This window comes from Haliotis rufescens, unplaced genomic scaffold (assembly GCF_023055435.1).
Source record: "Haliotis rufescens isolate VD_foot unplaced genomic scaffold, xgHalRufe1.0.p SCAF_25, whole genome shotgun sequence".
Classification (NCBI taxonomy): Eukaryota; Metazoa; Mollusca; class Gastropoda; order Lepetellida; family Haliotidae; genus Haliotis; species Haliotis rufescens.
The window spans coordinates 7,341,029-7,413,117 of record NW_025963946.1 but is presented as its reverse complement, the minus strand read 5'-3'; the positions used below and the strand labels follow the sequence as shown (position 1 = coordinate 7,413,117).

The window sequence follows — 72,089 nt, the reverse complement described above, 5'->3', positions numbered from 1 at the left end:
TCGGACTCCTTATCCTGTCTTCAGGCAATAAAAAATACTTCGTGTCAACATCCAATTTTACTTAACATTATTGAGTTACATAATAATCTTGCTACTGGCCAATACAACATCGTCTTTTGTTGGTTACCCAGCCATGTCGGAATTGCTGGTAATACAATGGCTGATGCTGCTGCAAAAGCAGCACTCAACAAATCTGTGACACCACTTCTGATACCATACAGTGATTATAAACCTGTCATTAGATGTTATATCAGAGTTCTAATGCAGAAGAAGTGGGACACCCAAGTGGGTATAAATAAATTACATGCAATAAAAGCAAATATCGGTTATACCTACTTGGGTTGTCAGTCCAGATTTGAAGAGGTCATTTTAAGACGATGTCGTATTGGCCATTCAAGGTACACTCATGAATATATTTTAAAAGGTGAGGATCCTCCATTTTGCATCCCTTGTGATGAGAGAATCACGGTCAAGCATGTCCTGCTTGACTGTGTTGATTTTTCCATCACAAGGGACAAGTATTTCAAAGTTTCATCGCTAAAGGATCTTTTTAATCACGTAAGTAGTCATTTAATTATAGATTTTTTAAAAGAAATAGAATTATTACATAAATTTTGATGATATGTTCTGTAAATAATACATATTTTAGTATTGGTAGCGGAAAAATTGTTAACTGAGATTGTTTGTGGCTTTACCCTTGATGGGGGTTGAAGTAGTGTAAAATGATTGTCCCCCTGAGAGGGTATGTCAGACCACGTCATTCAAAGTAATGTTTTTTCACCATAATTTTAATCGTAGAATATATGTTCATTTATTCTGGCTACATTTGTCATTAATCGCCAACAGCGGAAGGGATGATGTAAATCCGGCTGGGGTCCATGCAGGTAGCAAAAGTACTGTAAGTCCCCATGGACCCTAGCATGGTGATCTACCTTCAGCTGCTGGCGATCTATAGCCCTTTTTTATATTGTACCGTAATTTATAGTGCTATCTTTTTTATAGTTGTATGCTAGTTTTAAATAATAAACTGTGATATTCTAGTAATTTTACTGTCCATCGATGACAGGTTTTAATTTAGTTAGAAATGTATGTATTCAAATTGTCACATTTTTCGTCACGATATGGCTGAAATATTGCCGATGTGACGTAAAGCATTAACTCACTCACTCACTTGTTTGAAAAATACACTAAAATATTGGTGTCACAGGAACTTTTGTTGTTGAGTATATGTTAATTCGGTTTCCCCCTGAAATTATAGGGATGAAAGTTAAGAACTATCTCAAACTTTATGAAAGATATAAATTACTGACACATAAAGAGTATATGTTTTGAAAAACAAAATACATTGTACTTGTAGCTATGGGTCAAAAGGAAAGTTTCTTTTTTCATTAATACTTTTTTTATAATCATAATAATTATATTTAACATAAATGGTATTTACTTAGAACTGAACAAAAGAATTTGGGAACAAAATTAACACAGAAGGCATATCTTACCATCCTCTTCCCACGTGATAAGGCCATGGCACATTGATATCTGAAATTACAAATATAGTAAATAAGATGATGTATGTCTTTCAAGATTCAGCATACCCATAAACATGCTAAACATTTTATATAATGATAAGTGAAATAAAAGACATCTTGGGCATATAATTGTGTCAGGACTTATTAAGAGTAATGATCCTCGCTGTTGGGAGCATAATGACAGACAATCAACTAAATCACCAAGTCTGACCACCCAAGTCATTTAGTAATGTCTCAGAAAAAGAATAGGTTGCTAACCCAGAATCCCCATGTGGGATCAAGTGATTAAACAGTGACTGCTCTTGGACTCCCATGTCCAAGTATTGGACCAAAGACATTATAACTGAGACATCAATGTCAGTTTGTTTGTTGGTTTACACCAGTTCATTAGTCTTGGCATATATAAGCTAATCTTACAAGTTCACATAGCTGATGCAATGTTTGTGTGTTTGTTTTTTGTGTAACGCCGCACTCAGCGATATTCCAGCTATATGACAGCGACTGTAAATAAGAGTCTGGACTGAATGAATCCCAGTTTCAAACAAAATAACACTTTTTCCCAATTTAGTGTGCCAAACACTAAGTTTAGATTCATGGATAAATCCCTGCATAAAACCATACAAATGCAAATGCAGTTATTTCTTTCTGCTTATTTATATTTATTGTCCTATTTTTCAAAATACTGTTAACAAGGTCTGCGATTGGCTTACGTTTCTATTTCCGTTTTGTAAACCAATCAGCGACGCCATTACGGACACGACATGGAAGAGAAACGTCATCGGATACCACTCAGTTTCCCGCGTTCCCGCCGAAATCTAACTTGCACCGGAACCCCGCGAATATTGGATACACATTATCACATGGGTTTTGGGAGCGAGAGAAACACGAAACAAAACAACAATAAGTTATGCGTGAAGTGAACTTTTTTGCGTCCTATTTTTTTCAGTGCGTATTTTTGTATATGGGACGCCGTAAACGCAAACACTGGCAGGGGATCAAAGAGCTAGGCCTAACGGTAATCTGTCTAGGCCTAACGGTAATCTGTCTAGGCATAATCCCAACAAAATTTGCCGAATTCTGAGCACGCGAAATCAGTGCAAAGAGAACACCCGCTGGAGTCAATGTAGCGCTATAACCAAGGGGGGGGGGGGGGGGGGGGGGTCTGAGCACTAACTGAGACTGCGAGGACTGGCAAAAAGTCATCATCACGATCGGCTAACATCACACACAACATATTTCGCTGGGTAGGAGAGTGTGTTGTGTGACCTCTACTTCCGTCGGAGACATTCGGTTTCCCTCGGAAGTGTTCGGGCAGCCGAGGCCGAGGTGCACGTTGGGACAAATTTATGGGAATGAAATCTAAGCTAGAACATCTATTATTATTAAGATACTTCATTTAATAGTATAGAACTCTATAATAGTAATAGAACTATATTTGGTCTACTCCTAAACAGATTGAACATCAACTTCAACAGTTTTTTGCATATATATAAGCCTACTCAAGACTGGCATAACTTCACAGATTCTAAATAGATTAATATAAGGACAAAAAATATTAATTATTTCAGTAAAATGCGGCACAGAGGACGACTGGCATATTTTTTTCTGCCAATATTTGGGTGAGCCCAATATTGTGCACCCAGATAAAAAAAAAATATACCGTGACTAATACACTATAGTCATGATTGATTTACATATCAAAATTACTGAATATTGTATTGCATTTGGTGTGTCACCAATACCAGATTCTGAGGTACAGTACAATAATACCATTAGTCCGTTCATTCGGTTACTAACTTCGTTGCTAATAACGCTTACCGGTGTCCGATGGCTTGTAGTCGCTGTCAAGGAAGTGATAACGACAAACCACTGAGTATGGACTTGGTTTCCATAATTTCTTGGATGCCGGATCCTCCCCTCTAATCGCCACACGCCATTTTATGCAAATATCCGGATCTTGAGGAAAACCGTGGCCGTCAGAACGACTGTCACATTGCGGTACGCAACAGCGAGAAGGCATTTTGTATGTAAACAATAGCATACGGAGCTAGCAACAAGGACGGAAATTCCGCAGCGCCCCCTGGACCGCTGTTTTCAAACAAACATTTTTTTCAACAGGTGAGAAACAAATGCGACAAATTCGACCATCGGTGCAGATCATTTCACCTACAAAACATATGTAACTATCTTACTGGGTCTACCTAAAGCGTATTTTTAAATAGTTGCATATATAAACAATGAAGAACGAAGCGTAAAACATTGTTCTATCATGATGTCATTTCTGGTGATTCGAATATGCTCTCGCAACTAATGACGTCATATTGGACGACGTTATTTCTTGAGAGAAGTTGGTTGGTTGATTGATTGGTTTGTTGTTTACGCCGCACTCACCAATATTCCAGCTATATGACGGCGGTCTGTAAATAATCGAGTCTGGACCATATAATTGAGTGATTGATATCATGAGCATCGATCCACGCAATTGGGATACGATGACATGCATCAACCAAGTCAGCGAGCCTGAGCACCCGATCCCGTTAGTCGCCTCTTACGACAAGCATAGTTGCTTTTTACAGCAAACATGGGTTGCTGAGGACCTACTCTACCCCGGATCTTCACGGGGGAGGTGTCTAGTGAGTTAGTTGTTGCAGATAAACGCAGTGGCCGAACGATCGCATCCAAAATATGACAATCGGTATTAGGAGAAAGGTACTATAGACAGATAATCGACGTGAGAATTGTGAGAATATGCGGAAAATACCAAACTAACCTAGATCCTACGCCTAAATTGTCAATTTGGCACATCTGTAAATAAAAAATCTGTCCATTTATATTTATTATTATTATTTTTATGTTGAATTTCATCACCCAGTGATTGAAAACAATAAGATAAAAAGAAAGATATGCCAAAATTTATTTATTTATTCATTCGGCTTCTTATCGTACGTACTTAATTCAGCCTGAAACAATGAAAGTACAACATAAGCAAATATAACATAGAAATAAATATATACAATCCGGTATAGTTACTCTTTAAATTTCTGAAATATAGATATTACTTCCATTTAATGAAAAGCACTTACTTTACATTACACAATACATCAGACGTATCCGTACAATACATCGGTACACAGATACAAAATATATTAATATGATAATAAAGTGATAATGAACATTACATACGAGATAGGTGAAACCTGAACTGGTAATACCGGTAACAATGATTGCACGGTGAACGTTGTCACTGACAAATCTGCTTAATAAAGAAATACAAAATTAATGCAGAATACTGTATACAAGTGATATCCTATGGTAAAATAGTGTATAAAAATATATAGTACAACAGCCACTCATATCAGACATACGTACAACACCTGCACTTAATTACCAACATACATAAAGCATACAGACATACATTCACTTTCCATTACTGTACAGAGGGGTTTATAATACTTAGCTTATCTATATATTTAGGTTTCGTGTTTAATACTGTCTTATACAGATAATAATAACTCACTGAACTGTGAGTTCATCAAGAACTATAAATATATACAAGATTAATTATTATTCTAATAAATCAAATTAAGAATGCATTCTACAATATATATTATTTCTAATCGAAATAATTAGAAACCATTCATTATATTACATCATAAAATAAATAATCAACTAACCTTAAGTATGAATAAATTCCTTCACATATCCAAATCCTCACATGATAAGAAATGCATGCGGCAATAAATCTCGCCTAGTATATGGTCTTTCTTTGTGAAGTGACAGCAGGAACTGATTTTCTAAAATTCAACAACAAAACATTGTTGTAGCTATGGCCAGCTTGGCCTATCAACAAGACAATAGACTGGGCCGGGGCGCGCTGGGGCAAAGAGTGCTGTAAGTCAAAAGCATGCAGTGTGACAATTAGTGGAAGTTAGACTGAGAGTAAGCTTACTTAATGTTACAGAGCTATGGAATGAATGTTTAAGGTATAAAATACTAAGGTATAAAACTTAACTAATATTATAACTAATAATATATTCTTAGAATGTAAATATCGTAATAAACTAATTAGTTAAAATGGTTACAAGGCCATATAACCTGACTACTAACTAATAAATCTTAACTAAAAGTTATGTACATATATAAGGACTTGAGCCTGTCAGACGTACCTCAAGCTTGCCGTAAAAAGTCAATTATGCTCTATGTCGTGAACAGGCTCGCAGACTTGGTTGGTGCCTGTCGATCGTTGCTCATGATATCAATCACTGGGCTGTCTGTTCCAGACTTAATTATTTACAGACCGCCATATAGCTGGAATATTGCTGAGTGCGGCGTTAAACAGCTAACAAACAACGTATAGCCAGGGATCACGTAATCCCAAACGGGCGAGTAAAATTGTGAGTGGTTTGTAAGTTATGTTGAAATATGAGAAGTGTGTAGTATGATTTGGATTATTTAGGTGTTTCTAAGACACGAAATGTTAGTCTGGTTGGTACTCGGACATGGGTTACTTATTCAGTCAGAAACATGATCACATGATCCTAAACAGGCAAATTAATTTAAACTGAAACAGGAGACCTCTGGTATCCTATAGGTACAGACACCTTTCCCGATACAATGTGGTGGTTGTATCAATACTCGGACATGAGTTTGGCGGATATCAAGTCAGAAATGAGATCGCACGATCCTAAAAGGGCGAATAAACCCGTAATTGTGATATACCCGTAATTTGTTATACTGAAACAGGAGACCTATAGTATTCTTCGGATAAAGATCTTTCCCAAGGAACAATGTGTTGGTCACAAAGCCTGGTCCTGGGTCCCGTTCCACATAGCGATCGTAACGCCCATTCTTTAACAAAGACTTACGATCATCGCAGCGCTAAGATTGCTTTGTGGAACGGGGCCCTGGCCCATATAGTCGGACATAGGTTTAAGGGGTATTTCAGTCAGAAATGTGATTACACGATCCTAAACGGGTGAATAAACCCGTAAGTGTGACAGATTTGCTAGTTATATTGAAACAGGAGACCTATAGTATTCTTCGGATGAAGATCTTTCCCAAGGTACAGCTAGTGCATGAGTTGGTCACAATGCCGGGTCCTGGCCCATATACTCGGACATAGGTTTAAAGGATACTTCAGTCAGGAATGAGATTACACGATCCTTAACGGGTGAATAAACCCGTAACTGTGACAGATTTGCTAGTTATATTGAAACAGAAGACCTCTAGTATTCTTCGGATGAAGATCTTTCCCAAGGTACAGCTAGTGCATGAGTTGGTCACAAAGCCGGGTCCTGGCCCATATAGTCAGACATGGGTTTAAAGGATATTTCAGTCAGAAATGTGATCACACGATCCTTAACGGGCGAATAAACCCGTAATTGTGAGATTTGTAAGTTATATTGAAACATGAGACTTCTAGTATTCTTACAATACAGAAACTTATCCAGCTATAAAGTGGTGGTCGACAAGCTGGAGTCGTAATTAATACTCGGACATACGTTTGGCAGATATTAAGTCAGTAATGTGAGCACATGGACCTAAACGTGGTAAAAACCAGACATTTTATCAAGATTTGTAAGTTATATTGAACAGGAGACCTCTAGTATTCTTCGGATGAAGATCTTTCCCAAGGAACCATGTGTTGGTCACAAAGCCGGGTCCTGGCCCATATAGTCGGACATGGTTTTAACGGATATTTCAGTCAGGAATGTAATTACACAATCCTTAACGGGCGAATAAACCCCTAACTGTGCCAGACTTGCTAGTTATTTTGAACCAGGAGACCTCTAGTATTCTTCGGATGAAGATCTTTCCCAAGGTACAATGTGTTGGTCACAAAGCCGGGTCCTGGCCCATATAGTCGGACATGGGTTTAACGGATATTTCAGTCAGGGATGTGATTACACGATCCTAAGCAGGCGAATAACCTTAACTGTGACAGATTTGCTAGTTATATTGAAACAGGAGACCTCTAATATTCTTCGGAGAAAGATATTTCCCAAGGAACTATGTGTTGGTCACAAAGCCGGGTCCTGGCCCATATAGTCGGACATAGGTTTAAAGGATATTTCAGTCAGAATTGTGATTACACGATCCTAAACCCGTAACTCTGACAGATTTGCTAGTTATATTGAAACAGGAGACCTCTAGTATACTTCGGATGAAGATCTTTCGCAAGGTACAGCTAGTGCATGAGTTGGTCACAAAGCCGGGTCCTGGCCCATATAGTCGGACATGGGTTTAAAGGATATTTCAGTCAGAAATGTGATGACACGATCCTTAACGGGCGAATAACCTTAACTGTGACAGATTTGCTAGTTATATTGAAACAGAAGACCTCTAATATTCTTCGGATAAAGATCTTTCCCAAGGAACAATGTGTTGGTCACAAAGCCGGGTCCTGGCCCATACAGTCGGACATGGGTTTAAAGGATATTTCAGTCAGAAATGTGATCACACGATCCTTAACGGGCGAATAAACCCGTGATTGTGAGAGATTTGTAAGTTATATTGAAACATGAGACTTCTAGTATTCTTACAATACAGAAACTTATCCAGATATAAAGTGGTGGTCGATAGGCTGTAGTCGTAATTAATACTCGGACATAAGTTTGGCATATATTAAGTCAGTAATGTGAGCACATGGACCTAAACGTGGTAAAAACCAGACATTTTATCAAGATTTGTAAGTTATATTGAACAGGAGACCTCTAGTATTCTTCGGATGAAGATCTTTCCCAAGGAACAATGTGTTGGTCACAAAGCCAGGTCCTGGCCCATATAGTCGGACATAGGTTTAAAGGATGTTTCAGTCAGGAATGTGATTACACGATCCTAAACGGGCGAATAAACCCCTAACTGTGCCAGACTTGCTAGTTATATTGAAACAGGAGACCTCTTGTATTCTTCGGATGAAGATCTTTCCCAAGGTACAGCTAGTGCATGAGCTGGTCACAAAGCCGGGTCCTGGCCTATATAGTCGGACATGGGTTTAAAGGATATTTCAGTCAGGAATGTGATTACACGATCCTCAACGGGTGAATAAAACCGTAACTGTGACAGATTTGCTAGTTATATGAAACAGAAGACCTCTAGTATTTTTCGGATGAAGATCTTTCCCAAGGTACAGCTAGTGCATGAGTTGGTCACAAAGCCGGGTCCTGGCCTATATAGTCGGACATGGGTTTAAAGGATATTTCAGTCAGGAATGTGATTACACGATCCTCAACGGGTGAATAAAACCGTAACTGTGACAGATTTGCTAGTTATATGAAACAGAAGACCTCTAGTATTTTTCGGATGAAGATCTTTCCCAAGGTACAGCTAGTGCATGAGTTGGTCACAAAGCCGGGTCCTGGCCTATATAGTCGGACATGGGTTTAAAGGATATTTCAGTCAGAAATGTGATTACACGATCCTTAACGGGCGAATAACCTTAACTGTGACAGATTTGCTAGTTATATTGAAACAGAAGACCTCTTGTATTCTTCGGATGAAGATCTTTCCCAAGGAACCATGTGTTGGTCACAAAGCCGGGTTCTGGCCCATATAGTCGGACATTGGTTTAAAGGATCACACGATCCTTAACGGGCAAATAAACCCGTAATTGTGAGAGATTTGTAAGTTATACTGAAACAGGAGACCTCTAGTATTCTTACAATACAGAAACTTATCCAGCTTAAAAGTGGTGGTCGTAATTAATACTCGGACAAAAGTTTGGCGGATTTTAAGCAGGCAATGTGATCGCACGATCCTTAACAGGTGAATAAACCCGTAACGGGCGAAGAAAACTGAAATTTTGAGTGATTTGTAAGTTAAATTGAAACAGGTTTGAAAGAAATGTTTGAGGTCGCCTGTTTCAATATAACTTTGAAATCACTCAAAATGTCGATTTTATTTGCCCCAAAACGATCAAATGATTCTAACCAGGCGAATACAACAGTAATCCTGTATTCTTGAGACGTGGCATATTTTTGAGATACTATGTGATGATCAATTACCCGTTCTACTCGGACATGAATTTGGTGGATCTATAGTCAGAAATGTGGTCATGGGGCAACGTTCTGCCTTTCTCTTATGCACCCCACGAATAATACAATCCTTTTGAGGTGAGCTGAAATGGGTTTAACGTCGCATTCAAGATTATTGCACTTGCGCGTGTGTGTGTTTGTGTGTATGTGGCTGCTTGAACTAATCCAGACTATTGCCGATTTTATCGTGCTCGATAACTGATACCATGCATAAGTTTTACATGAATACCCCACTCAAGACACAGTATATCGACTCCGAGCCGACAAGTCCGTTAATGCCGAGCGCCAGACAGGGTAACAACAAGTACCATCTTTTAACGTCTGTTGGTATGGCGCGGCCGGGGATCGAACCCCCGACCTTCCGCTCTCCCACTAGACCACGGAGGCGGTCTGACTTCAAAGGATGTCATTGACCTTTGACGATGTTGATTGATGAAGATTGTTGTTTAACGTCGCACTCAGCAATACTCCAGCTATTTGACGGCGATCTGTAAATAATCGAGTCTGGATCAGACAATCCAGTGATTGACAACATGATTTTGTTTGTTTGTCTGTTGTTTTACGCCGCACTCAGCAATATTCCAGCTATATGACGGCGGTCTGTAAATAATCGAGTCAGTGACTTGTAAGTTATATTGAAATATGAGACTTCTAGTATTCTTACAATACAGAAACTTATCAAGTTATAAAGTGGCGGGCGAGAAGCTGGAGTCGTATTAATATTCGGACTTGAGTGTGGCGGATTTAAAGTCAGAAATGTGATCACATGAACCTGAACGGGGAAAAAAACAGACATGTTGAGTGATTTGTAAGTAATATTGAAAAAGGCGACCTCAAATTTTCCAAGGGACGCTGTGATGGTCACATAGCCGGGTCTGGGTCCATAGTCGGACATGGTTTGTTTGTTTGTTCTTTAACGCTGCACTCGTTTATCAGAAAAGGCACAAGGAAACGCAAGTGAATTTTGAATTTCATGGAAAGCATTCGGGAGTTTCTACCATGGTTGTTTGTTAAGCAGCGTTTTGGCAACCTAATATGTCCAAATTTGTCCCACCTTTTGGCCGTTAACATTAAATTTGTCGACAGACCAATGTCAAAAACGAGTAAAACAAAAACCTAAAGCAAATGCATTGATATTTCAGTGGGAAACTTGCATGAAGTATTTTAATGATTGGTTGGTTGGTGCATGACTGTGTCCAGACGATGTGTCACCTTGACGAGTACACGTTTTGTTAGTTGTTTAACGCCTCACTCAGCAATACTCCAGGTACATGACGGCGGTCTGTAAATAATCGAGTTTGGATCAGACAATCCAGTGATTGATGTCATGAGCATTGATCCACGCATTTTGGGATCGATGACATGCTTCAACCATGTCAGCGAGCCTGACAACCCGATCCTGTTAGTCGCTTATTATGACAAGCATAGTCGCCTTTTTGGTTGCTGATGACCTATTCTCACCCGATCTTCATGGGTCCCCATGGCTAAAAAGATAGTATAAACACCATGACATTGATGGGATGTTTAAGCAGTGACTGGTTTAAAACAATTAAGGGCAGTGGCTAGTGTCAAAACTCAGAAAGAAAATTATAAGCAGACTCTTTAAATGAGGTTCACAAAGTTTCATCTCCACCATTGCAGTATTCAAAATATATAAACAAAATTCAAATGTAAGGGAAAAAAGCCTAATTTTAATCTAAAAACTTCAGCTCTCTCAACTTTTAAGAGTCTGAACTTCACAATTTGATTTTTATCTTCATCTCCAATAACATCACTAAAATCACTCGTCCTTCAAACCCTGGTGAGATATTAAAACAAATAAAGAAAGAAACAATCTTTGAGACCAAATAAATATATTTATTAATCATAGAAATATGCTTCACAGTATACAAACATGACACACGATTGTGACAAAATTACAACGATAAACATATTTAACATTCATTCTGTCTGAATAACATTCACACTCATACTTCTAGACTAGTGCAACACACTGGCAGCACATTACCATGGTTACAGAAGTTCAAAATAGAATTAAAATAATCAAGGCTAACATATATGGTACTGGTACACAAGCTCCCACATTATCAGAGATTTAATATTATTACGATAATGATGATTAAAACTTTTCGCAATTGAAGGACAGTTTTCATATGAAAGGAAATAACAAACTGAGATAAACACACACTATGCCACAAGGATCTGTAGCATACTTGACTCTAAAAAAAACCTTCCTATTAATAATTAATTTTATGACCACAGAACATCAGCCTTCAGAGAAGCTAAACTTTGAAATACTCTCACAGGCGACCAAGCTGTCTTTCCCACGTCATTCCTAACTCCCATCTTTTCTTACCCTCTAGCTATGCTTTCATGTTCTATGTCGCACTATGGGCAAGCACCATGTTTGGATAAGGTGCAATAGTAATGTCCATTCTGATTATCATTTTGGTCAGACACATTTAGCAAGTTAAACATTGCCCATTAGATTAAAAAATATATATTTGGGAACAGTTTACAACATTGTTGTTTAACTCATCACTCAGGTATTCTAGCGGGGTCTGCAAATAATTATGTCTGGACCAAAAATTCCATGATTGACATCATCAGCAATGATCCACATGATTGAGATACTGAATGTAAGTAAGGCAGAAGTAGCACAGGTGACCCTTAATCTGGTCATCCTGAAGACTTCACGTTTGAAACCATCAATGCCACATAACTTCTTTAGATGAGAGAAGCTATCAAATGGTTAAGGAAATCTGTGTTTCAGCTTCAGGACACAGTTCCCCTTACTATTCTGACCTTCCCCCCTTCAATATCTTTTCCCCCCAAGTTTTTACCATTAATTAATTTCAAGGTATTTTGGAGGATCAAGATGAGGACACCAATAGGGCAGGGACAACAAAGCTGGAGTACCATGTGTATTGAAGCAAAACCAAATGAGATAATAGTGAAATATGAGGCAACAAACCTTTTGATTTAAACTCAGACGTAAATTCAGATGAGCTATAAAACCAAAATTATGGTCAACTAAATGTTGGTATTTAAACATATATCCTATTTAGCTTATAAATATCTAGTCTCACTGATGATAGTTAATAAATACATATACTGTCTGGTCCAACTGATGCTAGTTCATAAACACATATACTGTCAGATTTGCAAAAAGGCTTTTTTTAAAATACATATACTGTTTGATTCCCTTAACGCTGGTTTATAAAAATACTACGGCAAACAAGTAGGGGAACACCCAATATTTCCATCATATCTCAATGACTACAAAGACAACCTGAACACATTGGGTAATTTCAGACACTGTGGCATTTAATGGAGGAATTTTTCTGACAAGACACCAGTAAACAAATTGATGATACCCTTATGTTGAAAGGAAAGTGTGAAGGGTTATTTTGAAGAGTCACATGCCATTATACACAGTTAATAATGGGTGCGGCCATCCTCGTTCACAAGTGTCTGTAATGTTGCCTGGGCCGTTGCCTGGGCCGTTGCCTGCCATTTTTGCTGAAGGAATACGATGAGCTGTAGCAGGTTTGCAGGAGGAGGGTGGTTATCATGAACATCCCAAAATGTCCCAAACAGATTCAATTGGGCGAGATCACTGAATGCCCCTCTGAACGAGGTCCAATGGCTTTGAGAGACAGAATCACAAGGGGTCCTCATCTCTGTATCGGCCACCAGTAAGATTGCCATGAATATGATAAAGGGGGATCCTTGGATGCAAACTGATGCCCCCCACACCAGGACTGACCTCCGCCAAACCTGTCACGTTCACGGACACTTGCATCATGGAAACGTTTACCTTGCCTTCTGAACACATGGATACGGCCGTCTTGATTCCGCAAACTGAATTGAGACTCATCTGAAAACAATACCTGTGACCAGACCTGACGATTTCATCTGGTCAACGGTATTAGCTTGGTAGAGGTCTAATTCTGTGTCATCTTCCTTCTTCTTTCCCGTGCTGTATACTACCTTAAAACAAATAGAAGAATTTTGATTAGATGAGAAATTTCAATTTCCTTAGTCTAGGGACCACACGCAACACTATATATATATATATATATACTAACAAGCACCCTGGTTGCTTAGGAAATTGATGAAAGAGGGTGTTTAACAAAATCAGACACAAAAAGCTAAAAAGTCATCTATATCCCTGCCCATTTTAACACTTATGGTCCAAAACCAGGTAACTGACCAAACATTTCTCTTAGCCCATGTCAAAATAGCTGCAATGGAAATTCTAAAATAAAATTTCTAAAACTCTTTAATATCAGATGGCACCAGTTCTGTTCAGTATGTGCTTTATATATAGACATGCAATGTTTGCCAAGGAAATATATCTGGAAATAATGCCCAGTAATACAAATTTCAAAAATTCCCATAAATAGCTAAAGGCAATGATTCAGAATGTGTCTGATAGATGTGGAATATTTCATCCGGAATCGAACCCTATAACCTTATTGTTTTCTAAATCCAACTTTGTTGGGGTGGGGGATAAAAAGAACCATACAAAACAGTTAGAAATTGTTTGTATAGTTTACCTTAGAAAGTGAGTGAGTTAGTAAAGTTTTATGCAGCTTTTAGCAATATTCCAGCAATATCACGACGGGGGTACACCAGAAATGACGTCACACATTGTACCCATAACTTAAAAAGACATGGTACTAGGACTGTGGCAGTGAGAACTATCAGGATATAGTGTATTTGCCACATTAACATGATTCTCCCTATAATTGCCTCTCACCAACTTCCAGACCAATCTGCACAAAATTCTTATAAGCATCCTGTACCAAGTAAGAAAGGTAACATGAGAGGAACTTGAAATGGAAAAATAAAAAAACACCACGTTTCAAGTGCCCTCCTCATACTTTTGCTTGTTGGCACTCCCACTGTCTTAAACCCTCCATGCACATTGCAAACATACTGAACAACAAAAGTTCATGTGACATTGAATAAGATTTAATGCAAAGTTATATTTTTTACCAAATCTGAAACAATTTCGGTTTAAGATAAAAGACTCCTGTAAGTGTTCAAATTGTTTAATTTGCCATACTGACTTGCATGATTTCATAAAAAACATGAACATGCCAAAATGTCAATTTATAAATCAATAGCGTGTGTCCACCTCTGGTTGCGATGCAAGCAACACATCTTTGTCTCATGGAAAGGACCAGGCGTCGCACAAAGTCCTGTGGGATATCTGTCCATATCTGCTGGAGCATGTTTCGAAGTTCCTGGAGTGTCTGTGGAACACGTGGTTGACGTCGAAGGCGCCGATCCATCTCATCCCACATGTGTTCAATTGGTGATTGCCGTAACGTTCACCTCGAGGTCAGCACACTCGAATCCGTCCATCGCTGTTGCTGAGGTGAAAACGAGACTCGTCAGTGAATAGAACTTTTCCCGACTGCATGGCCGTCCAGCATAGACGCTGTCTGCGCCACTGTAGACGTGCTAGACGGTGGTTTCCTGTCAAAATGGGACATCTGGCAGGTCTTCTGGCGACAATCCCTGCACATCTGATGCGACAACGTACGGTTTGTGAAGATATTCGCCGAAGGCCAGGGATGCTTCTTGCAGTCACTGTTGCTGGCTGGAATTTCGTAGGTGTGTTGTTCCAATCCAGCTGTCTTGTCGATTATTGGTTACGTGTGACCTGCCACTCCGTGGATGGTCTCTGATTGCATTCGTCTGTTGCCAATGTTGCCATAAACACCAAAATGGACGTTAAATTGTCTTGCAACATCAAGCATACAATCATATGCTACAAGCATACCAATGGCTAGCAGGCGCTCATTTTCGGACAGGCGTTGCATTTTGTAATGTTGAATAATTGCGTAATTTTGTTGTTTTTCTGAGTGGTTGTTGTCAGCACGATGCTAAACAATGCATATGGAATCCCGTTAACGCACATGTTTTTATACCCATTCTTGGGTAGTGAAATGCATGGGGTTTGCATAAAAGTAAACTTTTACATGGAATGCATGCTTTACTGTAGCAGTTGCGTTTTTGTGACTTGATTGCATACATGTACTACAATATTGAAAAGCAAACTTTACTTGTTTGAATAATACACTAAAATATTGGTGTCACAGGAACTTTTGTTGTTGAGTATAGCTTTGTGATCAGTGAGTGCTAAGTGTATGAAATAAAATAAAATGCAAGACTGCCACGGGCCTATGGACAGGCACTTATTTCAAACACTGCCAGTTAGATAAGATAACACTTTGTTTACATTATTTTCGGGAAATTTGCAAGTGAACAGATCAGAAGATGGCACCAACTTCCCATTCTTACAGCAGCCACGGTCAGATTATTGCTATATCATGTATATTGACACCCTGACTGACATAAGAATGACAAACCTCAGTTGACAAAGAGAATGGCAACTTGATTCTTAAAAAAAGTCAATATATTGTTTTCCTGTTCAAAAGACCCGTGAAGATTACGGGGTAGAATAGGTCTTCAGCAACCCATGCTTGCCATAAGAGGTGACTATGCTTGTCGTAAAAGGCGACCAACGGGATCGGGTGGTCAGGCTCGCTGACTTGGTTGATGCATGTCATCAATCTCAATTGCGTGGATCGATGCTCATAATATTAATCACTGGTTGTCTGGTCTAGACTCGATTATTTACAGACCGCCGTCATATAGCTGGAATATTCGTCATATAGCTGGAATATTGCTGAGTGCGGCGTTAAACAACAAACCAACCAACCAACCTGTTCAAAATAGCAAGACCGCAGTAAGCCTTGTCGCAATCCCTGATTTGTTGATCTCTAATGGTGACTTGTTAAATGGGTCAGTATGTTAAAAATAACCCCTAATACACAAAAGTGCTACCCTTGCGATTTTTTACAGTGATCATGGTGAAAGCAGCAACTAAAATAACAAGTCATTAAAATACATTATTCCTAGTACAATGATTGTTTGAGATATAATTTCTTCTGACATCTGCATTAAGATTCTCTAAAGTTATCTTATAGTATATTGTTAACGGATTCACCAGTAGATCACAGGAAAAAATGTGTGAATAGCTAAATCTACATACGGCTTATTTCACAACACAATTACACACGATAATCTTCATACCTGCATATTAAAAAAATGCCAAACACAGGTCAGTAATCTTGTAAATGTTATGTCACCTAAATCTGGAACAGAGTAGCACATTTATTATCACCCAGGGTAGTGTTAATTTAGGGTGATTATCAGTTAAGATAATATTATACCAGAAAGTATCATTCCTTTAGTTACCTAAACCTTAATAAGGAAGTTGTTGAATAATATCACATCCGGTTGGGGAAATACATGTTATATTCAGTGTGACTGCCTCCAATTATCTGAGACTCAGAGTACACATAACATGACCTTATCACTCTTCAGCCAACCACATGCTTCATTACCATGGGTTCTAGCGCTTGCAAACATGTCTTACAAACACAAGGGATTGGTTCAGTACACAAAGAAGGCGTACTAACATAAGAACGCCAAAATAGTGATCTTTACTGAGGATCACTAAAAAGTTAACACTTCAATGCCCCAAACTTAGGAAAATATGCACCAGATTTCATCTTACTAAAATAAACACTTCTGGAGTTATCACGAAGATGAATTTGAGAGTGAATTCAATATAAATTGCAAGTGCTATTCGGCATGTAACATAATGTCCCCTGGTGGAATTTGATTTTCATAACTAAAACATAGCATACAGTAAACTGTTACAACAAACTTGAAGGGAGCACTAATTTTAGTTTGTAATAACCATAGTTTGTTATGAGTTTATATTCAGCATTTATACAACAAATGTTTAGGACTAAAACATATGTTCGTTATATGTTCCTCAGTTCCTTATAAGCGTGTTCGTTATAAACATAGTTGACTGTATTTAACTTATTGGAAATAGAGCGAGTGAGTAATTAAGTTAGGTTTAACATATCTTTGAACAGTATTCCAGTTATATCATATCATTATTGGAATTAGATGACAATGACCTGGTTGAAATTTAATGCAGATCTTAGATGTTTAACACTTTGGCCTGAGAACAAACCCATACGTCAAGATTCAGGCACACGCTTGTTAATACATTTTTTTGCAAATGAACTTTCAAGTTCCTGCACTTGTATCAAAATAAGAATTGTAAAAAGAGAGCCATTAGGATAAAGAGCAGTTGTTGCGTCAGATCTTTTACCAAAGCATCATAGTATTCACACTTGGGGCCATTGCCCCAAATCTGAGCAAGTCTAGATAAATCCATGATGATACATGCATGTAAATGTAAAGTTGCATGGCTGTAGAGTGAGTGAGACTGAGTGAATTGGATTCCAGGCCACTATTACCAATAATATTCCAGTAATATCACGGCAGGAAACATATCGGCTTCACATATTGTACCCATGTTGGGAATCGAATGATCCTTGCCGTCATTGTAGAATAATACAAATGCTCAACCAAGTTATGAGCCTGACCAATGACTCCATTGTGTGGACACTGTACAACCAGCATGAGAATCTGGAAACTATGTACTGTACCATCCTCGATATCTCCAGTGTTTCAACAAAGGGATGGCAATGTGTACGGAGAGTATGGAGTATGGACATGATGCACAGAATAATTGAGGCGACCATCATTCCAGCTGAAATACGTTACCTGAGTAAGTATTTTGCTTACATAATAGTGAATGGAGTACCTGACATTCATTTAGGACAGAAATATAAAGTTCTCTAATTTGTTAAGTTTACAAGTAATTTTCAGCATGGTAAATTGTTTGATTTGTTTGTAGTTTAATGCCGCTCTCAGCAATATGGCGGTGGTCTGTAAATAATCATGTATGGATTGATTGATTGATATGAGTATCAAACCAAGCAGTTGGGATATGATGACATGCACCTGATCCTGTTAGTCGCCTCTTATGACAAGCATGGAGTGCTGAAGACCTATTCTAACCGGGATCTTCAACGTCCTTACCAAAACAAAAATGTGGGGTCCCTGTGCTTGCATGAAAATCTTTGTTAAAAAGATAATATTTTGAGTAAAGTTGTCTATTTGGTCCATGTTCACATTCTGCCCCCGTTATCATAATCTTCATCATTTTATTCCCGATGTGTAGGCCATCAGGAGAACCTTAACACATATTACCATGGTTACCCTCATATCCCCGTTTTATGGGTTTTCGAACGCTAAGAACATTCGTAGTTTTCTCGATATTCACAAGAATAACTGTAAAACTTCCCACTCGGTTATAGAAGACAACTTTATCGAAAATTCATCTGGGTATTTACAATGTCTGTGAGTCGCCACAGACGCGAATATAATTATTATAACGCGAATAATCCCGATAGACATGGCCGTCCGAAAACGTACAATGTCAGAAAACCTATTAGGCCTAGATCTATCCGAAAAAATAAACATAAAATCATTAGGCTATAAGATTTATATTTGCAGTGACCGCGGGTGACTGACGCGTGAGTCAAGAAACTGAATAGACCTACTGGTGTACCATCATACATTGTGCAGTTTGGGGCTGCACCTATGAAATGCACCCTTGCCGAATACATCGAGACATCACCGCGTGAATGCCACAGTGAACGAAATTTGTAACCTACTTACATAGGCCTAACTCTCGTGAAAGTACTGACCGGAAGCTGATTACTTGGTGATTATCAGCCAACTCAACACAAAACCTCCAAATATTTAGATTGCGGGACAAATGGGCAACAAGTCCCTTTTAGTATTCTCCGTAAAAGACGGCTGAGCACAAGTAGCCACATCGAAGCAAAGGCAGCATGGTAGATCTAAAATGGCCGCCGAATCTAAAATTGAGCACCGCACAAACTGTCTCTAAAGTAATAAGTATAGGACGAACCAACGAGTAGTTAATTGTCTTGGTCGTTGTTATGATTTTTAGATTGAACAATAAAAATTCGTCTCAGGTTTGATTTTTCAGTGAAATATTTGTCGGAAAGAAAGTCTGGTGCTGGGCTGACCGAGGTCTCGAGTCGGGCACCACAGCACCGTTTCACGGTCCGATTTTTTCGTTTTCGACAAAAAATAGCTTATAGTCATGTTTTCCTGACAATAATTGAGGTTGAAAACACTTTATATACTACTCTGGTACTAATAGATCCATATATATCAGTATAATGCTTTTATTTGCCATTTGAAACGGTCGCCTTAAAGCGTAAGTTTAAATACATGTATATATATATGCGACTGTCGTTATTCATCGACATATGGCCTTTAAATGTTATCAAATAGATACTTTCGTCTGATAATGTTAAAGTAAATGTTAAAATGAACAAAACAAGCCAAAGGTAATAGGAAAGGAGCACTGTTTGATGCAATTCCCGACTGCTTGAAAAATAGGGAGACCGCGTATCGGTCTCCCTAAGTCTGCGGTCTCCCTAATGCTGGTTTTTAAATATTATCGGTCTCCCTAAGACTGGTGTTATATATATATATATATCATTAAATTGTTTCCGATAATTGAGAAAAAAGTAACTTTCATCCACAAAACTTACATTGTTCCAAGATGTGTGTTTCTTAATAAAATATACTCGTATTCAGGCTCATAGATATCTGGTTTCTGAGGCTAAAGCTGAAATATTTTTATACATTAATTAAGTTACATTTAGTCAATTGCATGGAACCGAAAGTTGTGTGAAAAGTAATAAAGACACATTACTACAATGTTTTGAACCGGTGCAGAAGAAATACATTTGTCTTGATCTTCATTATTACTGCAATAGGATGTTCACACATGCTGTTTAAATATTTGGGCCCAGATAGACCTACCTTTCTGTACAAACATTTGTAGCTATAATCATCTTTGCAATATTATGTCACCATCTATTTCATGCAATTAAGAAACCAGTTTCAGACTGGCTGTCACCTATAAGCAACCGTGTCTGTAATATGCCGTTTTTGTGTTGTGTTTATCTTATTCCCATATAATATTCCCGTTTCATTTATCAATTTGAAGTGTATGACAATGCCCACAACAACCCAAACGCAGCGTAACATGTTAGCTGGGTCTCACAGCAAGGAACACAACGTTGGCACCGTTCCAATAAAATGACATGTCTCGTGACATGACGTCAAAATTATGACGTTGATTAATTAAACTGTGTTACGTCACATTTAATTCCCGCCTAATATTAGAGAGATTATTAAAATATTTGAAAGATCATCAGAAGCAGGCTAAGCGTTCAGATGGTAAGTGAATTTTGAAAAAAGTCGTCTTTGCTTGTCATTAATTATGTAGCCTATTTTAAAGTCACATAATCCGGCAAAGATTATATAACCTTCAACTAAAACAATCAGGTTGTTACCTTTTGTAGATCTGTTTCATAGAAAATGTTCGTCTGTTCATCTCCATTTATTTTCAAAGCTTGGACTAATTCGCCGACCTTAACAACATTAGAATGACAATATTATAATGGCCGTTTTGACAATACAAATAAGCCAAGACATATTATATGAATAAAACAGGAGTGTTCTTTTTTACGACGAATCGTCGTCTGCTAGTCCAATACATGTGTAAATATTCAGTTAAAAGTGAATTGCCACTGTCAGATTTCAGAACCAAACCAGGTCAAGATTATTTTTTTAAACATCTATCCAAATCAAACTTTACGATGATTTAATAAAAGCGCTATTTTGTTTTCGATCTTGAATACAAAACAGACCAACTTTTTCGCTATCAAAATCTTTAGCCGAAAATGTAGAGTCGGGCTTTAGGCCTATAGGCCTAACATCAGAGATGTAATAATTGATAAAATTATTTTAATTTCGCATTTGCTTAATTGTGTCATCGATTAGAAACAGAACATAGCAGTGAACACCTGGTATTTATCTAAACGAGTTTTACTTTCATGTTTGCAGCAAAATACTAAGTCCAAATTGTTTCCATGGAAATCCATAAAAATATCAAAACTCTGTAAATAGCAAAAGGCACCACAAAGCAGATTATAACTCCTGCTAAATCAGACGATGTAAGCCTGGATAATGAACTTTACCAGAAAGTAGGAAGTAAAGGGCTGGATTGTGGTCAGCCATCTAAAACACCATGGACACTTTTTCTTTAGGGACCATTTTCATTCCTCGGCTGCAATAGGTGGTATGGTTCACTGGTCAGTATTTTTATGGACCCTCTATATTTAGGGTCCATGAAAACAATGACCAGTGAACCATACCGCCTATTGCAGCCGAGGAAAGGAAATGGTCCCTTTAGCCAAAATAGCCTTTTAACCGCAATATGAGAGGAAATTCAGCATTAAACTAAATGTTTTAGTCCTCGTCTCCTTTTTATGATAACATGTATCAAAACCCTTAAAAATGGCTTAGCTTGCTAAGTTTAGTTATTTGCCGAAGGTGAAAAAACTAAAATGTCATGTCACTTAAGGTGAGGTGAGGTGAGGTGAAATGGGGTTTAACGTCGCGTCCAAGATTATTGCACTTATATAGCGACGTGCATGCACGTGTGTGTGTGTGTGGCTGCTTGTACTAGTCCGGACTGATGCCGATTTATAGTGCTAGCACACTGAGATACCATGCCGCAGTTTATCATGAATACCCCACTCAGACACAGTATACTGACTCCGAGCCGACCAGTCCTTGTTTTAGGCCCTTAATGCCGAGCGCCAGACAGGGTAACAACAAGTACCATCTTTTAACGTCTTTTGGTATGACGCGGCCGGGGATCAAAACCCGGACCCTCCGCTCTCCGGGCGGAGGCTCTACCACTAGACGACGGAGGCGGTTCATGTCACTTAAGAAAATTTCAGTTATTCTGATGGTCACTTTTATTCACAGTTAACAGTGTTAGGCAATACGTGCGTAAGCCGCCAAAATCTACCCCTCTTCAGAGCAGTGTTAGAATTTGGCACTAGTCCTATAGACCTTGCCAAACTGCCCAGTGGTAAAGGTATCATAAGGACTAGTAGAAATTTGCCATTTTTAAAGGTTTTTGCTATATGTTATCATGATAAGGAATAGTGAACTGAAACTGTTAGTTTCTACCGCTGCAGAGCATACCCGGGTAGATTCTGGGAGCTCCCAGAATCAACCCCGGTGTAGATAATTATAAATTGTTATCGAATCCAAAAGTTCAAAACGTTCTTTTATACATGCAAATAAGAAATAAACAAACAAACAAATACCAAATATCTTATAAATCACATTGACTTTTTCTCCCACGTCATGACTTTTAACAAGCACAAAGAACATGTTTAATAAACAAAGAATATTGAAATTACATTGATCATTTTGGTAATGTGTGAGACTAAGAGAAGAGGAAATTATCAATTTTTATTTATTAAGAGGGATGATCCAGGCTACTTGGTGATAATACAATATATTTAGTCATCAGAAAGATGACATATTCCCCCGGCAGCTGTCTGTAAAGTAACCACAAGTAAATGTGCAATTCTGTATGTCATGAGTCAAGAGTTGAATGTCCTTGAAGAAGCATACATAGTTTACCCACAAAAGATCCACCATGGTCGCATCCATATGAAATGGAAAGTAAAAGTGTGTTTCTGTGGGTTTTTTTATGCAAACAAATAACAATTACAAGAAACAATTACTAAACAAGCGAATAGTCAACAAAGTCATCTATATCCCCTGCCCATTTTAACACGTTATGGTCCCAAACCAGGTAAATGACCCAACATTTCTCATAGCCCATGTCAAAATAGCTTCAATGGAAATTCTACAAAAACATTCTCAAACTCTTTAATATCAAATGGCACAAGTTCAGTATGTGCTTTATATATAGACATACAATGTTTGGCAAGGAAATATTTAACAGTTTATTTGTTAAACTCCATAAGTGAACCCACCCTATATTATTAATTAAAAAATTATGTATATATTAATATATTAAATTACACTTTACAGACAAAAATGACAAGTCGCTTACAATACAAAAGAAAATGGATGTTTGCTACAAGCGTACTCAGAGGATCAAATAGTAGTTACTGCAGTGACAATGAAGAGAACGATAGTGATGATGATAATGATGATAATGGTGCTCAACTTCGATCTACCTGCAGATAATTCTGTGGACAGTGGTGACAATGTTTCTGAGGGAACATGGGACAGTATAGACCAATGTAGCACAATCGTATTGGAATCCGATGATGAACCAATGGACAGTGACAGCAAATCCCTTTGTGGGGATTTAGCTAACTGGGCGGTGGAATATCAAATAAAACATAATTCTGTGGACAAACTCCTAAAGATTCTCAAGGACTCAGGTCATTCTGATTTGCCAGCTTCTGCCCGAACATTATTGAAAACAAAGAGGGTAATACAAACATGTGTCAAATCTGGAATGGAATATATAAACTTTGATTTGGGTGAAGAAATACAAAAGAACTTCAACAGATATCCCCAAAATAAAAGAGAGGCTGTCAGAAATATATTAGTTTCATTAAATGTGGATGGAGTTCCTCTTTTTAAGAGCTCATCAAGTACTTTATGGCCAATTCTATGTGCCATTGTTAACATAGAGCCTATCACTGTCTTCCCTGTTGCATTGGCGTTTGGTAAATCTAAGCCAGCCGATCTTAACGTTTTGTGTGATACCGTGAAGGATTTGAAAATACTACTTCAGCATGGCTTGAAGAATGATGACAACATTCTCAGGATAGAATTGAGTTGCATAATTTGTGATGCCCCAGCTAGAGCCATGGTAAAAGGTACAAAGCTGTACTCTGGTTACAGTGGCTGCGACAAATGCACACACAGAGGTGTTTGGGTTGGGAGAATGACTTACCAAAGTGTGAGTAACAATGAAATGCGAACTGATCAGTCATTTAGGAGCCAGTCCCAACCAGAGCATCACCATAAAGTATCCCCAATTTGTGATCTGCCAATTGACATGATCAAACAGTTTCCCATTGACTACATGCACCAAGTCTGCTTGGGTGTAGTCAAAAGACTGATACTGATATGGATGAGAGGTCAGAAACATGTAAAAATGTCTGCCAATCAAGTATCAGAAATAAGCGACAAACTGCTCCATGTCAGAAAACATGTGCTAAGGTGTTTTGTCCGTAAACCAAGAAGTTCCATGGAAATTGACAGGTGGAAGGCAACGGAATATAGACAGTTCCTTCTGTATACCGGCCAAATCGTACTGAAAGGAATTCTTCGGCCTGATCTGTATGATCATTTCATGGTGCTCAATGTTGCCATTGCCATCCTTGTCAGTCCCAGGTTGTCGGGATATGGCACTTACTTGAATTATGCTCAAAAACTATTAGAGTATTTTGTTGCACAAGGCCGTCAACTGTATGGACCTGAATTTTTAGTGTACAATGTCCATAGCCTCATACACCTTACCGCAGATGTCAAGGAATTTGGTAGCCTTGACAGGTGCGCAGCATTTCCTTTTAAAAAATTATCTGCAGCAGCTGAAACGAATGGTGAGGTCTGGAAAGAGCCCTGTGTCACAAATTGTCAAAAGATTGAATGAATCAACACTCGTTGACCACTTTCAACATGTTGAAAACGCAACTTTATTCACAACTAAGAAACCAAACACAGCTTTCATACTGAGTGCCTCAACATGTTGTGAAGTTGTTGGTGCTATTTGTGGAAATGATCACCAATACCTCTGTAGAATATACAAGAGAGCTCAGTCACTATACCACCAGCCATGTGATTCTCGACTCGTTGGAGCATACCGGGTTCATGCAAGGGATGCTCACATAAAAGTGGTCGATGCTACCCAGCTAAAGAGGAAGGCCATTATGATTGACGGTGAAACTGATCCAACATGTGTTTTTCTCGCCATTCTTCCTGAGTATTAAATAGTAAGTGCATAATTTGGTAATAAAATTTTTACTTAACAGTAAACACAAGTGTATTTGACTACATGCATTAAGCACTATTAAATATTTATTCACTATTTTATAACAGCATAATAATTAGTATAGTAATAAACCTTAAGAGTATCCAGGAACCCGATAAATGTCATAACACTAAATAATATATCAAGATAAACAGGAGGGCCTCTGCAATGTGGGACAAAGATTTCAGCGGGTGTCTCAGCTTCATCTGGTATGCTTCTATCGAGTATGAGGGAGACTTGGGGTGTGGCCATGGCTACTGTCTCAAACACAGTAACACTGGTACTGAAAACAATGTGATAGATGCATCATCATGAGTTAGAGTACCAAGTATTACTATGTTCATACCCTGCTGCGTTCTATTAAATATTAGATAAGATTATTAAGAATGGAAGTAGACAGGTGCCCATTTCAATGTTACGAAATGCTAAGCAATTAGATGATGAGGGGGGACCCAATTAGTGTATGTTACCTATTTTTTATTTTTTATTTGTTTCGATATCACATGACACTGGTAATAAAACATTATTTTTAAATACACTTAAACAAAGACAAATTTTCTCAAGCCTTATGCTAGTATCAAATCATTGTTACAACCAGAATTTTTTTAACTGTATTACAAGATAATCTATTGAGAGCTCTTTGCAACTTTAGAATCTCTCTCCATAACTTCCATGTCAATAAATGTAGCCCTGACTGAGGATATTGATTCTGTTAAATGCATATGTACTAACTGAACCAACCAGGTGACTGAAGACGAGTATCATGTTCTTTCCATTTGTAAATAACATAAAACTTTGAGACCAAAGTTTCTATCTAATTTAAATATTACACACAAAGACTTATAATAAATGAAAGACTAAATTAATTATATTTGTTTATATTCCAACAATGAAGATGTTATCAAATCTTTAGGAAATATATAAAACATGTATTTACACTAAGATGAATATATATTATGCCATGTTCAAGATCACGTTGATTTTCATATACCGGTACTTGTTCTGTACTGTGGGCAATATGGCCTTACATACTGAAAACTGTCAGTAAATATTTAATTCTTTTCATATTTTGTCGACAGATGTCAGTCCGTCAGTATGCAGTGGTTGAATTCACAGAAGAGAAGGCAGTGGAAGTTGTCCACAAATCATGGATTGAAAGAGTGACATGTGTATTTGTTTTGAATATATGTAAATTGCAGAATAGGTGAGTGGGTTGGGGAATTCCAGGATTAGATCTTATTGTTCATGCCTTGCGGGTGGATGGTTTTGAGATCGAATATCCATTTAAGTTCAATGGACCGGCGTCTAGCCGTGCTCTGAGCTGACTCAGGGTCTGTTTTGAGCTGTTGTATGATTTGATAGTGTAGGTCTCTGGTTGAGTGTCCTACGGAATTGAAGTGTTTGGCGACGGGTTTGTCCCTTTGGTGGTTTATATCCCTCTTCACAAACCCGCTTCTGACAAACCAATCGGAAAATGACGTCACAACTAACACACGAGTTGTGACGTCACAGGTCTTATAACAGTGACATTCATCACTATGACGTCACAATCGGTACTCACAAACTATGGAGCCCCTCCAATGCCCACACTGCCCGAAGGATTACTCACGCAGGGACGGGCTCAAAAGACATATAAGGAGCACCCACAGCTCAGATAGGTTCATTTGTGTGTCGTGCAATAAATCCTACAAACGACAGGATGATTTCAAGAATCACCACAGCCATCATGGTACATACCCTGCCCACCAAGCAGCTACCGTTGACATCACCGCCACTATGAACGTGAATGACGGCCCAACTAGGCCAGAAATCCCAACCCCACCGGGAGAAGGACGGCTGGGCGCACTACCATATAGCGCGCATAATACCACCGGCAAGCCATCATACGGCTCGACCACTAGCGCGGAAAAATCCCCAGATTCTTACAGGGACACACCACTGGAATCGCCGCCATATAGCCCGGCGCTGATACTCCCCCCACCATTTACAAAATGGAGGGAGTACCTAGATGACCGTAGTGTCATCTTAGACACCGAATTCTGGTCTGTCTACAGGCCACAGAACAGAGAAGACATGGCCAAGCCATCTCTCTCTAACAATAGACCTAATATGCCAAAGATCCGGCCTAACGGTCCCATTAATAAATTATAATTGGGTTCACAAAACAAAAGGTTTGTTCTGTTTTATGGTCCATTCACCATTGGTAACTCCGGAATCTACATTGGGACCACATCCAGTCCCAATAAATATACATTCAACAAACCCAATGCATTTTGGCTGACTACAACCACTGTGATATTAACACATACAAAACACAACAATAAATTTCGAAACTAGAATTTATTGACGCGATCGTAAAATCATGACAATCGATAACCCATCTGTACTCATGTTGCCACCACCGGTCCACCGGTCCACCGGCACACCGACCTATCGGTCCACCGGTCGTGACTATACCACTCACGATCCACCGATGGCAATTAACTCCAGCGGTCCAGCGGTCCACCGGCACACCCCTGCCGGTAGACTACCCCGGTACTGCATCTGGAACACAAAATGTATATAAGGAGCCCCCCCACCCCATATACAAAAGTCTGATGAGAGCATACCCGCTCGAAACTAGTCACATAGATTGCTCTTGGGTTTTAGCCCAAAACCTTTTATTATTTCACACATCTCTCTAATACCCAAGAGTTATGGCTGAAATAACTCCGTCATCCTCCTTCAGCAGCTTAGAAAGCCGCTCCATTACTACGGTGGTTCAAGTCGAACCATCTAGTAAGAGGAAGAGAGTTGAATTTGGAACCACAGAATCCAAATCAACTGATAACATCGCAAAAGCGGTGGACTTACCCGACAATCTAGTCAGCCCTTATAAGACATATAGGAATCTCACGAGCAAAATCGCCCGTAACAACATGCAACTGGAATTCACAATTGCATGCAAGGAAAAAAGTCTGATGCCTAGGTCGTTTAGACCATTCATCCTGCAACACCAAATCAATTACAATCAAGAATTGGCTAAAATCAGGAGCGAGGCCGCAAAAACATGCGCCTTGAAATTAATGGAAACACACATTTCCCAACTACAAGTAAATATTTGTGAGCTGAGAGATCAGGCCACTATGGAGAGAAACAAACTCCAGAAGGATGCGGACAAAACGTCACTGGACACCATACTTGCCGCGTGCCAAACAATCTCCACCCGGGAGTCTACCAACTGGCACACGAAATTGGATAAACGATTCAATGAACTCAAAACCGAGTTTAACGAGAGGAACCCATACGATCCCAAACTCTTCATGGCACCAACCACTACTCCACGCAACCCGACATGGGGTCCACGTCGCCAGGAGCCAAGACACGTCAGGCCTCTGAATCGGTTCAACAACAAATCTAGACAGACCTTCAAAAGGAAGACCCGAAACCAGTCAGGAAATTCCCAACTGGAAAAGGTTCTACGGCAGCTTACCAATGCCCTCAATGTGAGCGGCAATAACAACACAGACATTAGCCAACAAGGAAGATTTTCATCTTAACTTTGATCTACGTGCAGATAATTCTGTGAACAGGGGTGACAATGTTTCTGAGGGAACATGGGACAGTATAGACCAATGTAGCACAAGCGTATTGGAATCCGATGATGAACCAATGGACAGTGACAGCAAATCCCTTTGTGGGGATTTAGCTAACTGGGCAGTGGAATATCAAATAAAACATAATTCTGTGGACAAACTCCTAAAGATTCTCAAGGACTCAGGTCATTCTGATTTGCCAGCTTCTGCCCGAACATTATTGAGAACAAAGAGGGTAATATAAACATGTGTCAAATTTGGAATGGAATATATATACTTTGATTTGGGTGAAGAAATACAAAAGAACTTCAACAGATATCCCCAAAATAAAAGAGAGGCTGTCAGAAATATATTAGTTTCATTAAATGTGGATGGAGTTTCTCTTTTTAAGAGCTCAACAAGTACTTTATATCCAATTCTATGTGCCATTGTTAACATAGAGCCCATCACTGTCTTCCCTGTGGCATTGGCGTTTGGTAAATCTAAGCCAGCCGATCTTAACGTTTTGTGTGATACCGTGAAGGATTTGAAAATACTACTTCAGCATGGCTTGAAGAATGATGACAACATTCTCAGGATAGAATTGAGTTGCATAATTTGTGATGCCCCAGCTAGAGCCATGGTAAAAGGTACAAAGCTGTACTCTGGTTACAGTGGCTGCGACAAATGCACACACAGAGGTGTTTGGTTTAGGAGAATGACTTACCAAAGTGTGAGTAACAATGAAATGCGAACTGATCTGTCATTTAGGAGCCAGTCCCAACCAGAGCATTACCATAAAGTATCCCCAATTTGTGATCTGCCAATTGACATGATCAAACAGTTTCCCATTGACTACATGCACCATGTCTGCTTGGGTGTAGTCAAAAGACTGATACTGATATGGATGAGAGGTCAGAAACATGTAAAAATGTCTGCCAATCAAGTATCAGAAATAAGCGACAAACTGCTCCATATCAGAAAACATGTGCCAAGGTGTTTTGTCCGTAAACCAAGAAGTTTCATGGAAATTGACAGGTGGAAGGCAACGGAATATAGACAGTTCCTTCTGTATAACGGCCAAATCGTACTGAAAGGAATTCTTCGGCCTGATCTGTATGATCATTTCATGGTGCTCAATGTTGCCATTGCCATCCTTGTCAGTCCCAGGTTGTCAGGATATGGCACTTACTTGAATTATGCTCAAAAACTATAAGAGTATTTTGTTGCACAAGGCCGTCAACTGTATGGACCTGAATTTTTAGTGTACAATGTCCATAGCCTCATACACCTTACCGCAGATGTCAAGGAATTTGGTAGCCTTGACAGGTGCCCAGCATTTCCTTTTGAAAACTATCTGCAGCAGCTGAAAAGAATGGTGAGGTCTGGAAAGAGCCCTGTGTCACAAATTGTCAAAAGATTGAATGAATCAACACTCGTTGACCACTTTCAACATGTTGAAAACGTAACTTTATTCACAACTAAGAAACCAAACACAGCTTTCAATTATTGCAGATTATCAATGCAATGAGACAGAACTCAGTGTTCTTAGTAAGGGTCTTACTTTTAGCCCTACACCATTAGATACGGATCTTAGCAAAATATACACAGATCTCAAAGCCTTTTTTCGGAGAATGAGAATCTCTCACTTCTTCCATGAGACAAACAAAACAGATACAGTTGACAACTCCAACGATCTAGAGCGTAAGTTTGGCCCACGAAGCACCTGGACCCCTAATCCGGGCATAGACCCGACGCTCGATGCCTTTATCAAATCAGTTAAACACCAATTTCTCAAAATGAACACCATCCCGTTCATACGCAACAATCTCACACGTACACATAGAACAGCCATCAATAGCCTCAAAAACAACCCAGAAATCGTCATTAAAAAAGCCGGTAAGGGATCAGCAGTCGTTATTCTCAACACTACTGATTACATACAAGAGGCAATACGTCAACTTTCTGACACAAACTTTTATCTTAAAATAGACCATGACCCAACCATGGAATTCGCTAATGAGACAACACAACTTCTCACCAAAATCTTCACCAAAGAAGAGATCACTTACAAAATATTCAATGGACTGTTACCCAAAGACCCCAAACGAGGCCGGTACCTCTGCTACCTGCATGGTTCCCCAGCAGGATTTACACTTCCCCGAGTTACTGGTGATTATTGCGAGTTTAGTCAGATATTAAAAGTTAACAAATATTCTGCAGTTAAAATATAGAGGTAGATATATATATACTTTGAAAGAGATGGTCTTACATACCCTCTGAGGGCATTAGGCAGAGGTGAACTTTTATCCTCAGATCGGTAGGGCTGCAATGGTTCGGTTCGGTGCACTGAGAACCGGTACTTGTCGTCTCGATTCGATCTTCGATGTCTAGATTTCGATTCAGTTCATTCCAATTTTTGTAATAAATTTAAAATGAACAAGAAAAACACATCGTTGGCGAAAAAAATAAAAGACTTGCGTTCATATCAACGAAGTGAAAATGCATTTGTTTGAAACTTTTGACGACTGTCACTTGAAAACGAAAATAGATTAGAGTGACCTCCCTTTGAAAGCATGGCAGACGACGTGCTGTCAGCACCCCCAAGTCATCTAAAATCTAAGGTTTGGGCTCAAGTGTGGCTAGTGACAGGGTCTTTTCAACAGCCGGGGATGTTGTGACTGCTCAGAGGGCTTTCCTCAGTAGTGACAATGTGGACATGCTTGTGTTTTTATCCAAAAACATGATCATCCCTGATGACTTGATTGACCTCACAGTCTGAGGTGACGAGTTTGTCCTGTTGGTGCACAGTGTTGCACTGTTCAATAAAAAAGTTAAAGTAAATACACGTTTTGGTACTTATTTATGCATATTAGACATGAAACATTGGATATTATTAGACTAATGAATCGAATCGAAAATAATCGAATCAAATGGAAACTAGAAAGTGTTTTTACTCGTAAAAACATATGTCTCCCCACACTACCCATTCATTCGTTTACTTCACGTTAAACCCCATCTCTTCATTCCCACCCTCCATTACTAAATAACAGAGACAAAAATAGAACTCCTAGAAATTTCAAACAACTAATGGGCACCACTTCAGCGTCTAATCAACACCACTAATCCCTCAATCATTTACCCACCTGACAGTGTAGTCACCTAAGTAGCACAGTTTTCTTGTTACTGAAGTATTTGTAGAAAATCCACTTAAAGTACTAACAGAGTTTGGACACAAATATATTAATATCCCCAACATATCAGAAATAATGTAGCAATGTTATATGGCAAGTCTCTGTGATGTAATTGCCCGTGTATCTGACTCTGCAGGTCTTCTACACAATGACATATGTGATGTCATGGAAACTGTAATAGCAAGGCACCACACCAGCTCTCTGATGTGAAAGATCCTTGACATAAATATGGCCAATAACAGTTTCTTTCCTGGTAGTGGACACTTCAATCAGCTGCGTGAAGGGTTCTTGCAGAAGAGGTTGCTCTTTGTTTGTACTGAGGTCAATGTTGAAATCTCCCAGAAGAACTGTACTGTTAGTCGGAGATAGGTCCAATATTCTGTTCAACTCTTGTCTGAAGTAGCGAATGGGAAGGGTTGGTGGTCTGTACACAGAGAAAACAGAAATTGATGAACACTGCAACTGGATGCCAAGGCATTCCAGTCCTACACATGAAGTGTCAATGACTGTAGGAAAGATCCTGATGGATGAACATAGCTACTCCACCCTTTCCTCTCGTTTTCAATGAGTCTGGTACACTAGAGGCTGAGTTGTACTGATTTCCCCTGCTACATGTCAGAACATTGTGGGTAGGCAGTGGGTTAGTAAATGACTGATTTGGAAGAAGCCATGTTTCTTGAAGGGCTATGATGTCTGCAGCTGGCAGAAATCTATTTGCTGTGAAATCTTTCAAGTGAGGGAGAAATCCTTCAGTGTTGTGGCCCACAAGCACCAGGGAATTTGCATAATCAGGAATGTTTGGTGGTACTAGGTTATTCCATCTTGGCAAACTTGTAGCAAGCGACATTTCTGAAATGGCATTTTCTACCCTGCTGTCTGCATAGATTCCACTTGGTTTATAATCGTCCTTAATGAGGAACAAGCCATTGAGTGATGTCACTCTACTTAGCGCAACATAAGCCATCCCTGCTTTAAATATTCTGTCTAATGAAACAACAGCCTTGTCTGTGGTCATTCCCTGCACTTTGTGCACAGTCACCGCCCATGCTAATTTAAGTGAATATTAAACGGTTTCTGAGTTATTGTCAGGAAACAAAGCTTACCCCCTTTCAGAGCCTATGTTCAACTTATCTCCATGGAAACGAGAAAAAATAAAAATGTCAAAAATCTCTCAATAGCAAAAGGCACCACTTCAGTGCTGGGTTAATGTGTATACAAAGTTTCGCGAAAAAATTTTAAACGGTTTCCGAGTTATGGTCCGGAAACCAAGCTTACCCCCATTCAGAGTCTATGTTCAAGTTATCTCCATGGAAACGAGAAAAATAAAAATGTCAAAAATCTCTAAATAGCAAAAGGCATCACTTCAGTGCTGGGTTAATGTGTATACAAAGTTTCGCGAAAAAATATTAAACGGTTTCTGAGTTATGGTCCGGAAACGGTGGGAACGCCGACGCCGACGGGAACCGTGCCAAAAACAATATGTCTCCCTCCATTCTGGGGGATCGAGACATAATAATCGAGCATCTAACCGAATTGAAGTATTGGTGAACCGTTGCAGCCCTACAGATCGGGTTTGAGGGTGGAAAACAGGTGTAATCATGATAATAAACCAAGCTCTGCATGGATAACTGGGAAAGAATCATTTATATTATTTAATATACTGGTAAATTAATATGTATGATACTATCATAATAAACAAAACATAAAATATGAAATAAATTTTATATCACTTCAACAAAATGAAATGTTCATGATATACTCAGTAATGAGAGGTCAAATCAAACACTTGAATATTTACTATTTGTAGTTTTAATAATCCAAGTTACTTTTAAATAACCTGTTTTTCAAATTTGTTTATTGTATTGCATATGTGCCACTTTTTGTTACAAGCCAAAAATGGAATATAAATACCCTGAATCACCAAGCAACCAACAGTCTGGGTGATTGTCCTCTGTGGCAATGGCAATCTAAATGGAAATAATACACACAAATATTTCCTTTTACACAATAATGCTTATTATGCTAAATCAAAACCATAACTTTTAATATACATAATTTGACCTATCAGTGATTACATACTTACACACTCAAGTCTGTTACATGTAAATAGAAAAATACTTCAGCAATGACAACTCGATCATTCCATCATTTGTACATATTAGTGATGGGTATTGGCCTAAAGTTTGTTTTGCAATTTATTGCAATTATGATTCATGTATTGTGATACGTTCCACAATTCATTGCATGCATTCTTTCATCTGTAATTTGAAACAGAAAGTTCTCCATGTTTTTGACAAATTATTATGTTGGATATTGCTATGGTCACACAGCATGACATGATGTGTAATAGACATTACATACAGGAAACTGTCAGAAATAGTTTCACTTTTTCGCCACAGGAAAAAGTTGCTAATTTCTTAATTACCATTTGAGTTGTCACTGGTGTAAATTCTTCAAGCAAGATCATATGCCAGCGTTAGAAATTGGTTCTAATCCTGTAGTCCTTACCAAACTGCTCAATAGCAAAGGTATCCTAAGGACTAGTAGAATTTGGCCCCTTTTAAGGGTTTTGCTATATGTTATCATTATAAGGACTAGTGGACAAAAACAGTTAGTTTCTAACCCTGTATACTTGATTCTGAAAAACGCAATATACCGGTATTTCCAAATGTATTGTGGTACGTATTCACTAGTCGTATTACACAGGCAATATCACGCACCTCTATTTTCATATATAATACAGCAGCAGATATTCATTGGAAAATAATGGATAAGATTACATTGAACTGTCATGATTCAAAATCAAAACAATACCAAACGTGTTCCTCAATTACAAGGACGTGCTTTTAGTAATGTAACAAGATGAGCGTTACTTCCCCTGAATCTGGCTAATGCGGCCACGCACGTGACCATCGAAAATAGGTGACAACCAGAGTTTAAACAGTGTTGTCGTATATTTCACGTTACATGAAAAAAAAACCTATCCTATTCCTGAACCAAAACTATTAGAATACTATTTCCATACTTAAAATGGGAATCACATACCTTCAATAGTCAAAATGTCTGTGAAACCAAATCTGTAAATGACGGAACGTCTTACGCTGACCACGAGATTTCGATACATCGAAAATACAACACATATACAATGCTACATCTGACAAAAAGACCTACAACCTATTTCCTAGCATTGTTATCTAAAACACTGGAGACAAGACGGCCATATTCTGACCAACTTTAATGCAAACATACCTAAAACAAGGGAGATGTCCGGTCACACTTCCATTTATTTCAAGCGGCAAACAGCCTAAAGTTAGCGGGCAATTCTGATTGTTCAGTTGAACTTTCGGTGCTAGCGCACCCGTACAAAGAGTTACTCCCATTACCTAATTATTATGTTTATGTGGCTAAGCTTTTTAAAAACAGTTTTTCATTCACTTTCATTTTCATTATAAGCGCTGTGTATTTCGTTTTCGTGATTTTTTTTAGTATTGCAGATACGTCTCTCACACACTCGTCTCATTTTAAGATCAGCGATGAGGGCGAACAACGCCAAGGAAGCCCAAGTAGAAAGTGTACTGGCGGAAACCCTGAAACATGCCCCCAACAAACCTGCGGGAACAAGATACAAGGTATATCGTTCATATTGGCATGCTAATTACTTTGTAATAAATATAATAGACAAGATAATTTCCAAAATAATATGAATGTCTGCAAAAAGTGACCCAATTATACAATATTCCGTGTTAACTCATACACAAATTCGTAAAGTGCCGTTGAACCATTAAAATTCATTGGGTATTTATTATGACATTGGCACCGATTTATAACATAATTTTCACCACAGCTTATAATCATTAGCATTCGTGAAATGTTGGGAGTCTATTTAAGTATTTATTTAGTTTATGTCACAACCTAAACGGCTGTCCCAGGTAGCATGCCATCATCGGCCCTGCATCGGCCCAACGTCGGCTACACCATCGGCCCAACGTTGGCAAACTGCATCGGGCCGATGAAGTTTTGCTCATCGGATCGACGTCGGCCCAACGCCGGCAAACGTCATCGGCCCTGCATCGGCACTGCACCGGCCCAGCATCGGCCCAGCGTCGGCAAACATCGTCGGGCCGATGACGTTTTGCTCATCGGATCGACATCGGCCCAACGCCGGCAAACATCACCGGCCCTGCATCGGCAATGCACCGGCCCAGCATTGGCCCAGCGTCGGCAAACAATGTCGGGCCGATGAAGTTTTGCTCATCGGATCGACATCGGCCCAACGTCGTAAATAGTTATCTGGCCAGCCTCCGGCAACTGTTATGGAATCAGCATCGGATGGACATCGGCCCAACGTCGACAATAATTATCAGCGCAGCATCTGCCATTGTCTTAAATAGGCTGATGTCATCAGAAGTCATAACTGACAACATCTCATCTTAATATTTCATGTAAATGATGCCACAATAGAACTTTTCCAAGTGTAGTGTTAGGGTACATAAAACTAAACATTTCTAAAAGCTGCAGCTAGCCATGATGTTAAAGTAACAAAGATAAAAGGTAAAACTAAAAAATACTGAATTTTTAAAAAGATAATAATTTTTTATCATAGTTAATACTTTGAAAACCAAATGTAAGTAATATAAATACTTCTAGCTGTACAATACAATCGAAATGCTTACACTAGTTACAATACTATTTTTTATGTACCCTAATACATGTGTAGTTAATACTTATAAAAAACACAAACAGCAAAATAGAATAATAAACTTTATTATTAATTAATTATTATTTACAAGAAAACAGTGTTACTACCTGCAACAAGGCGGATGTGAAACATATATTCTCAAAACCTGTTTTAAAACACAGTCTAAACATATACCCCTCATATTGGCCTGCAAAATTTCATTTATGTGGCTTCAAATTCGTTTGCAAGACAAAGCCCCCCCCCCCCCCCCCCCTATATTTCATCAAGTTAAAATAGCATGAAGCAAAGGCCATAACTCCATACAAAATAAGTTCTTATAACCATCTTCTGGAGTTTGTACCTTAGGTAAGCACGGAAAGTTTCATTTATTAACTTCAGTAGTGTCCAAGAGAACCTGGCAGAATATGTACCAAGTTCAAAAACAAGGGTCACAACCCTGTGAAAAATATGTTGTCAACACCAACATTTTGGATTTCTTTGTTCCGCTGCAATTCAGCACTTTTGTTTGCAGATTCTCTATCTACATCTCTGTTTTTCAGTACGCGTTTTCCTTATGCCATTTCTAAGCCTTGCTCCTGGAACTCGAAGCCATTCTTTTACACAGGTCACCATGTACTTGTCAGTGGCTTGTAAGAGCCCAGCTGCAGGCTTCCTCCTCAGCTTCTGTTTACAAATGATAGCAAAAAATGTCAGTGTGCATATTATAAGTCATTGCATGCACTCTCACTATTACAAGAAATGGACTTCACAAGTGTGTTAACATAATGGAATAATAGAATAAGTAATACCCTGTTCACATGCACCACCTTACATATGTGTGTATATTTTATTTTAAGTCTTGACACCTGTTAATAAATACAGGGTTCACTCAAGGAATTTTCTGCCATGGGCCCTTTATGTGACAATTTCATATATTCCCTAGGTACACCCGCACTTGCCCATACAGCACAATGTTAAAATGCCCCATTGTATTTGAAAATGTGGGCCTTTTTCCAAATTTAGGGGCTAAAAGCAGAAGGCCCCACCCTAGAATTATCGGAATCCCAGTAAGTAAATTGATGAGTTAATAATATGTGTAAATAAGTAAATTGAATTATGTGTAATTATATACGCAAATAACATAACAACTCCCAATATTGTATGGTAGGTCCCTAATCTGTTTCTTATGTCAATTAAGAAAGATTTTATAACTGACATATCACCCTATTAATTTAGCCCAATAAAAATCCCCAATAACCACATAACACCCCTCCTCCAATCTTGCTGGAGAACAGTTTTAGGTGTGCAATCTCTCTTGTATGTCCATCAAAAGTAAGTCAGCATGAAATTTCATTAGGAAGATTACCATAGTAAGTGTCAGGGGCCCTTAATAGGGCAAACATGATATTAAATATATGCTTATAAATATTTCAAGCAGAAACATGTATCAGTTGGTTTGGTTTGTTGTTGAACGCCTCACTCAGCAATATTCCAGCTATATGACGGCGGTCTGTAAATGATCAAGTCTGGACAAGACAATCAAGTGATTAACATCATGAGCATCAATCCATGCAATTGGGATCGATGACATGCATCAACCAAGTCAGAGAGCCTCACCTCCAGATCCCATTAGTCGCCTCATACGACAAGCATTGTTGCCTTTTACGGCAAACATGGGTTGCTGAAGATATCTTCTACCCCGGATCTTCTATATGAATCAAAATTGGAGTAAATTTCCCATACTTGATAGTTGATACATCTAAAGAAATTTAATTCACTCACCAGTTCTCTCTCAGTTGCTCGATTTTGGAAAAGCTGCTAAGAGTTCATTCAGCTCATCCATGTTTACCAATAGGAAATGGCTAAACATCTGATTTTCTTAAATAGAAATATAAGAATATTATATGTCAAGTTTGTGTAGCAGCAGTGAGCACTTAGCTATTATGGTGATGATGTCAAGAGGTTGAGGGGAATATTGCTCAAAACATAAAAGTAACATTTAAATAAAGCTTTGGCCATACACAGATATCAGGTCCTTTCCTTAAGTCATACATCTTATCTCATATATTTGCACTTGTACATACAGGCCTTATCTGGAGCCATGTAGCAGAAATAATTTCCCAGGGAAAGTAGTTTCACGTTAATAGCCATAGCCACATCCATTGAAAAGCAGTGAGAAAATCCCCATATTGACATAATATTGAACAGATCCTGTGAAGTCTGGTTACCACAAAACAGATTTCATTTATTATATGATGCCAAAATATATGTAGATTACATCATGGTAAACCAAAACTGCAAATAAACATTTATCATTAACAGATCAGATACAAAGGTATATACATATTACAAACACTTGTATGCAAAAAATAGCAGGAAAGTATTGGGGACAAGTAATTTTAATTTTTAATTTAATTTAATTTAATTTTTTTAGTCAGAATAAATCAAATTTGAAACAAGGCTGTGGGTGTTTTTCTACAATGGATAATGTCCTGAAAAATCTGTACTGAAGTATCTTCATCAAAGTTTTACCATAAATTTGAATTTTGATTAAATAAATGACATTCTAAATTGTCTTGGATTATATATTTAGCATCATACCTTTGAAATAGTACATTTAAAAAAAATTAATTCCGTATTTCATCAAAAATGTACATCATAAATTACCTAACTAGATAAGACTACCATACCCCCCCAAAAAAACAAAACAAAACAAAACAAAACAAAAAAACAACAACACACACACACACACACACCCTAAAAATCCATTCTGAAATAGCCATATCTCAAAACCTCAATCGATCGATACAGATACCATACATCGGTATAAGATTTCTGATCGATTATAGGCATATGTCTATGTAAGGTATCCAGCAGATCTTGATAAAATTGCCCACACCTGTAATGCGCAGTGATCCGTTTACTAAAAGAGCTGTCCTTTCATTTCGCCCATTATCCAGAAAAAGTTCAAAATTCGCAAGTAACTATGACATTAAAAAACATATTTTTATTTTTTTTATTTCAACCTTTTGGTGATCGAAAACCAAACTCGGCAGTGAAGCTCCGTTCATCGATCAGTAGGAAACATTAGCTGGATCGCATGACATGCACACGCAATGCTGAAAGTTTCCGAAAGCCTCGTTATGAATTTCATGTTCACTGCTTTTTGCGCTGACAGCAATCACAAAATTGACTTGTAAATTCGAGTTTGTAATTAATTTCCTAACCTCATCCATCCCCACACTTAACAAATACGCCTGTGACAATGACAAATAAAGCAATGTTCATTCAAAAATACTAATGTAAGTAAAAGTTTGGCTATTTATTTGCTTGCCGCTGTAATACTCTCTCACCCCGAGATTGCGACTCGTTGGTTGAACATCGCTGAATCTACATGGAAATAAAACATATCTTGTCATGTTTTGTATTTGCCCTTGTCCCCGCGTTTTGCTAGAAATATGTATATGGTGTTTAAAAAATATAAATAGAGAATTTAGTGAGGATGCAGTGTCACGACATATTCTACGGATTTTGACACTGACGTAGAATTGACAGGAGTGTGTTTCTCGAACCTCCAAAACACATAGGCCTAGATTTCTCTACTCATGTTGACACTTATGAATGTACACTGTTTCTCGTTTCAATTGTAAGGTTTGAAAATGAAATAAACACCTCGTAAATACAGTAATGAAGTAAACACTTACCGCAAAATAGATTTTCCCTCAGCCCTCCACGCATCATCCTTTCGTCGTCTGCTTGAAAAGACGCGCGTGAGTAACAGCGCCCTCTATAACAAGAGTAGCTTCCCTTGGAAACATGTTGTGAAAACGTTGGACCAACGTAACATAACCGCTCGCGATATTCCAAACTTTTGCCAATATCATGTAATTTGCTGAATGAATTGTAAGATGTGACGAATCCCGTCTGTATCTTCTCTGTCTGTTGTATATGTGCAGCCAAAATGGTCAGTGAATGTGCTTGATCTATTTAATTTTAAAATTAAAAATAAAGTTAATATTTTGAGTTCGAATAGAATTATTGTATTATTCGTAAATATACTTGATCTATTATTTGTCACATTGTAATCGACAAATGGGTTTTTTTTCTTTTATGTTATCATAACAAGATCAAATCATATATCAGGTTCAATGTCAGTGCCAATCACCAGCATTGGCCTGACAGCGGACCGCTGCAGTTTGCCGATGCCGATATTGCCGGCGGTTGCCGATGCAAAGCCAACGTCGGCCCGACGTAGGTGTGCTAGCTGGGTGTAATACTCAGGGTCGGCCACTAGATGATTTGTAGAAAAGTATAACGTTGGTATTGGCTAGGGGCGTTTACCAATAGCTTAATTGAACAATTCTGTGAAATCACTGCATTAATTAATTTGTCCTTTGTTAATTTTGTACTCATATCGTGGTTTGTTTTTTTCCAGAAACACGCGGCCACTAGCACTGGAACGATCCAAGACGCTTTTTATATACACGAATAAACAATGAACTGAAATTTTTGCTTTGTTTCTCATGTACTGTTCACCACTTGGAAAAATATTACAACCGTCCAACAACGTGGGCGATGGGCGAACCTAGTGGTTAAGTCTTCGCGCTGAAGACCCTGCTTCGATTCCTAACATGTGTGAAGCCTATTTCTGGTTTCTCTCGCCGTGATATTTCTGGAATGTTGCTTAAATGGCGAAAAAACATACACACTCACTCACGCAACGTTGCGACGACGTGAAAAAGACGTACTACACAACGTTGGTCACAACGTCCATGGTTGTCCAGTGATAATATTGTATGTAACGTTTTGTTGGCAATGTCATAATATTACGTCCATGCAGCGTAATTCTGGTGACTACTGGACGTAATATTATAACATTACCACCAAAACGTTATATACAACATTATCACAACGTAAAATACAACGTTACCACTGCGTCCAAATAAAACGTTACTACAACGTAAAATACAACGTTGCCACAACATAACTATAACGTGCCCATAACGTTGTGACGACGTGAATATGACGTATCACAAAGTTAGGCCACAACGTTGTGGCAACATAAATAGGAGTCCACAAAATAACGTTGTATGGACTTAGTATAATAACGTTACTACAACGTAACGATAACGTGCACATAACGTTGTGACAACATAAATGGGAGTCCACAAAATAAGGTTGTACGGACGTAACATCCACAACGTTGCCACAACGTTGCCACAACGTGAAATAAACTTTATAGACAGCACCAACACCAGATGATCTACATTTAGGCTACTTCAGTCAGTGCTAATTGGGCCTTTTCGGAAACAACAAGTATGTTTCTGTCTCTTCCCGAAAATGCAATTTTTCATAACATCATTGAGCGCATTAGACTAAGGCTATAACTAGCAGCCTACAGAGAGTCGATCTGAAAATACTTCCATTGTTTTGATTCCCTCTCTTCGCTGTATAAGAGAAATCTACTTAACCTTTCCCATGGCCTGAATGAGCCACATTGTTTCACAAAAATCAAAGTCAGAAGATTAGTACATTTAGCTTTTAATAGTAATGATATCAGAAATAACACGGAAGAAATGGCGATAACTGTCAGTGGTCAGTAGGTGATGCATAAGTTAGGTCTATTTACAGACCTACACGCTGACGATCGAAACCCGAACGTAATATGACGGCCACAAAACGCCGCCAGACTGAATTCTGGTCAAACATATACTGCGTAAGTATGTTCAAGGATTATATTCGACGATTCCGAAGCGGATTTAGCATGTTCTAAAGATGAAAGGTCATCTCACAAAATATTTATGGCAAGTGACAAATAGATTAAGTTATTGACTTTGAAAGACGAGGTTGTGATAATGTAAACAATGCGCCGCCATTTTGAAGTTGCACAAGACGGCGGTCTGTAAATAATCGATTCTGGACCAGATAAACCAGTGACTGACAACATGAGCATCGATGTGTACAGATTGACTTGGGTCACACTATATGTGCAATTCGGTAAGGAGAGAGTTACATGATAATTTTACAAAATTTGGAACTTTTCTCAATGTTCCAAATCGTTGATTATTAAAAAGGCCATTCATTTTATACATATTTGGTTCAATGTAGTAAAAATCTCTGTCAAAAGTGTTTCCTTCCTTTTTCTACAGATGGGCAAATTAACAAATAAAGGAATTCAGCACCAATGTCAGATATATAGTTCACAAAGTGTACATTTTCTTTCACTCAAAGTTATTTTCGCCAACTCACGTTGGTTTCTTGTTTAACGCCGCACTCAGCAATATGACGGCGGTCTGTAAATAATCGAGTCTGGACCAGACAATCCAGTGATTAATATCATGAACATCGATCCACGCAATTGGGATCGATGACACCCGATCCCGTTAGCCGCCTTTTACGGCAAGTATGGGTTGCTGAAGACCTACTCTACCCCCCGGCAGTAAAAAAAAAGCAGTAAGCAGTAAAAAAAAATTCATTAAGCAGTAAATTTTTCTTCATTCTCAATAAAATCGTCGCGAAAATGTTTTGGGGTCGCATATTTGTTTTACAAAAATGCCAAATGATTTTTTTTAAACAAATATTATAACCAGGTAATTTTATCTTCATTTTTCTACAAATTTCATCAGTACTTTTGGGCAATATTCGATATTCCTACACAAATGCATTTCATAAATAGCTTTCATTTCAGGATGTTCTATTTCAGAGTGAAATTACAATATTTAGTTTATTAGATAAGGTATAATTTAACTTGCATTGTCTATTGTAACTAGTATATAGCTTAGGGCACAAATAACTGTACATTATACCAGGTTACCATACTATACACTGTAAATGTCTAATTAGGGGGGGGGGGCCTTGTCTAATCTAATTAAAATCAGATCTTTCTTCTCGCTTACTCTTTGTTTAGCGGTAGCGAAAACTAAGGTCTGATTTCAATGAGATTGGACCTTGTCAAAGTGTATGTATATAATCTTGCAAAACACCACTTCCTGCATTGTAAGCATGTAAAGACTGGATAAAAATTAAAAAGCTTTTTTAGTATTGTTTTTTTCATTTCAGATCAAAAAATGAAAATGATTTGCTTGTAGCGAAGATGATTATCTATCACCAAATCTAAATCTATGGGAAATAACGTGTAGGAGAACCAGGCTGATAAAATGATTCGAAACCGGACACAAACATTTACTTACCGTTCAACTCGTTCGATGTAGAATTGTTGACAAAGTCTTGCAACTCAAACTGTCATCGGGTTGGTTGGCTGGTTTGTTGTTTAACGCCGCACTCAGCAAAATTCCAGCTATATGACGGCGGTCTGTAAATAATCGAGTCTGGACCAGACAATCCAGTGATTTACATCATGAACATCAATCCATGCCATTGGGATCTATGACATGCATCAACCAAGTCAGCGAGCCTGACCACCCGATCCCGTTAGTCGCCTTTTACGACAAGCATAGTCGCCTTTTACGGCAAGCATGGGTTGCTGAAGACCTATTCCAGCCCGGATCTTCACGGGTCCTGTCATTGGGACTGCGTAACTGCAACAACAAAATTCTTTGTGACCCTATTGTACCGTAGAATTTTTGAATCCCGATACGATCGCACATTTCCTGCAATCCGGTGAAGGACTGTACATGTTTCTTACACTTATCAAAGAGTGCCTGTGCCTCGGGATCAAGAGGAAGCCTAGCAGTGCACTGTTCCAGCTGCGGGAAAAGCTGTCAAGTTGAATCTAAATTTGGAATTTCGATGCGAAACGATTCCTAAATCGGCAATGGCGGGACATGGGACTTTTAATTCTGCTTTCGTTTCATCCTGACAAATCATATTTTTAATACCGGGTAAAATCTCAAATCGCTAAACATTCTAGACTGGTCCCCTGCGTCAGTTGCGCAGCATTTGGGTCTTGAAGACAGACTGTTTTTCGACCATTTTAATCATTTTACGATAAGCAGTAAATTGTTTACTTACGTTAAGCAGTTATTTTTTGGAATTTTATGGTAAGCATTTACGATAAAAAAAATGAATTTTACGAGTTTTACGTTAAGCATTAAACCCATCAGGACCCTCCTGTCGTGGATAGATGCTTATGATGTAAATCACTGGATAGTCTGGTCCAGACTCGATTATTTTACAGACCGCTCTCATATAGCTGGAACATTGCTGAGTGCGGCGTTAAACAAAAAAACAAAAAACAAACCTATGCAGCGTGCCTTTTGAAGACATCTCTCGCAATTATCCAACACTTGTTTCGTAGATTAATGTCATTTCATTTTTTATTGACTAATGTTAAGAAAAGCAGGAATTTAATTTTTATGAAATCCAAGTCAAGTTCATCAAAAATTCGCTTGATATATGATATTAATATACGTTTTCCCTTGCCAAATAGGTCGTCATTAAACAATACCTATTATACAAGGAGAGATAATTAAATTTAGATGATTTCCAAGAGAGTAATTAATTGTGCCCCAAAACATCATTAACTATGTTTAGTAGATCGAGTCTTCAAAGATCCTCATGTACCATGACATTTGGGAGCCTGTCATTTTAATAACAAAATATGTTTTGAGAAAACGGAAATGGACACCTTCCGAAATGTTTGTTTAAAGTTCCCGTTAGTCGCCTTTTACAGCGAGCGAGCATGGTTGCTGAAGACCTATTCTACCCTGGATCGTCCCGGGTACCTTCCATTATGAAGATATCTGTAAATCACCATGCTTCGAATCCGAGGAGAAGAACTCGTATCACTATATATACTGTCGTAAAACGTAACTGACAATAAATCAAGTGATAAATGTCCGTCTACCGATGCTCATGATATTAATCACTGGATTGTCTGGTCCATACGCGATTTCTTACAGACCGCCGTCATATAGCTGGAATATAAGTCACTGGAATATTGTATTGTTTGTCGTCAATCGCTGCCTTGGTTTTAAGCATGTGGATCGTTGCTCGTGATGTCGATCACTAGATTGTCTGGTCCAGACTCGATTATTTACACAGACCGCCGTCATGTAGCTAGAATATTGTCGAGTGCGGCGTTAAACAACAAATATATTTATATATTGTTTGTTTGTTGTGTAAAGCCGCACTCGACAATATTCTAGCTATATATGACGGCGGTCTGTGTAAATAATCGAGTCTGGACCAGACAATCTAGTGATCGACATCACGAGCAACGATCCACATGCTTAAAACCAAGGCAGCGATTGACGACAAACAATTTGTTGTGCTACTGGTACTTTGAATTATCATATAATGGGTGGGTTTCTCGGCAGGATAAAGCCAACGGATAAAAACGATATCCGTTGGGGTCATATATGCGGATATATAGAGATGCAAATATCAAAGGTCAAGTAGGGACTACTTTCAGTGTTTATAAACAAACATTAGCGTTGCCCGTCGTTCGGCGATCGAGTCAGAATTAACCATATGGAATTTGGAGAAACTACTGGGATAATTGCTATCATTATCAAAAGAACACTCTAATATACTGAAAATCAGTGAAAAAATTTAACTAAGGCATTTTACAAGTTTTGGCAACGTTGGAGTTAAAATTTTGCGAGGGCACATGGCCGAGCCAAGCGGGATTAGAAGCAATATCTGTGCTTGCAGACCTCTGCGGCTTGGAACCTTTTCAACAAATAAAAATCGTTGGATTTGGCCGAAATATGTTCGAATTGTTACCTTATTTCGTTTTGTCGCTGTGTGTACATATCTGACTGCACTTCAGAACTTTATGAGAGGACAGGCCGACTGTCAACAACGTCTGACCGTGGCCACGACGTTTCATAGACTAGGGACCAGAGAAGAGCCGGGGTAGAATAGCTCTTCAGCAACCCCATGCTTGTTAAGAAAAGGCGACTGACGGGATCGGGTGGTCAGGCTCGCTAACTTGGTTGATGGTTGTCATCGATCCCAATTACGTGGATCGATGCGGTGGTCAAGGCTCGCTGACTTGGTTGATGCATGTCATCGATCCCAATATTGCGTGGATAGATGCTCATGGTGTCAATCACTGTATTGTCTGGTCCAGGCTTGATTATTAACAGACCGCCGTCATAAAGCTGAGTGCGGCGTTAAACAACAAACAAACCAAACCTAGAAAGTTTTGAATGGGTATTGAGTTATGCTCCGGAAACGAACTCTGCCCCATAGAACCGGAGTCCAACTTGTTGCCATGTAAACGAAAAAAATAAAAATTTATAAAATTCCTAAATATCAAAATGCACCAGATCAGTGTATGTGCCTGGTAGACATGCAAAGTTTTGTACGAAAGTATTGAACGTTTTTTTAGTTACGCTCAAGAAATGAACACCACCCTTACAGAACCTATAAGTCCAACTTGTTGCCATGGAAACGTTACAAATGAAAAATTCTAAAATTCCTAAATAGCCAAATGCACAACTTCACCACTTGAGTGATATAAATGCAAAGTTTGATGAAGAATTTTTAACAGTTTCGGTGTTCTGCCTATGTCCAGCATGCTTTTATAAAAATTGGAAAATGATAAAATTGGAGGAAAAGTTCCAAAATAGCAAAGGGCACAACTTCACCACTTAAGTGATATAAATGCAAATTTTGATGAAGAAATATTTAACGGTTTTGCTCCGGAAACGATTCAGATAGACGGACATGCCCGTAGCTATATAGGCCCGTGAAGATTCCGGGGAAGAGTACTAGGTCTTCAGCAACCCATGCTTGCCGTAATAGGCGACTATGCTTGTCGTAAAAGGCTACTAAGGGGATCGGGTGGTCAGGCTCGCTGACTTCCTTGATATATGTCATCGATCCCAATTGCGTGGATCGATGCTCATGATGTCAATCACTGGATTGTCTGGTCCAGACTCGATTATGTGCAGACCGCCGTCATATAGCTGGAATATTGCCGAATGCCGCGTTAACCAACCAACCATAGCTATATCCCCACACATTATATGCCGGGGGGGGGCAATATATATATATATATATACTCATGAAAAAGGGGGGGCAATACATATATATATATATATATACTCATGAAAAATTGACAATAAGTACATACTCATGAAAAAAGGGGGGCTATATATATACTCATGAAAAATTGACAATAAGTACATATACACAATATATTTATTATAGATTTAAAAAGAGTCGCTGCGATGGTGCTGGAATATTTGCTAATGCAGTGGGAAGTCCAACTCTCTAACAGATCCTTACATACACACAATAAATGTAAAATACATAGACAACCTAATATGAACATATGTACATAAAACTGCCATATTTTGGCAGGAATAGTACTAAAAGAGGCTGACAATGATCTATTTGCAATGAATCGCCATGATGTTGCTGTTATATTGCAAATACGGCGTTTCGCCATACTCTCTCACATCCTTTAATATACACACACACACCCAGCTGAAACATTTACAATAAGTAAATAGATTCAATAACTCGCTGTGATGACGCTTGAATATTGCAAGTGCGGCGTAAGTCCTACTCACTCACTAGTTATTTACAATGAAGCACACAGATGGGGAAACTGCTTGAAGGGTTGATATGATGGAACATGCGTCATATTCCATGTTATGCCGGTACACAAAGCCTTCACTCTTCAATGTAATCAGCTGTGTGATACTGACGGAAACAGCGTGCACAGAGGCCAACGTGGCAGTCAGGACACCAGGTCCCGACCTTTCCTGCAGAGCCATCCATGGTCCTCTGTCTCTTTCTGCCTCTTCCCTTCAGGCAGCATTTCTATGAAGTGACGTCCGGCCAGTCGTCGGGAAGGAGGCTGGGTCCTGGGCCTGCCAGTCCTCCTCTTCAGCTCAGTGTTCCCGACGAGTGAGAGGAGAAGGTACATGTGGAAGTCCAGACGGGAGGTCGGTCTACCATGAGTGTTCAGGAATGTCTGATAGGCATAAACTGAAATGAGTATAAAACTATGAAGTGACGTCCGGTCAGTCGTCGGGAAGGAGGCTGGATCCTGGGCCTGCCAGTCCTCCTCTTCACCTCAGTGTTCCCGACGAGTGAGTGGAGAAGGGACATGTGGAAGTCCAGACGGGAGGTCGGTCTACCATGAGTGTTCAGGAATGTCTGATAGGCATAAACTGAAATGTGTATAAAACTATGAAGTGACGTCCGGTCAGTCGTAGGGAAGGAGGCTGGGACCTGGGCCTGCCAGTCCTCCTCTTCACCTCAGTGTTCCCGACGAGTGAGGGGAGAAGGGACATGTGGAAGTCCAGACGGGAGGTCGGTCTACCATGAGTGTTCAGGAATGTCTGATAGGCATGAACTGAAATGTGTATAAAACTATGAAGTGACGTCCGGTCAGTCGTCGGGAAGGATGCTTGGTCCTGGGCCTGCCAGTCCCCCTCTTCACCTCAGTGTTCCCGACGAAAGAGTGGAGAAGGGACATGTGGAAGTCCAGACGGGAGGTCGGTCTACCATGAGCGTCAGGAATGTCTGATAGGCATTAACTGAAATGAGTATAAAACATTAAAATCAAACAGCTGTTCAGGAGATAAGGTTTATGTTGATTAAGCAGTACAATGAATATACAGTGGAAGTGGTACCAGATGCGATATAATTCCGCCATTGTATTCTTCAGTTAATGCCATTGGTTGATATTATTATGATTATGACCGAATAGTTGGTAGTAATATTAATGACATAGGTCTAGAATTATAAGTTATTCCTAAATTCCTTGTTACCAAATTATTTTATTCTGATTTTCAAATAAATAAAATAATTCTTACCTGATGCTGTGAGAAGAAAGTTGATTAAAACTTTCTTCCACAGCTTTACGGAGCGGACTTGGGGATCATACACACCAATGAGTTGATCCCCATGGTCAACTCCCCCCATTAGAGTGTTGTAAAGTCTAACGACTGAGGGGAGAGTGACAGACCGGCCCCGTGAGTTAAGCCCATCTTCCAATCTGTAAATAAAATATTGCCAAGTTTGGTGAAGGAATATGGTACGGTTTTCAAGATCTGCTCCGGAAACGAGGACTACCGCCATTTTCTGTCTAAATCAAAGTCGCTGCTAGTAAACTTTAAAAAAATGATTTTTTTTTTAAAATCCCAAACTATCAAAAGGCATCAGTTCAACTCTATATCTATCTGCCAAGTTTGGTGAAGAAATATAGTACAGTTTTCGAGATCTGCTGCGGAAACGAGGATACCGCCATTTTCAGTCTAAATCAAAGTCGTTGCCATGGATACACGAAAAAGAATTTTTTTTAAATCCCAAACTATCAAAAGGCATCAGTTCACCACTAGATCTATCTATGTGCCAAGTTTGGTGAAGAAATATGGTACGGTTTTCAAGATCTGCTCCGGAAACGAAATGTGACGGACGGCACCCATTCCTATATCCCCCTTCCACTTCGTGGCGGGGGATAATAATCGACTGATATGTCCGACTCACCAAATCATCGTCGTCTCCCAGACCCCCTGCAGACATTCCGCCTTGTCTTCTTGACAGCCTCAATCGCAATAATGTCGTCTGTTACATGGGGGCTATTTTTATCGCTATGAATATTCATGCTCTCGGCGGGAGGCGAAGGGTTTTTTTATGTTTCATTTGTGTTCATCGCGCTAATTCGATAAACAAAGCACAAAGATAAAGATTGAAGCATATAATGTATAATTATTTACATTGTCATATTTAACACTGTTGGTGATTACAACTTCGAATTTTATTTTGTTTTGGGCACCTGTAACCTCTGTGACGTGGCATGTCACAAAACGCGGGTCACGGTATTTCGTTCCAGACGAACAATCGGAAATTTGCCGCTCTTGCCAACTCCGATATGGTGGGTGATTGAAACCAAACTGTCGATAACCATAACAGCTTCATTTGTATTCGTGAAAATAAAAAACTAAGTCTTGCAATTATAATAAAGTATTCAACAATAAAAAACAGCATAAATGCCAAATTTGCATAGTGAGATTAAACAATATATTATTAATTTTATAATTTAGTAATGAATTCTACTGTCAAAGACCTAGCTATTTATATTAAGACATACGAACTCGTTCAGTCCAAGGTAATAAATAGCTTAATCGGGAACCGGCATTTAAGTAATTTGAACTGACATTTACACGTTCATAATTCAACGTCATATAGTTCTTGTTTATATATACTCTTCAAAAAAAGAAACTTGACACTGACATTCAAAATGTAATATAATGCGATTGTTTCAAAATAGGACACAGAAACCATAATTGAAACACTATTTGAAGATTAATGTACACAATGTTCAAAACATTACTCGTGTCACCTAGACAGACACACGTACACGATACAGTTAATGTCACAGGGGTACAGAAAATGTCAGTATCGGTTGTGCCCACCACGTGCATCAATCACCGCTTGACACCGACGACCCATAGATGCAATCAAGTTGTCAATAACATGCTGTTGGGTGTGCTGACATTCATGCTGAAGTGCACCAAGAAGCGCCGGAAGTGTTCGGGGCGGTGGATTCCTTCTGCGAACGCGTAGATCCAACTCGTCCCACAGATGCTCAATCGGGGACAAATCTGGTGACCGGGCTGGCCAAGGTAATGTCTGGATGTTGTTGTGCTGTAAGAAGTCCTGACAAACACGTGCAATATGCGGTCGAGCGTTGTCCGCCATGATCGTTGACGTGAGGAAGAACGTGGGGCTGTAGGATCAAGTCTCTGTAACGCACACCTGTCAGTGCACCTGCCACATGCACGAGAGGCGTCCTACCACCGTGATGAATTCCGGCCCATACCATGACACTCCCGCCGCCAAATGGGATAACCTGCTGCACACAGTTGGGGGCGTAACGTTCACCCCGACGTCTGTAAACACGTGCGCGCCCATCAGCACGTGTGAGTAGGAAACGGGACTCGTCAGTAAACAGTACATTTCTCCACCTTGCACGTACCCATCTAACCCTCTGTTGGCACCAAAGCAGACAGTCCGCCAGATGACGTGGGGTCAATACATGACGTCGAACAGGTCTTCGTGCAAAAAGTCCAGCCTCCCTCAGCCTGTTGCGTACCGTTTGATCTGATATTCTGCGTACCCCAGGGATCTGTGTGGTTGTAGACGTGGCTGTGGTAGTGCGGTCTCGGAGGTGTCGCAGCCGGATGTATCGATCTTGTGCTTGGGTTGTCACCGTTGGTCTTCCTGACCTTTGTCTGTCGTCAACTCTGTTGGTGTTGTTGTATCGGGTCCACAGTGCGGAGATTGTCTGTCTGGATACGCCAAAGTGCCTGGCCACTTCTCGCTGAGTTGCTCCAGCTTGTAATCTCCCAATGGCGTTGTTCCGTTGAGCTGCATTCTGTCTTGGCATTCTGTCACCGCCTCTACTGCCGTTATAAGGACTGTATGAACAGCCGTTGATGTGGATTTTTATACCCATTCAGCAGGGGGGCCTGCATGTGTTACCCAGGTCACAATCACTCAGATTGACTGAAAACAACAAAGAATTTGGGTCACATTTGTTTTTTGTTTCATAAAACATGGCTGACAAAGAAACATCATGTTTATACATGTTTAAGCTTCAAGTTTTCAACTTGGTGTGGCGCAACGGATAAAATATCAACACTCATTAACTATACTGGGCATACAATAAAGTATTATAATACCCAACTAATTCTAGGTTACTTATATTTTCAATGTCAACATTAGATGACAAGACCCATCAACACATCTTGCAATGGACCTAGTTGATAACATTAATATCAACTTTCAAGAAACCATAAAAGATAAATCCATGCACTAATGGTAACATAACACCAGTAAGATGCTAAATTTCCATACTGTATTACAACATTGCATAAATCATCAAATACTCTATAAAAGTGAACTAATTATATATTTGGCATATGTTCTGTGTGAAAATAAACCTTAATGAATTATATTTCCAATAGTTTGTTATTACAAATGAAAACTAAGAAATTACAGATTATCTTATAAATGAGTATTGAGTCAAACTGCATTACATTGTGAAGTGTCGTAAAATCAGTGTGTAAACAAGACAACAAGAATTATCTCCCTTTAACTGAGACATGCTATGCTATTAAATTGGATGTGCTGTAACTTATATTGGTTTAGCTCAATTATGATGTTTTAATGCAGAAAAGTTATATTTACAATGATTATGCTATATGCTTGAAGTGTGTTCCTACAAAATATACAACGAAAGTATGCCAAACGATGTACATGAAAATGTGGGAGGTCACGTGACCTCAAATATGAACGATCAGCGAGGTGTGGACAAATAGTGCTTTTTATCCTAACTTTTGCTTGAAAACATTGCCTGGGGAGTGTGTGTACATGTTTGACAGCGATACACACATCATATATATCTGTGTGAGTACTAAAACGACAAATGACCTTGACTGTCCTTCGCTACCATGTTGTCCGTGAACACTGACTGGGCGCAGCGTTATCGTTAAGCAAGTAATTATCATTATTATCAATATTATTATTCCCTTAGACCGTGGTGGCGAGACACTCGACATGTATTTACTTACACCCTTGCAAACACGGAATATATTACACAGGGGATGCAAAATTTAACTGAATGAACTTACATTGGGTGAAAAGTACTATATACAACACATGCCTAAATGCAGAATCCTGTGCTGCACGTTTTTTTACAGGCGGTTGCGTTTGGATGAAGCTGTAAAATTGATCCCCAAACGCTACGTTTATGTGCTTTGCATGTGTTTTCGCGAATTATAGACACATCATCTTTCTGTTTGACTTATTTTGTTCTCATTTAATGTAATTATTTTAGATATTTGGCAAAAAGTGGTTTTACATCTATGTCAAGTTTCATTTTTTGAAGAGTATATTTTTATAACCAATTAATAATAAAAATATTCGGCACTGCTTAAATCTGTTACCAACCTACTTTTCAACGTCTTTTAATAAATTGGCACGCCTCTCTAAACATACGAAAACGTGAGTTACATATAATCAGTCACAAAAACATGAACAACACAGACCCAAAAGGGTGTGTCAAATTTATCATGTGTGTTTTCGTTTCTTCTGGGAAATACGCTTTTTTTGCAGAAAGTGAGGATTAGGAAGCATTAATGGAATTTCTAAGTATAGAGGGTTTTCAGAGTTATCCCGTCATGCCGTGCGCGCCGCCATGTTGGTTGTATTCGCGTCCCTAGCAACAGTATAGCGTCATTAGCAGCACACTCGCTCTGCAATCGTCGGCGTCTATCTGCTCCTATTTGTCATCTCGCAATCGTCTGTAATGGATAATTACGCTAATTTATTGGACAAAGTATCTCGTATAAGATATCACGAGAAGACTGGTGTGATCGACAAAGAAGATCCGTACAGGATTCCGAAATCGAAATGGAGTGACGACCACAAGCATTTGCCGGCAACTAACTACATCGACATCGTCAACTATCTGGTATTCAGTCCCAGTCCTTTTTGTAGTTTATCAGACATCAGAAACTACAGGAGCTTGGAAGCATATGATAGATTTGTATGTGGTTGGGTACGAGACATTGTCTCGTATGTGCATTTGTCCGTCGAAGATGGAAAGGCCATTCACGTTGTGAAGTCAAAAGTAAGTAAACAACAGCTTACCTACATCCTGTACAACTGCTACTGTACAAGAGCCCGGCCAATACATAAATGTGTGTTTACGTAGTGATAGCATCCGGGTGGGTTACGTGGATATTATAGAGCGGTGAGACAAATTAAATAACAGCTGGAGATATTAGAATTGAGAATACTATCATTTTCATTCACTTTTTGAATGTAATATAGAATGTAAATTTTATATCTGAAATAAAATTAACTCCTCCATTGTATGTTTACAGGTAATGCATTCCCAGCGCTTGAATGAAGCTCCATTGCACCCCTGGTTCATCACTGATGACACGGGCAAAGTTTTGTCAGCCCACTGCAATTGTATTGCAGGTTTGGGAGAATCGTGCACACATGTAGCAAGTGTGATGTTTGCTGTTAAAGCTATTGTTAGACTAAGGGAAAGTACCACGGTAACACAGGAACCAGCCTACTGGAAACTTCCAGCTTCGATGAAAAAGGTTGAATATGCATCTTTAAGAGACATTGATTTTACCTCTTCAAAGACATTGAAGAAGAAACTTGACTTATTAATTGATGATTCATCTGCTACATGTTCAAGTTCATCCAGTGCTAAACTTACCCATAAGTTAGAATCTGCATCTTCACAGAATTTTGACACCTTTCTTCATACTATTAATACAGAGAGACCATCTTGTCTAGCAGTTCATAGTGATTATAGTGATCAATATGTACCTGTACCTGTACCTGTACCACTACAACCACAATTTCCACAAGTGATTTCTGAGCTGTTTGATGAAAGTCTGGTTGGCATCCCATATGATGAAGTTTTAGAACACTGTCAGAATGTTTTAGATCAGCTGAGCAATCACAGAAGAGGAGGTTACAACAGTTGAAGCAGCAACAAGGAACCAAGCAGGTTCCCCACTTTGGTTTCAGTTCAGGGCTGGACGTATAACGGCATCAAAGATGAAAAGCGCAAGTCGTACATCATTGTTGGACCCTTCTAGGAGTTTACTTCGCCATATCTGTTACCCTAATGAGGTCAAGTTTTCTCATCCAGCTACAAGATGGGGATGCAGCCATGAGGTAACAGCAAGGGATGCCTATGAGAAATTATCTTGTGAGCATCACCATAACTTCAGTGTTGAGGAATGTGGTTTATTCCTTAGCTGTGAGTATCCACATCTTGGTGCAACTCCTGATGGTATTGTTGACTGTAGCTGTTGTGGAAGGGGCTGCCTTGAGATTAAATGTCCTTACTGTGTAAAGGATGACTGAATTGATAACAATATAGTATACTTAGAGGAAGTTAATGGGTCACTGCAACTGAAAAGGGACAGTCAGTACTATTACCAGGTGCAAACACAACTATTTGTAACAAAACATGATTATTGTGACTTTGTTGTTTGGACAAATGATGATATTTTTATGGAGAGAATTACACCTTGTGTGGCCTTCTGGCAACCAGTAGCTGATCAGGCGATGCAGTTCTTCACATCTGTTATTCTACCAGAGATTGTTGCACGACACTTCTTGATCACCACATGTGAAAGGGTTGCTCCAGAAAGTGTTGGTGAAGAACTGTTTTGTACATGCAGGACACCAGAAGATGGAAGCAAGTATGTTGGCTGCGATGGGATAGAATGTACAGTGAGATGGTTTCACTTCAATTGTGTTGTTCTTGTACGAAAACCAATAGGAAAATGGTTTTGTAAAGATTGTTGTTCAAATAACAAAGGAATGAAGCGCAAACACAATAGTGAAGAGTGATGTGTAATTTCAGTAACTTTACCTGATCCTTTAAACTTTTCAGTGTGACTCAGTCCTCACTGTTCTGTAACTGAGATGTCTTAATGAAACTTGTTCTCAAAAATATAATGTTGCGCATACAAAATGTACAAATTAAAACTAAAAGAATACTGACCATTTCTCATGTTCAGAATTAGATTTATTCCTACATTTGACAGATTGTACATTGGATCAGTAATTCAAAGTCATATGTATGAAATATTTGCTGTTGATCTGCCAAGTAGGTCAAAGACATGCTAACACTTGTTCAAGATAATTTTGCAGCAAAATCACCAAGTTAAAAGGAATATCAGTAATCACATTTCAATGTGAGGTTATTTCATTAACAATTAGTTTTATCTGATGTAACTGCATGACCTGTTTGAATGATAATACATCCATGATGAAATTATCAATTCATATTGTTGAAACATTTTTTCAAGTGAACCACAGTTGTGCTTGGCACAGAATGAACATGGGCTAATCTGAATCAGATGTATTGCCTATGCAATACAATGGATTTTAGGTAACACTAAACATGTCTAGGTGGTTTTATTCCTGAATCATAATAATTATGAAATCATTAAACACACTTGACATTTTGTTTTTGCATTTAATCTTTTACAAGTCTAAGTAATAAACTTTCACTGGAATGGAACAACTGATGGACACATGTTGGTAAGTGCACAGCAAACATTGGCAATCTTATCAAGAAGTGGAACAGCATCAGTATTTTTGGTCAAGAGTGGGAGTCTCATTAGTTTAATAATAAGCTTTTGAAATTTTGTCAGTGATGAATGTGAAGGTTGACTTATTCCATATGATACTAGATTGAACAATGCAATTAGTGATACAAAGGATGGTAGACCAGTATAATATCGTACTTTATCATCATCACCATCAAAATCTTCAGTATTATTTGCTTTGATGTTATGCACTTCTTGAGTAGAAGATTCTCGTGTTTTAAAGATTCATTTTCTGATTTAAGAATGTCAGTTTTAATCTTGCAACTTTTCAGTTCCTCTTCAGGTGTAATGTCCTGATCCACTGATTCAGCATGTTCAGCATCCGGTTCTGCCTCACTTTGTTGCTCTTCTTCATCAAATTGCAAGTCACGGAGTCGTGTCACCTCCCTAAATAACAAAGAGCAGTAATTTTTTGTAAAATACATGTATTTTAATTACACTGAGATAACATGTACACTTATAGCATGACATTGATGTTTTCATATTTTTATCCTAAAAAGTGTTCAAAATTAAACATGAAACTCAAGAAGTCCTGGCAATAAACCTAATGTAACCAAATAAAGATAGAGGGGGTACGTTTCATACCTATGCTTTATAGCAACAATAAATTAACCTTGCAACCCTTAGTTTTCTTCCCATGTGTGTGTGTGCCATATTTCTACCACTAGACAAACCGCAATCAGCCTAATTAACATTCTTAGTTAAGTTTACCTGTAGACGGAAGAAACGAGAACCCATGTCGCCTTTGTCGCCCTTGTCATAGCCAAGTTTCACACTAGGTATCCAACCTGGATGGGTGTCCTGATACAGGGCTGATGGAGAACCTGGAGAAGATTATTTATTTATTAACATTAACCATGACGTATTTACCATCACAACAACACAATTAATTGTATGGAGGCATATGCAGTTCAGACATGCTCCACATTGTTTACAGTTATCAGTGACAAGATTTAGCCCTGGTGGCCTGTTTGAAATAATGACCACTGATCACCGAGGATAGTTATATTGTCACCTTAAAAATGCTACTGCAAAGACAATTTAATTTTTTTTTATTAATGTCGTACCACAACAAAATACTTTCGCTACAGCAACGCTAGACATGGTTTTATGAAGACAGGGATAGGCCTGGTAGATCTAGTACTATCTACCTTCTATCCGTTTCAAATTTGAAAGCATACTCGGTTTCGAAATCGAAGGACGGCAGAACATAATTTCGCACTACGAAAAACCTACCTGTCATACACATTTCAAACTTACCGCCGACAAAATGATCGCTGCACACACGCATGTATCGGGTGTCCTTGAATGCGAGATCTTCCCTGTTGACAGCTGCCAACCACAAACGGCGCCGCTTCTGACTGAGATCCTCGTTTTCTCATCCCTGTTATTGATTACAGCAGGGAATCTGAAAAAACTCTTCTTGTCTCTGTTTGCACGATTGCTGCAAATTATAACCGCACACGAAACAGGCATAACGGCAGGTTGAAAAAAATTCTCCGGCGTGTTTACGTTTCGCGCTTGTTTAGGTTGACAACCAACATGGCGACCGCGCACTGCATCATGGGAACTGAAACCCCCTTTATACGTATGGATATGAAAAGTGGCACATTTTCACACAGACTGTTTTTTACAGACGTCAGTAGGTATGTATTACTGTATGAATGTTTTGGAATACGCTTTGATACTCAATGTGATGAGACCCGTGAAGATTCCGGGGTAGAATAGGTCTTCAGAAACCCATGCTTGCCGTAAAAGGAGACTAACGGGATCGGGTGGTCAGGCTCGCTGACATCGTTGATGCATGTCATCGATCTCAATGATGTAGATCACTCGATTATTTACAGACCGCCGTCATATAGCTGCAATAGTGCTGAGTGCGGCGTAAAACAACAAACCAAACCAAACCAAACCAAACCAAAACTCAATGTGATGAACGAGGCCTTGAACAATTACTGTGAAGAAAAAATATACACTCCATTCACCATGGATAAACTGGGCATTTAGTGGGTTTCATTAGCTAAGTAAAGTTTATGAAGGTATCAAACATTCCAGCAACCCATGCTTGCCGAAAAATGCGACTATGCTTGTAAAAGTCGACTAACGGGATCGGGTGGTCAGGCTCGCTGACTTGGTTGATGCATGTCAACGATCAGAATTACGTGGATCGATGCTCATGATATTAATCACTGGATTGTCTGGTCCAGACTCAATTATTTACAGACCGCCGTCATATAGCTGAGTGCGGCGTTAAACAACAAACCAACCAACCAACCAACCAAATCAAACATTCCTTCGCATGTGGTTGGTTGGTTTGTTGTTTTACGCATCCATCGCAAATGGGATCGATGACATGCATCAACCAAGTCAGCGAGCCTGACCACCCGATCCCGTAAGTCGACTTTTACAGTGAATTTTCAATCAGTCGGTGCAATTTGATCCAAATGAAAAAAATATTCCAACGGCGGCACCTTTGAACGAAAAGTGTAAACGAGGGGAATTTGACTTACTCCATATGCGTTATTTATCGACAGTAGAGTTGTGAGAATGCCACAGATGTGTTGAAATTTACTATTTTCTGACATGTTGCAATTGCTATGGGCTTGGGGTAACCCAAAAAGTATTTTGTTTAAATTTTTTTAACATGATGTTACTGAAGGACATTTATGTCCCTCTGGCACAGCAACTGCGATTTGTTTAAGGACATATATGTCCAAATGGCATCCAGGGCGTTAACGCCGCACTTAGCAATATCCCAGCTATTTTTGACGGCGGTCTGTAAATAATCGAGTCTGGACCTGACAATCCAGTGATTGGGATCGATGACAGGCATCAATCAAGTCAGCGAGCCTGACCACCTGCTCCCGTAAGTCGCCTTTTACGACAAGCATGCTCCCGTAAGTCGCCTTTTACGACAAGCATAGTCGCCTTTTCCATATGAATAGGCCTATTCATAGAATGTTTCATTACTCACTTAATCAAAGAGATCCGCTGAGGCGTCGAAATCACCTGATTCCTGAAAAAGATCTGCAGAACCATCCAATTCATTTTCTGCATTAAAATTTTCTTTATCTGCCGAATCAGGTGCCCGCACTGGACAATACACACGGCTGATGAACTTAAGAAATTGAATAAAAGGATCAGCTGAACAACTTAAATAAAAAAAATCTGATAATGTACTCAACAAAATAACTATCAGTCCTTTATTCGTTATGTACCTAGGCAAAGATGCCTTCACCACTCTCCAAGTTGACTCTATTTTATTCGTACATGCCCCTGTTTTGGAATTTACAAATTGTACACTGTGGTTAACTTTCTTATGTAGATCAATGTACCCCATCCCCTCCAAAGATTCTAAACAGTCATAAGCCTTCCAACAGGACCCGTGAAGATCCGGGCTAGAATAGGTCTACAGCAACCCATGCTTGCCGTTAAAGGCGACTATGCTTGTCGTAAAAGGCGACTAACGGGATCGGGTGGTCAGGCTCGATGACTTGGTTTGATGCATGTCATCGATCCCAATTGCGTGGATCGATGTTCATGATGTAAATCAATGGATTGTCTGGTCCAGGCTCGATTATTTACAACAACAAAAAACACCATCCACTCTCCTTCCTGTGTGAAACTTTCTTTTCCCAAATTTTGATTCATCAATTTCCACTTCTACCCCAGGTCCCTTTATAGCCACCCGTGAAGATTCCGGGTTAGAATAGGTCTTCAGCAACCCATGCTTGCCGTAAAAGGTGACTATGCTTGCCCGTAAAAGGCGACTAACGGGATCGGGTGGTCAGGCTCGCTGACTTGGTTGATGCATGTCATCGATCCCAATTGCGTGGACCGATGCACATGATGATTAATCACTGGATTGTCTGGTCCAGACTCGATTATTTACAGACCGCCGTCATATAGCTGGAATATTGCTGAGTGCGGCGTTAAACAACAAACCAACCAACCAACCCTTTATAGCCTCATTCTCTTCTTCCAAAATTTCCAAATAAACCTCCCTCCAAAATTCTACCAATCAACCAAAGAGTGATCGACAAATTAGAATTATAAAACCAGGAAGAACGCTTCACTGAAGTCTTATGATGACACCTCTTGTTAGTACACCGCCACAAATACCCCTCACTCCTGTCCCTCCTGCTAATTACACCATTCTCACACTTACAGCAAGGCCCTCCAAACTGTCCTATCACGCCTACATCCTCTAACCAGTCCAAAAGTCTCCCCTCATCCCTGCACAAACCATCATACACAATCCTACTGTCAGACATTCTTGAAAAGTAATTGACCTAAGTGACCAAAAAATAGAAGACTTACCAGCCATGCAATGTTCTACGAGCGTAGTGGCGTTCGTGGTAACGAGTCCATGTAAGGAAATTCACATGATCAGACACGTGACATCTTACGTCATTTATATCCCGCCCACAAACAACACGAAGTCGACATAACGAGAATACGGCTTCACTTTCTGTCGCAAAACTCTCGGGCCCCCTCTTTAGACCATACTTTTTCACGTCCTGCTAATTTGGGGGGTCATTTTTGCTCAAAAATGGCTCCTAACGTATCCCGGCACGCTAGTCCGTGCGCGCTTATATGTCGGTTTCGTGCGGGAACACCCTAAGTGGGACCCAAATACTGCAGTTGATCCGTCATCCTATCCCAAATGCGTAGATCGCTACTCATGATGTCAATCACTGAACTGTCCCGACTCCATTATTTAGACCGCCGTCATATAGCTGGAATAGTGCGGCGTTAAACAACAGACAAGTATTAGCAGTGAAATATAATTTTGTCTTGCATTTGTTAGTTCATGTCAATTATACTGATATGATTTTGTTTCTTTGTTGTTTAACGGCGGTCTGTAAATAAATCGAGTCTGGACCAGATAATCCAGTGACTGACATCTTGTTTTGTTTTGTTTGTTGTTTAACACCGCACTCAGCAAAGTTCCAGCTATATGACGGCGGTCTGTAAATAATCGAGTCTGGACCAGACAATCCAGTGATTAATATCATGAGCATCGATCCACGCAATTGCAATAGATGACATGCATCAACCAAGTCAGCGTCCCTGACCACCCGATCCCGTAAGTCGCCTTTTACGGCAAGCATGCATGGGTTGCTGAAGACCTATTCCACCCCTGAATCTCCATGGGTCTTTTTTTTTTCTTGGGGAAACAGTCCTGTTCAAAATATTTACAAGCATTTAGCTGAAAAAATTGCTGGCACAAGTGTTTACGAACATTGTTACCTGTCCATTCATCAGCATCATGAACACTGACATTATCATTCGTCTCAATATCATCATGATCAACATTGACTGGCATCTTGAGCATCAATCCACGCAATTGGGACATGCATCAACCATACCAGCGAGCCTGACCACCCGATCCAATTAGTCGCCTCTTTCGACCTGCAGCCTTTGACGGACTTGTGATGTCTTGCTTATTGACAAGTCATCTTCGCCCTGTCCTTGTTCGGTGCTATGTTTGTTTAGTGTGGAAAAGTTTTGATTAGCATATATTTCACCCCCGACCTACAAGGAGAGGTGCAATGTTTGTTGTTTAACGCCGCTCTCGGCAATATTCCATCTATATGACAGCCGTCTGTAAATAATCGAGTCTGGACCAGACAATCCAGTGATTGACATGCGCATCTATCCACACATTTGGGATACGACGACATGTATCAACCAAGTCAACGAGCCTGATTGATACATGTCATCGTATCCCAGTGCGAAGTTTGATTTTATTAGATCTATGTGTATTTTCTTAAGAAAAAAATGATTTTCATGTTGTGAAATTGGAATATTTTTTACTTGGAAAATATGTGCGACCTGTAACTCAAAAACTACTTTTCTTACCACTACAGTTTCTATTCCAAAAGGAGAGGTGCAGTGCGAACTTTGTTTTCAATATTTGGATCTTCTGAAAAAAAAATACAGCTATTTTATTTTATTCACAGTACGAAGGTTGCTTTCGATTAATGGATTTTCAGAGAATCGCCTTTTACGACAAGCAAAGTCACCTTTTACGGCAGAAGTGTGAATACTGATTACATTCATTCAACTACAACCTGAAAGAAAAACTTATCACATTATAACAAAGTATCACGAAAGTGTAAAGTAGATATGTGTATATAAAATATGTATTTACAGCTATATAAAAGAGGTTATATATATTTACAATTAAAAAGTGGTAAGAAATATATTTACAAATGTTAGTGGCAAGGGACTGGGTTGCAATAATTAGCGCCAATACTCGACCTTTGTGTGGTACTCTTGAAAGCAATTTTTCTTGGATGAGCAGCAAAGTGGGACGTCACACAAAGAGTACTTCATAGACGTATTTGACCTGGTACAAATAAATTACATGCAATAAAACCAAATATCGGTTACACCTACTTGGGTTGTCAGTCCAGATTTGAGGAGGTCATTTTACGACGATGTCGTATTGGCCATAGTAGATATACTAATGAATATTTATTAAAAGGTGAGGATCCTCCGTTTTGTATCCCTTGTGATGAGATAATCACAGTCAAGCATGTCCTGCTTGACTGTATTGATTTTTCCATCACAAGGGATAAATATTTTACTGTCAAAACAGTGAAGGACCTTTTTAGCAATGTTAATGCACATTTAATCATTACCTTTTTAAAAGATATAGATCTCATTCACAAATTTTGATGTAAAAAGTTATGTATTTTATAAATCGGTAGTGTATAATTAGTAACTGAGACTGTTCGTGGCTATACCCTCGACGGGGGTTGAAGTAGCGTAAAATTATTGTCCCCCTGAGAGGGTATGTAAGACCACCTCTTTCAAAGTATATTTATATCTACCTCTATTTTAACTGCAGAATATTTGTTAACTTTTAATATCTGACTAAACTCGCAATAATCACCAGTAACTCGGGGAAGTGTAAATCCTGCTGGGGAACCATGCAGGTAGCAGAGGTACCGTAAGTCCCCTTGGTCCCCAGTATGGTGATCTTACCCTTGTTGCTGGCGATCTATAGCCCCATTTTTATATTGTGTCGTACCTTAATAATCAGAAATCTTTAGTGTTCTACAACTAGTTTTGGGTCAATCTGTGATATATTGCTGGTTTCTATACTGTCCCTCGTCGACAGTTTTTATACCTATTGTATAACTTGTTCAAGTCACATTATGGCTGAAATATTGCCGACGTGACTTTAATTAAACTCACTCACTCACTCACTCACTCACTCACTCACTCACTCACTCACTCACTCTTGCATGGGTTGTCTTTGTACCTCATTCCTGGATGGGTAGTCTGAAACACTTGATGTTTTTAGCACGCACACGACAAATACGGTCACAACTTACTGCTGCAACAGGCCAGTGGTTGTTGCAGTCCAGACGCTGTTCATCGTGGTCACCATGTTGCTGTGGATTGTTCTTGTTGGTGATGTCGCCGATGAGCTGATGGGCCAGATCAAGTCTGAAGGACAGGACATCTCTTGCGGCTTCCCTGGGGGTTGTGGTCGATGATCGTACCTTCTATAAGAAAAGCATTATATATGGCAATCTCTCTTAGATTGATCTCAACACGCCTTCATAGACTTCATAGATTTTTTACTTTTGTTCACACGCTTCATTTCCAAAATGGTGATATTTACCCCCAGCTTTGCTTTCGATTGTGTATGTTCTTGTCTGAAGCAATGTTGTCCCATCCTTGGCAAGCAAAGGGAGAATAGGCTAGAGTAGAGCTAGTAGGGGCTGTTTTAATGGCGTCGTATTGTGGAGGACCCATTGTCTTACTTTATCCCCCCTGAAGTTGCCTGCTTCATCGTCCATTCTGGATTGTGTGTGTGGTGTGTGTGGGGGGGGGGGGGGGGGCACCGTAGTTTCTATTGTCATCATTCCACAAGACTTTGCCACTGGCCTGAATGCGATCATTATGTTTCTGTTTTATGCCATCGCTAGATTTATTTCTTTTTTTTAATCCTAAAACTAAAAAATTCATAAGCCCTTGATGGCAAATTGACTACGAATGATTCTTTCAGAGAGTATCCTGTCCTTATTCATGCTCACTGAATTCATCACTTGGTAGGTTTGTTGTTTAACGCCGCACTCAGGACACTTGCTGGTGTGCGTTAAACGACGCATGTAGGTATCCTTCAAGATGGTCTTGCAATAAACGCATTGGAAAGTCCCATCCCATGCCCTTGTACCATGGGCGTACACTGGCAGACACCCTTGGCATCTGCCACATTGCCATGGTGGAGACAATGGTGGTGATGTTATTATCTCAGTAGAAATCGGCTCCAGATCCCAGTTTTCTTATTTCTTTTCCATGTTGTTGCTGCTGCTGATAAAAAAAAAAATAAAAAAAATTTACAAGTGGCACTGATCCACTCGAATCCACTCTTGTTTATAGGAGATGCACTGACACCCTGCTTCCTGGTTGGTTCGCCAGGCAGCAGCTCCGATTGGTTTGTTCCGGTGCCTGGCCAGCACCTCGGTTTTCCAAAACGGACCGACCCCTGTGTTTCTTTTCCATAGGAAATGGATTTTACCATGGGAGAGAAAGCACAACCCCGGTTCGGCCATTCAGAGCCCAGCATGGCCAGAGCGCAGCCTCTGATTGGTCAGATTTCGATCCGTTTGTTTTTTTCTTGAGTAGCCTTGGTATTTTTTTTAGGTAGACGGTCGTCTGAATGCTAAAGGTGGACCGTCATAGGTAGGCATGAACGTGGGAATGCCTACGTGATGTACGTTGTGTCACCCCCATGCCAATCGGAATGTCATGTGTATGTGTGTTTGTCTTCAAACAGACGTTGACGTTGATCCATAGAATGATGATGCCATGCCTACGTGATGTACGTCATGTTGCCAGACACACGCGGTGTTTCACGCATGTTGCCAGGCAAAACGTGGTGTCATGTGTGTTTGTGTGTGACTACAAACATTGATTTAGTATTGAGATGGATAGAGAAAGATCGATAGACATACGTGACGTTTGCACACGTGATGTACTTCGTGTCGCGATGTGAACGTCATGTACTTTGTGTGTTGCCATGCAAACGTAGTGTCATGTGTGTGTGTGTCTTCAAATTATTATTATTATTTAATGATATCGAGGTTTTGACACTCGTGTAGGTCTACAGACGTACTGTGACACGTGTTTTCGTGTACACGTGGTGTACTACGTGTCTCTATTTATATATTATTTATTTTATTTTGAGACGTACCATGGTGTTGTCACGCGTAGACGTATGCCTCCAAGAGGCCTAGGGGAGGGTGTGGGTTCTTTGTTTTGGATTGTTGGGTTGACAAAGCAAAGGATGAAAGTTGTCCTTTGGGTGAGATGGGTGGCCCTGAAAAGGGCTTTTTGGGGAAGAAAAACTTTTCTGCTGCTGTCCAAGAAGAATAATCATGTCCCAGCTTATGACAAGACAAGGGTCGTCAAAGGGTACTTGTTGCCATCTGGGTATACCATCTTTGTATACCATCTGGGTGCCCTACGTGGCACCATTTGTGGGTCCAACAAAGAAAAGAAAATATTTTTTACGGGAACTTGAACAGGAACGCAGGAAACGGGAAACACCCTCCTAGACCCTCCTCCTACGCCATTTGTGTTCTTCTGATTCACCATCTCCTCGCAGAGATAGTGTAGCTGTAGCTTCTTCTTGTGTTTCACCAGACCGGTTAGTCTGAGGTAGTCACAGTGTGGGGACCACCTGTGGTGTTCCACCCAAGGATCGTCGTGGGGCGCCCATCGTCTCAGCCGCACGCCACATTGGAAACAGTACACGCCATCGGCACCCCCCTGTGTAGGCAAAGCCCGCATGGGCCATCTCTTCAGCAGTCTGATTCATTTGCGTAGGCCACGCCTCTAGCGAGGCTCCTTCAAACCTGCAGGCTGCTTCCTGGTTGGTCCAAAACGCAACGCACTGATTGGTCCGTTCCGGTGCCTGGCCTGCACCTCGGTTTTCTAAAACGACCGGACCCTTGTGTTTCTTTTCCATAGGAAATGGATTTTACCATGGGAGAGAAAGCACAACTCGACTCTGGTGCTGTCTTCTGATTGGTCGGTGCTGTCTTCTGATTGGTCGACAACCTAAGCCTCGGATTGGTCAGATTTCGATCCTGTTTTGGGGAACAGTTGTCCATAAATCAGACGTTCATCAGACACGTATCGCTATCATGACGAGCAACCAAAGTACGCCCTATCGTTTGGAGAGGAAAGATACCACACGCGTGTTCTGATCAAGCTTATCTACACCAACCATATACTTCCCACACTCTACCACCGCTGGTTTTACTGTAAGTACATCCCGAGTGCCATCCTTCTTTCTCCTGGGGGAATCCTGTAGACAGCAAGTAGACCGGCATGTTGTCCTTCCACATGGTAGCGACGAAGTCTCCAGGGGCAACCAAGTCCATGAGTCCACTGTCGAGTTGAGTAGCATCTTTTCCGGTTTTAAGCTGTGCGGTCGGGTAGCCTTTCCTGTTGGTCCGAATAGTGCCGCACAGGTACGTCTCCTTCTGCAAAAGATAATCAGCAAGTGTAGGACTTGTCTAGAAATTATCTGTAAATATGATGACCTTTGCTAAGAATTTCCTCACAAAGGGTAACAACAACCTGTCGTTCGACTTCTGTTCTATACTTCCCTGCGTAAACTTTAAAGTTGGAACAGTAGCCAGTGACAGCATCGGCCAGGACCCACACCTTCATCCCGGCTTTTCTCGCATGTACTGTTTGATAATAAGCCTGCCCTTGAAGGGAATCATTGCCTCGTCCACTGACACTTGCTGATGGAGACTGTAGTGTTCCTGAAAAGAAGACCTGAGATGATCAAGCATGTAGCGTTTGTCATTTTTGAAATGCAGGTACCTTTTTACCTGAGTGAATCGATCTCTGGACATAATGTCAGGTATGTCACATTTCAACAAAGGATATTTAAGAGATACGTCATGCCACTCACCTTTGTTGTTGTTGGGATCGTTCATACTCTTGTAGGCTGCATTCTCATACATTGCCCTGATAATCTGTTCAAACACAGCATCAATGTAAAAAACAGTTGGAAAAAATCAATAGCACGATTCTCTTCACTCACCGTGTAAATATTCTTGGGCCCTGTACTATGCTTGTCGTAAAAGGCGACTAACCTGATCGGGTGGTCAGGCTCGCTGACTTGGTTGATGCAGGTCATCATTCCCAATCGCTTGGATATGCTCATGATATCAATCACTAGATTGTCTGGTCCAGAAGAGATTGTTTTACAGACCGCCGTCATATATAGCTGTAATATTGCTGAGTGCGGCGTAAAACAACAAACCAACCAACCTCTTCAACACCCTCATGTCTCCACCGTTGTAGTCCCTCTGAAACTCCCATTCTTGAAAGTTGGGGGGGGGGGTTGTTAAACCTCGTCAAAACCCTCAATATCTTCGTCCGAGTCCCCCAGAAGTTCGCGACATTAATCAAATCACCGATAAAGTCGTCATCACACATCTAATCGCTATCCGAATCGTAGTTGGCTGCCATTACGCTAGGCGTTTATTTAGTTTGTTGGCGGTCAGTGTTAATAATCGAGTCTGGACCAGAAAATGCGGTGGTTGATATCATAAGCATCGTTCGACGCAATTTTGATCGATGACATACATCAACCAAGTCAGCGAGCCTGACCACCCGATCCCGTTAGTCGCCTCTTACGACAAGCAAAGAGTTCTTCGACATACACAACACCGTGAATATATCGATTACTGTTACACAACAAAGAAACACCAGCTGAAAGCATCATGAAGTTTTTATACACATCTGACACTTTCCCTCTTGTCGTGGCAGCTCCGAGGCGGACATGTAATGGTCCCATAGTCCAAATGTGTATGATTATTTTAACTATGCCTAAACAAATGAGATGCATGTAGTCCAGAGGGAATTGTGTAACCATCCCTATGTTCAATTCCCTCAACTTGGATTCACCACCATGGTGTTCTTCGCAAGCCATCTCATCAAAAGCTACATCTGTTATTAATGTGGCCTTAACATAAGTGAGTGAGTGAGTGAGTTTTTGCTTTACGTCACATCGGCAATATTTCAGCCATATCGTGACGAGAAGTTATACAATATTTAAACATATATGTAAACCAAATAAGAACCTGTCAGCGAAGGACAGTAAAATTACTAGAATATCACAGATTGAATGATTAAAACTAGCATATAACAATAAAAAGATATCATTAGATAGTCATGAAACAGTACAATATAAAAAGGGGCTAGAGATCGTCAGTAACTAAAGGGAGAACACCATACCAGGGACCATGGGGACTTACAGTGCCTTTGCTTCCTGCATGGACCCTGGCTGGATTTATATAATTCCTTCAGTCACTGGCGATAGTTTACCAGTTAAGCCTTAGATTAAAATGACAAAAATACTACGTTTTAAAATTCTGGTATGCATAACAATACATTGATGATGTTGGAATTACATACCCTCTTAGGGGGACAATAATTTTACGCTACTTCAACCCCCCTCGAGGTTACAGCCACTAACAATCTAAGTTATATATTAGCACTACCAATATATAAAAACATATTATGTACATCAAAATTTATGTATTAAATCAATTTCCTTTAAAAAGTGCAATACTAAATGAGAATTAACTTGACTAAAAAGGTCCTTGACTGTTTTGACACTATAATATTTATCCCTTGTGATGGAAAAATCAATACAATCAAGCAGGACATGCTTGACTGTGATTCTTTCATCACAAGGGATGGAAAACGGAGGATCCTCACCATTTAAAAGATACTCATGTGTATATCTTGAATGGCCAATACGACATCGTCGCATAATGACCTCTTCAAATCTGGACTGACAGCCCAAGTAGGTGTAACCGATATTTGGTTTAATTTCATGTAATTTATTGATACCTACTTGGGTGTCCCACTTCTTTTGCATCAGATCACGGATGTAAGATCGAATGACAGGTTTAAAATCAGTGTAGGGGATCAGAAGTGGTGTCACAGATTTGTTGAGTGCTGCCTTTGCAGCAGCATCAGCCATTGTGTTACCAATGATACCAACATGGCTTGGTAACCAACAAAAGACGATGTCATATTGGCCAGTAGCAAGATCATTTAATAACTCAAGGATTTGGATTAAAAGTGGATGTTTTGATGACATATTTTTAATTGCTTGAAGGCATGAAAGAGAATCTGAAAACAGTATGAATTGTTTATGTTTAGATTGATTACTGATATATTTAAGTGCTGTAGTGAATATTGAACTGTTATCAGGTAAACGTGAAGAGATTGTTCTGGATCCAATGACGGTGGCACTAGCAACTGCGCCACCATCCTTGGATCCATCTGTAAAGATAGATTTATAAGTGTCATAATTGTTTCTTAATTGACTGTATTCTTGTTGGTAAATTAAGTCGTTAGTGTCTGATTTCTTTAGTATTGTTAATGTAAGATCTACCTCTGGCTTCACCATTTGCCAAGGAGGAGACCAGAAAAGTTTAGTAGGAGCTATATCTTGGAGTTGAATATTAGAAGCTGATATTGCAGATTTTATTCTGATTCCGAGTGGTGGAGTAAGTGTTGATTTCTTATTTTAAAGATCTTCGTAGAGAGGATGGAATATGCAATCAAAAGCTGGATTGGACTGATTAGAATATAATTTAGTGAAGTATTGTAAAGATAATTTTAAACGGCGTTGTTTAAGAGAAGGCTCATCTGCTTCTATATAGAGACTGTGAATGGGAGACGTTCTAAAAGCTCCAAGGCAAAGCCTCAGGCCTTGATGATGGATGGTATCGAGTTTTTGTAAATTACTTTTGCAGGCTCCACCATAGACAATGGAGCCATAATCAAGTTTTGAACGGATTAGTGACCTGTATAAGTGTAAGAGAGTTGTTTGATCCCCTCCCCAGGTTGAATTAGAAACAACTTTCAATAAGTCGAGTGCCTTCAGGCATTTAGCTTTTAGGTATTTAATATGTGGAAGGAAAGTTAAGTGGTTATCAAAAATAAGTCCCAAGAACTTGGCCTCCTTAACAACTTTGATAGGAGTGCCATTTAGAAATAGTTCAGGGTCCTTATGTGGCTTATATTTTCTGCAGAAATGTATACAATTAGTTTTTGATTTGGAAAATTTAAACCCGTTTTCTAAACACCACTTGTTAATTTTATTAAGACATAATTGTAATTGCCTTTCTATTGTGTGCATTTTTTTACCACGACAAGATAGATTAAAATCATCCACAAAAAGTGATCCATCAACTGAATCATTTAAAACTTTTGACAAACTGTTAATTTTTATACTGAATAAAGTGACAGACAAAATACTGCCTTGTGGGACACCCTGATCCTAATTATAATGATCAGACAGGGTTGTACCCACTCGGAGTTGAAATTGCCTGTCTGTTAAAAACTGGGATATAAATTGAGGCAGACGGCCTCGTAATCCAAAATCATGAAGATCTTTTAAAATACCATGTTTCCATGTTGTATCGTATGCTTTTTCTAAATCGAAAAAGATCGATACAGCATGTTGTCTATTTACAATGGAATTTTTAATGAACGATTCTAAACGCACTAAATGATCGATAGTACTTCTATTTTTCCGGAAACCACATTGTATATTGGTAAGAAGATTATTTGTTTCCAAGTACCACACTAATCGATTATTTACCATGCGTTCCATCGTTTTACAAACACAGCTAGTTAGTGAGATAGGTCTGTAATTTGATGGATCAGAATGATCCCGCCCAGGTTTGGGTATTGGTATAACAATGGCATTATGCCATGAAGGTGGAAACGTCCCAGATGTCCAAATATCATCGAATATATTGAACATAGTTTCAAGGCATGATTCGGGCAAGTGTTTCAGCAGCTGATAATGAATATTATCAGCGCCTGCTGCTGTATCATGAGCTTGCCCTAAGGCAGTATATAGCTCATGTAGTGAAAATACCTCATTGTAATCTTCACCATTATCAGATGTAAAATTTACTTTTTTCTTTTCCTGTTGGAGCTGATATTTTTGAAATTCAGGAGCGCAATTAGATGAAGAAGAATGATGAGATAAAGTTTCCCCAATGCTATTGGCAATGGCATATTTATCAGTTAACAAAGTATCGCCATCCTTCAGATGATTAACT

The 72,089-nt window shown here is 39.4% G+C and overlaps 1 protein-coding gene and 1 long non-coding RNA gene across 2 annotated transcripts; one reads left to right on the top strand and one right to left on the bottom strand.

The window, feature by feature from the left end:
- Positions 1–36,935: 36,935 nt before the first annotated feature.
- Positions 36,936–40,954, bottom strand: LOC124148662. The gene is made up of 2 exons (XR_006862994.2): positions 38,648–40,954; positions 36,936–37,549 (listed from the first exon to the last, which is right to left on the bottom strand). It is a non-coding gene; the product is annotated as an uncharacterized LOC124148662 (long non-coding RNA).
- A 13,017-nt stretch (positions 40,955–53,971) lies between these two features.
- Positions 53,972–56,132, top strand: LOC125383619. The gene is made up of 3 exons (XM_048402211.1): positions 53,972–54,428; positions 54,685–54,856; positions 55,287–56,132. Exons 1-3 carry the CDS (start codon positions 54,105–54,107, stop codon positions 55,691–55,693), a joined length of 903 nt encoding a protein of 300 aa, XP_048258168.1. The 5' UTR covers positions 53,972–54,104; the 3' UTR covers positions 55,694–56,132.
- The last annotated feature ends 15,957 nt before the right edge of the window (positions 56,133–72,089 follow it).

Coding starts and splice junctions, on each gene's coding strand:
- LOC125383619 (XM_048402211.1), top strand. CDS start 54,105: ATGGATAATTACGCTAATTTATTGGACAAAGTATCTCGTATAAGATAT. Junction 54,429..54,684: donor TTCACGTTGTGAAGTCAAAA/GTAAGTAAACAA, acceptor GTATGTTTACAG/GTAATGCATTCCCAGCGCTT. Junction 54,857..55,286: donor TATTGTTAGACTAAGGGAAA/GTACCACGGTAA, acceptor GAGCAATCACAG/AAGAGGAGGTTACAACAGTT.